Below are 72,089 nucleotides of genomic sequence, written 5' to 3'. Positions count from 1 at the left end.
GCGACCAGGACGAAAACCACACTGTTCTTCCTGAATTCGAGGCTCGACTATCCGATGGACCCTCCTCTCCAGAACCCCCGAATAGACTTTTCCAGGGAGGCTGAGAAGTGTGTATTTAATTATTATGTTGTTATTTATTAAGTTTCCTTGTATCTTTATGTCTGTTTGCTAAAATGTTTATCTCTGATCCCAATTTCTTTAATTATTTAATGTCTAGTATTATGTTTCTGCCTATAAATGGATGTTCTCTTGTTTCTCTTGTACTTCATGGGTGATATTCCAAGAGCCGGGCCACCCTGACATAACGACTCCTGAGCCTCCATCTGTGTATTATGGTCAGACTTGAGAGAGCTCTGATTTGGCGCATTGTTGTTTCTTTGGATTCTGATGTTATGATTAGCTGTTTTTATTACATTTTGTTTATGATTTTACCGTGGATATTAAAATAGTGTCATTCTTGAGATTTTGATATCAACATAATTGATTCCTGACATTAGTATTGTGATAGGCGCTTTGGTTTAAATGTGAAAATGTATTTCTTTTTTTTTCCAGCAGCATTTTTGGTTTGACTATACCGGCACCATTTTAGGGGATTCACATCTGCCATTTCCCATGTTGCACAAGGACCTTGCAGTAGGCGACATCATCAGTGTGACAATTTAATAGTCACCTAAACAGACCTAATGCATCTGAGATTCGATCAGCTTAACTTCTTCCTATTCTTACTATTTTTGGATTATTGGTTCTTGAATTTAGCTCTGCTCCTTGACTTGGACTTCTAATGTTTGATTTGGTTTTGATGACCTTCTTTTTGATTTCCAGTTTTTGAGCTTTATTTGGTTTTGAATTTCTTTTCTTTCTTCTGATCCTCATCCATCTGGTTTTGTGGTCTTTCTGCTTTATACCTGTAAGTACTGTGTTTCTTTGCTGGATTTTCTGATTTTAATTTTTTTTTCTGCTTGGCTTATTGGTGTTCTCTTTCTGCATTATGTATTGGGACTTGTCCACACAGGGTTGACTTTTGGCAACTTTTAATTGGTTCTTTTTGAGCGTTTATGGCATTTTTGCTGTTTTAAGAAAGTATTTCTTTATTATTTATTTTTTTCCACCAGAATTATTTCAACATATCAATTAATCATATGCTCAAAGACAGCAGTGAAATGTTAGGGAAAGTGCATTTAAAATTTAAGCCAGAAAGTACTTCTTTGCTCAAACTGGGAATCTGGAACAAATTACCAAGTCAACTAGTTGAAGCAGAAACCTTAACAACCTTTAAGAAATATGTGGACAAGATATTGGGACAGCTTAGCTATTAGCTATGTTCCTATAAAAAATCCTTTCTGATCATTGCTTTAACCAAATGCTTTTACTGTTTCCTTCCTTTGATATGCACTTTTTTGATGTTTTGGGACTTTTAAGTTTATTTTTGTGGCAATGCAGTAGAGCTGGGATTAAGCCCATTTGGGTGAGGCCTTTTCCAGGCAAAGGCCTGCCCTAGCTAGTGAAGCCTTTTGAAGGTCTCACACTCCCCATTATAGAACAAGATCTTCTTTCTGCCATGCTGGGACCAGAACAATAGTTCTCCCTAGCAAAACCAAGGAAATGGTCATTGGCTTTAGGAAGAAGGCAGGCCACATTCCGATCTATGCTGGAGGGGATGTTATTTCTTGGAGTAAGCACTTAAGTGGTAACAACATACCTTGGTTTTCACCAAGATGACTCATCATGTGGTGAAGTTAGCTCAGAATATTACTAGTAAAGAGCTCCCTTATGATCAGGACGTATCAAACAATCACAAAGAGTATTTTTAAAGAACTTGGCCATCTTGCAAAGTCACTTTTTTAACTCTATTCTGGCATACAGTACATGACCATCATGCCTAGATTGTATCATCAGGTCTTTGTTAGAAACAAGCAAGTCTGCCATGATTATAATAAAGAATGCAATCAATAGATTGAATAGATTGAAAGGTCCATATTAAGGGAGAAACAGTCTCACAGTTGAGGACAGGTAGATGTCAAAACCAATAAAGATAACAAAACCAGAAAAATAAAGGACAAAATCTAAGTAGAAGTCAGCAGTCACACCAACCTAAATGAAATCTGTAACCAAAGAAAACACAACCAAACATGACAAAGATTTGTTTTCAAAATGCCAAAATTAGAATAACCAGAGGCTACACCACCATCTTTGTATATGCTTCCAGTGATGGTGTCAAACATCACAACGAATGGGGTCTCATGATAAAAATGGTTGATCAAGCCACAAAAAAGATGGTTACTAAAATGATGGTGACATGACATCTCCGTCACAACAGTTAAAACAAACAAACACAGCCAAACCCAAACATGAACTCAAAATGATGCTGATATGCCATTTTCCAAAACCCCAAAGTGGCTCGGTTGGACACAATCCGTCTGCCTTTTCCTCTCCAGAGAGTCCCTTTTAATAGAGGAACTGTAAAGATGTAATTAGCAACAAACCAGGGACCTCATATATAAAACCTCACTTAGATTCCATGCTAAAGTTATGCTAAAAAGGCAAAAAATGACGTACACAAAAAAAATCGAATTTAAAAAAAGGTGGACATCTTGAGTACTATTCTTCCATCTTTAGTAAACACTGACAGTGTAATGACATAATGCACAATGCTACTCTCAGGTGCCCAGCAATGACCATGGTAACAATATATAAAATGATTGTGGAATAACTCAATGGTGCTGCAATGGCTTCAAAAATATAATGTGATTTTTATATAATAACAAAAATAAACATTAAAAATAATCCAAGATAACTCAGAATTAATCTGTAAGAATAAAAATTAGATGAACTTCCTGTACAATTCTTTTGTGCCCATTTATAATCCATAAATTCATTTGACTTTTCCATTGCTACTCTTTATTATCCTAAAACGCACTCCACTCCTGCAACTCTTGGTAAAACATCTCCACTTGAAGGTTCCATTATTGTTTCTTTTACATTGTACTGCACATCCTGTTTAAACTTGCATTGTATTACTGGTAGAACCTCCTTGAGTAGCAATAACCTCTTGTGTGGCTGCTGATCAGACATTTACAAAAGTTATGGAATTTCTCCTTACAAAATGATTTCATTTTATTGATAGTTTTGAGATTCTTTGTACGAAAAGATCCTTCAGTTCCACAACATTTGATTTGAATTAGGGTCTGGATTTTGACTTGGCTTTTCCAGAATATCTATTATTTCTGTTTTAGCCATTGTGTTATTGATTTATTCACCTTTTGGCTCATTGTCTTATTACATCATCCAACATCCATTAGGTTTCAGATGAAGAACCTCTAACCTGATGTTCACCTGTAAAAAATCTTGATACAGTTTTGAATTCATTTTTCTGTAATAGCATAATGTCTAGGCACACTTTATAGATGGAGTGAGCTTTAGGTTGTGTACATCTTTCAATGGTGCTGCGTTTTACACACACAACTACACACACAAATATACTGTATGTGTACAGTGTTTATATAATGTGACTCTCCAGATTCCCCAAGTTATATCTTTTTTATGTAACGCTTCACTGACCATGTTCAAACAGTTTCTCAGTCAAAACAACCACAAGATCAAACTGTATCTGATGAATTATGCAGGACAACTCTTGGTCCTGCTTTGGTCTTGTCATGTCTGGGCTACTGCAGCTCTCTGCTGGCAGGAGCACCAGCATGTGTCACCAAGCCTGCACAGATGATTCAAAATTCAGCAGCACGTCTAGTGTACAACCAACAGAGGTGGTCAAATGTCATTCCTCCTTTTAGAGCATTGCATTGACACGTATTAAGTGTGATGCTTCCCTACACTTGTGAGGTCCTATGCTACTTTTAATCCACTCAGGTCTATTGATAAATGATTTCATCAATTCTCAAACCAGACACTTCATGCGTAGCTCTTAGCTGGTGGAACAAGCTACCCACCTCCATTTTAAATTCAGACTCCCTAAATGTGTTTAAGAAGCACTTGAAAACTCTCTTTTTTTGGTTAATTTGGTTAACTGATATTAGCAGTTAGGCTTTTTAAACCAAGGTATTGTAACAAACTTGTATTTTGTTTTGATCTGTTTACTTATGTTGATCAATTTTGAACGTTTTTCCTTTAAACAATTGTTCTCAAACAGTTCCACTGGCTGATATTTACTCAAATGTGTAGACCAATTTTGTAAGTCACTTTGGATACAGGCATCTGCTATGTAAGCAAATATAAAATGTAAATGTTATTCTGCATCTTTACGCTCATTAGTTTATTCATGAAAATTGAGCTAGGTAGCTACCGATGCAATGAAATGTATAGTCGAGATGCTCAGGTGGCAAGAAATGAGTAAATAAACCTTTAGTCTTCATATAAAATTATTCTCTGCATTTCTACATATTGGTGGGGTATTGCAATGAATGTCAGATAATGTTCAGAACATTTGTGTAATAATAATTCCTGTATGTTTAAAGTTAAAAAAATAAGTCAAATTATTAACATAATGTTAAAGTGTTCATCCATCTGTGAAACTTGACCAAAAAACACGTTTCATCAATTATAACTGTTGCAAGGTCAGGCAAATGTCACACCAGACTTGTTGCCCTAGAACCTTCAGACAAGTTGACAGTGTCCCCATTCAAAATGGAAAACTCCAAAGAAGAATGTCTCAAAATGTTTTGCACTGCTATATCCTCATTCCAGGTCGGGACATCAGGAACTGGTCCCTGGAACCTGAAAAGTGGGCCATCAATGAGATCATATGCATAGGCATATTATAAAAAATAAATAAATAAAAAATAAATGTTCAAAAAAGTAGGAGACCATTCTTTTCTCTTGCCACAAATGAGAGCACATGGCTCCAGGAAACAAAAAAGGCGGGATATGCAATGTCTTTGTGTCTCTGAGCAAGGAGCACACACATGCCTAGGGGTGAACACTAGGCAGTCACGCAGCATTGGGTGAGTGAAGAAACAACATGCAGACGACTCTGTATATTGTGCCACAAGTAAGCTTTGGTCCTGCTGCTATTTGCCTGCAATTTGCACAGGTTACTCCTTTAGCTGTTGCTACAAAACATTGCTAGGCCCCTTTCACACTATTTTATCTTCTAGGAGGCATTTTTGAGTGGTAAACACTCTTCAGTCTGTAGTGTCCTGAAAAAAAAAACATTCTTACCTGTGTTTCAACAGCTTTGTCACTGATGAAACACTAAAGATAATGAATCCAACCCATCAGAAGAGAAGAAGGACCACACTGTGTTATATTCTGTGGTAGCACATGCTTGTACTTGGTTCTTCAAATCTGAAGGCTACATAGAGTCTATGCTCCAGCTGACTGATCTTCTGCTGAGCCCTTTTTAAGTTTGTTGTCCTACTAACATGGGAATTGGCACTTAAAAGGGCAAATACTCATCTTAGCATAAATGTGTGAGAGTCCAGGTTGATGGAAAACAACCTAAAAGGTTCCAACTCAATAGAACATGGCTCAGCGATGGCACCTGCTCCTGCATCATATACATTACTTAACAAACCTGCGATATTAAAAAAATGTGTTTTCTCCTAACAATATGAACTATTAATTTAATCCTTCTACACGTGGGGCTTTCAGTAAACACTATTACATACCTCGGGTCTTTAGTGACCCGGCATATATATATATATATATTAGGGCTCCTGCCCTCTTGTTCTTAGGGCTGGGAAACAATTAAAAAAATAACTAATGTGATTAACTGCATCTAAAATTAAAATGTAATCATAAAATAAATACATAAATTTTGAAGTGAATACACAGTGAATCACAAACTTAATGCAGAATCAACAGAAAGGAATTTTAAAAAATGCAATGGCATAGTTTAAATATCAACAATGACCTGAAACCAGAACTTTTAACAAAATATTACTTCAGCAAGTATATCCTGAATTTGAATACCTACCTGAAAGACAAGTTAAAAAGAAGGCAATAGAAAACAAGGCCAATGTATTAATTCCTAAATTGACATAGCATATGAGACCCAGACGTGTCAAAGTAAAATTTAACAGTCAAAATTATTGTATACATTACTTAACAAAACTGCAACAGACTTTAAATGCACTGCTAAAGACTGTTTTAATTGAAAGTGGTAGTAGGATGTTATAATATTAGTGACAGCTCCCCTTCTAATCCTGGAGTCGTATTACATACGTCTGATGAGCCCAGAAGGTGATCCTTCAATGCACATTTGTGACATTATATATAACCATAACTATACAAACTTTGCTTCTGAGTCACTCTCTGACTCTTCATTTGCCATCAATAACAGGTCTCTTTCAAGGGCTTGCTGTGCTGATAAGTGTTGCAGGATTCATTTCTAATTTCTTACCTCTCTAAGCTTAAAGGCTTAATATTTAGGTATTTACAAGACAGAAACACAACAGTAATGAATATATATAGATAAAAGAAATCATGAATCAAAGGGTGTTTTGTTCGAACACAGTTCATAAACACAACAAAAGTTTTAGGTAGTGAATTGTTGCAAATGAAAAGTACAAGGCATACTGTATCCATACTATCATATGACCCCATGAGAGCTTTAAACATGATGCCATGGGTCACTAGGGACCAGAGGTATAAATACAAGGTCTTACACACACACGCATGGGAGGCAGCAGGGGGGGTTTGGCTAATGCTGAAACACTGGTATAGGGGGCTAATCAGGTGTACTAATGCCACTTCTCACATCCTTACAGGAGCAGTAAGATCTAGTCCTCGTCCTCTTCCAGCCCCAGTCCACGCCCTCCGATGACCTTACTTCTGTGTTTCCCTCCTGATGTCCCGCCTTTTCCTTCCTCTCAGCTATAAACACCCACTACCTTTGCTCTGCGCTCAGTCTTCTTTGGAGGCTCACTCCCATTTGTTGACTTAGTGGAGTATCACGCAGCTGTTTTCCCTCATCAAGGTCTTACAATATACAGGGTGTACCCCCAAACCTTTATCTTTGTGTTCTCTTTTCATTACAAAGTGTTAAAACCACATCTAAATCTGGATGTTTTTTTTGCATTTCTTGACAGGAATTTAATACCTCAATGTTAGAATGACTACATTTAAATGCAGCCTTAATTTATTTAACCGGAATAGCATAGCCGAAATTGTTGGCACCTTGGTAATTGTAAATGAATTCCTCCTGGAAAAATGTATAGCCTCTGTTAAGTTTTGAAGCCTTTGGTATGGAGTGCTTTTCAGCATTACTTATTACATTACTATAATCAGTTTTTTGATGAGAAGGGAGGAAGGGGAGAATAAATGCTGGCTAATAGGAAGCAGGTTTATCCATCGATACATCACTTCTGAATTTTGAGCTAATTTCACTACAGTCAGGTGATAGGAACAACAAGAGAAACAAAAGATGGAGTCTATCTAGACTTCCCTGCAGTGTATTTTGGTCACTGAAAATTTCTATAGTTCAATGTGCCTAAATTAATATTTTCTTCATGTATTGACTGTTTTGACCTTTCATCTGCCTCTTTGTTTCCTTGCATTTTTTCAATGCTCCTGCTTGTGCTTGAAAATACTTTCTGTGTTTAGGACTACTGCTTGTATTGACCTTTTGTTTTTGTATCAATAACTTAATAATAGACAGAATTACTGTGGGCACTGCAATGGGCAGCAGCTGTATTCCTGCCAGCCTTTATCCAAGTTTCTAAATTCTTTTCATTTATTCTGTGTATTCACAGGATCAAGATCTGTATGTGGATAATAGAAGGTATTTATCATGTATGTGTTAAGGATTGATACTTTTATTTGTTTTAATTATTTTATGGATACCTTTTTGTAGCTATAACCTGGATGTGACTTATAGTCAACATGATAAAATTCAATTTCTACTTCAGGAACAAAAAAGTGCAAGGCAGGAACAAAACTTGGACAGGGTGCCAGTCCATCACACACACACTTACACACTCACACTGCGGCCACTTAAGTAACCCCAGTCCATCCAACCTACATGTCTTTGGGCTGTCGGGGGAAACTGAAGCACCCAGAGGAAACCCAAGCTGACACAGAAAGAACATATAAACTCCACGCAGGGAGCACCCAAGATGTGAACTTCACCATTCATCCTGCTACTGTAATGAGGAGGAATGTATAGTCTTAAGTGACATTGACTTTTTAGATGTAATACAAGATAACGCTGTACTAAATGGGATTACAGAGAAGTCAGCATATTTGCACTAACCGAGACTCCCTTTTTGAGTGATCGGTAATGCAGGGTTTATGATTGATGTCTCAGGTTACATTGATATGTTATTTTCACAGATAAAGGGAATGCTAGAGGAGTCTTTCCACACCTTAATGAAAAATGATGTAAATGAGTAACAACCTGAAACAGTGTGTGCTCTGCGGGAACTGAGCTGCTGTCTGTTTTCTTTTAGACCACTGAGTTTGCCTAATTTAGTTAGTTGTTTATATTCATCTAAGGACAAACCTCACTGTTACAAAAGGTACAATTATTAATGTAGTCAAAAGCTGTGATTACTTTATGAAGAAGAAGAACACATTGCATTCATATACCGCTTTCAAGACACTCAAAGCACTTTATATAGAGAGGGGAGCCACTTCAACCACCAGCCATGTGTAGCATCCATCTGGATGATGCGAATGGAGCCATTTTGCGCCAGTATGCTCACTACACATTAGTTATTAGTTGGTGAAGGGGTAAGAGAAACAGTTAGCCAATGATTATTGGGCCTGAATGACTAGGCCATGTTGGGAAATATAGCCAGGACACTGGGAAACATTCTACTCTTAGCAAAAGATGCCCAAGGATCTTTATTGACCACAGAGAGTCGGGACCTTGGTGTTATGTCTCCTCTTTTCAACACAGTGTCCCCATCACTACACTAGGGCACTGGAATCCACAGAAAAAAACAGGTTAAGTGGCCCCTGTTGACCTTATAAACACAGCAACAACCCAAATTTTCCCTAGTAGTTCTTCCATCCAAGCACTGGCCGGGCCCAAACATGCTTAGCTTCAGGTGGGATGTACAACACTGCAACTCAAAGAAATCCTTGTCAAACTTTTATTGACATGTATCTTCCTCAACAAGAGACTATAAAACTTGGACCCATTCTGCTGGTCAGTTAAGGGAGCATACAAAACCAAGGATATGGCTTTAGATTTTAGATATTACCCTGTTCTTCTTGTTTCACCAGTAATAAATGAGCAATATGCATATCTAGGAATGATCAACAGTAACAGGCTAATCAGTTATTTCAATGCAGAACAAATCTATAAGAATGGATAGAAAGGACTATTCTTCCTAAGGAAACATGATTGTTATAATACAGAAAAAACTACAATAACTCTTTTTAGAAGACTCTTATTGAATCTATGGTCACACTTGCTATTATACTCTATATAGGTTTGAAAACCTTAGCAACAAAACTGTCTGAAGAATATTGTCAATCTGCAGTAAAATTATACCCTCTCACTGACAGTTGCCACCATCTGTTCCCAAAATTGAATTTATTTGCATTGGAGGTAAAAACATCATTAGTTTTAGAACATGTAGGGATCCTACTGAATTCTAAATTATTATTGTGTGCTGTGAATTTAATGGTCTTATTTGTAGAAATCTTATAAGTGCATGTACCAGTTATAACAATCCTTATTCTTTGTTGTTGATTGGTTTATTTCTTTTATTTGTGTAACAAAGTCTTACATTTATACTTTCCTGCTACAAACAACTTTTCTTTTGAGATAAAAAAGGTCTACCTAAACCTTTCTAAGCCTGGAGGCATGGTTATGAAGAAGGAGCACATTTTTAAGTTTTGTGAGCCAGGCGATTGTCACAGCTTGGTACTAAGACCAAAATCAGAGGGAAAATTCCATCCCACTGTTAAATTCCACGCAAGAGATGGTCAAGGTGGCAGCCACAAAGAAATTTCAAGCTCAGTGCCAAGTGGTAAAATGTATATGCAACTAAACCATTTCGTGTGCGGTGACTGCTCACAAAAGACTGCAGTTATCTCTATGGACTGCTGATGTCACCTGTTTTGTGCTTAGCCGCCTTGCCACTTGCCATTGACATATTCTGTGCAATATATGAGTATAGCTGTACATCACCTGGCCGTGAATTTTCTTGAGCTGTGTTGTGATTATACAATGTTCATTTTGGCAACTATGATAACAAACTTGGTAATGAAACTCGAAGCTCCACAGTACATGGGACGGGTATCCTCACCCTCCTCTACAGGAATCAAGAAATACTATAGGAACTTGTAATTAGCAGGTAATTGCAAGGGTTGGGAATGAAAGTAGCTTTATGTTTAGTGAGTTTCTCAATGGAGAAACGTAATAATATGTGTGATGATGTGTCTTTGTGTTGAAGATATGTAGTATATCACATTGAAAAAAACTGTGATGTGAAAGCGAGGCATAAATTGAATTGATTTTACTGGTGCGCAACAGATGACCAGTATTACTCTGTCCTTGAAAAAAACAAACACTGCTAAACTGGTGAAAGAGGTTGTAGGGAACAGTATTTATTGTTTCCCCAAAAATCCTTTAAGACCACCAAAAAATCTTTTCTAGTGAGTTTCACTTTTAACAATTACGACATCACCTACAACATACATATGAAACTGAATATATATTTAGTTTCACAAACTTGTCTCCTGAACGAAACTGCATATTTCTCTTGTCACCATTTGTATCTTTTATAAAATACATACATCATTTTTGAGGTATGCAATCATATAAGTATCATTCAAATAAAAAACACACTATGATGTATAACTCATTTATTTATAGAACTTAATTAAATAATTCAGAATCACAGGAATCTTGAACTTATCCAGGCATCAGTGGGTGTAAGGCATGAACCATTCCCTATCAAAAAAAAACCAAAATAAACAACGCTTTCCACACACTAACATGAGAAGTAATGATAATGCTAATTTGAAGTAACTGTTGTAATCTCTGGTTGGCCAGATTGAGCCGATGTCCTTCCACATTTTCTTCACCTTGCTCCTGGAAACTTTTCTCTAAGCTTGTTGGACCAGTAAATGGAAGAAACATACAGCTAGGAACTCTTCAACAATACTAATGACACTGCCCTCGGTAGGGACAATTACAAACTCAAATTTCTAACGTGCATAATCCCCTGTGTGTTTTCCTTTTTAGCACATTAACTGCTGGACCATTAATTACCAGGATGCTGCAGTATAGGTCTATGCAAATATGAAAAATAATGAACTCTACCAATATGTATAAAAAATGTAATTTATTAGAAACCAACAGCTTTATTATCAATAGTAATGCTGTCAAAATGTAAAGAAACTGTTAATTACTTCATTTTGACCAACAACATGACTAAAAAGAGTCCTTGAAGAACGGCACCACACAGAGTGCAGATTTAGAAGTACACGTGCCCTAAATATAAAACGTTCCTTTGCGCTGTCCACACTGGTTGCACACAACACATCTAGTAGTTGCCAACATTTTGCACTTGGTTGAGAGCAGAATGTCCATGTAGTGCAGTTTGGACAGTCGTGTAAAGTCGGATGCCTTACGATGAAGAAATGCCTTTGGGGCAGCTATCTGCATCAGTGCCAGATCCTACAGGTTCCACACCATTCAGTTTTTTGTCACTTTCTCGATCGCTGGCATCATCAACAAAATATTCAACTTTCGTGCAACAAAACTAGAAGTTTCAAAACATCAGCAGTTTTATGTCTCTTTCGCGATGACATAACTATGGACTGTCTACTTATACAACTATCTTCCACAAGCTGATGTGTGTAAAAAAATTCTATAGCAATCCACTAGATGGCAGCACTGTAGTATGTAACTGAGACTCAACAGCAGAGCTCACCAGCAAGCTGGCTGTGCCTATAGTGGTTGTATACTGACATACAGGTTCTATTGTATGTTGTGCATTGACAGGCTCAGTGAGATAAAGCTCAACTCGTACCTCACGTTTAAAGTGTTAAATACTGTGATATCTCTGTTGCAAGTGAACATTCACTGGCACAGCTGGATAATGTAACAAAAAATGAATGACTATCTAATTATTTCATATTTTTCCCCATATCTATTAACTCTTTCAGGGCGGATGTCGACTTTTGTCAACCCCTGACTTTTACGTTTTAGTTTGACTCACTTTGCTAGAATGAAAGTTAGCTTTGTTGGTTCTACCCGAGATTCCCTGTGCTCGAGTGAGTAGTGAAAAGCAAACAACATCAAAAATGGCATCAACATCTGGTGAGAGATTGAAGCAAATGCACAAAGCAAAATACTCCATTGACAACGTTTTGCTTTGTTTTTGGACTCTGACTTGTCAAACTCCGATTTTGATGCATGTGATCTGGAGATCGAGATCTAAAATGAAAGTAAGGTAACCGGCATCAGCTGATCGGGATGTGCCTATGACAATGTTCGCCTGGGGGACTGCCACTTACAATCACAAGAGGTGCAAAGCAGATTGCGTTGCACCGCGTTATGCCAGGACAGCCTGGAAGCCAGTCTGACGCGCATTCTTACCAGCTGTTGTGCCACCTGTGAGTGGATCGAGCCACAAGAGACGGTGGTGCTTTTCAGAAAACTGCATTCTTTGGAAAAAATATTCAGCCATCAAAGAGTTAATCTTATTGAACACATAACACCAATAGAAAATGTTTTTTTTTTCCTTAGAGCAAGTCCAATTCATAGAAAACATTTAATTCATTTGATTATTGGCTAGTAGTGATTTTAGCATTGTGATTAATATTATTAACACCACATTAATATAGGCTGACTGGACAAAAAAAAGCCTAAGATGGTTTATGCAGGCCTTTTCAGTTAGCGCCATGACTGTACAACATAAAGGTGTTTTAAAAGTCATGAACAGTATTCCAAATATTTAGACCAATACCTTTAATCTTCATTATTTAAAGCATTAAAAAGAAAGCAATAAAAAGAAACCATACATAAAAATACTAATGAGTCAGTTATCATACTCTTTCTTCTAGATTTTATGCACATTTGAATGCTCAGTCAAGGCTACAAATAACTTTTTTGTAACTCTGAAGAAAATAAAAACACTCTTGACTTTGATTTGCATATTCTGTAATTAACAGGGATATCAAAAGCTAATGCTTATAAAGCCAGTCTCTTTGATATATTATGATAGCCTAATTGGCAATTATAAGCAACCTTTGTTGCTTTTACCACTGATGTGCTTGTCTAATTTGCATAGTTATTTTATTAATTCAGATTTGGGTTAGAAAAGGGACACACTTCTAAAAATATTTATCAGTTATACTGTACATTCTTTAAGTAGCAACAGATTACTGGTCTTTTGTTTTTTGCTGAAAAAGACAATGCTGAAAATAATTCACTCTGAAATAGATGATTTGCTTTAGATGGCTCTCAAAAGATCAGTGATTTCTTGTGTTTGTTTTAAAAAAAATGTTTCCAGCCTTGAGCAGCTGAAATACCAATGTTGTTTTTTCTGAGTCATTTGTAATTAATTAATCAAGTAGGCTTTTTGATCCAAACTACTTCAAAAGTATATATGTCTTCATATTTATACACAAAGAGAAAATAGCCTGTGCTTAAATTAAAACACTGTCATGGGTTATATGAGTTATTATAATGTTGCCAATTTTGCGTACTAATCTGAACGAAATATTTTATGCAATCTGTAGGTAATTGACAATTAAATCTTTTACAAATGAAAAACATATTGGTTTACAGGGTTACTAGCTGTGCTACCCATGTAATACAGGTTGCAATATAAGTAATCAATGAAGACCTCGGTGTTAACATTTGCAGTGCTCCCTGCAATGTGTATGTCTCTGTTAAATGCCAATTGGTATGGGACTTGTAAAAGCAGTGTTAATGTTTGTGATGTGCCATCTGCTGGATTGACAAATGTAATGCATTTTATTACTAAAAATGTTTCTGAGGAATCATTAGAGCTTCAATTATCACCTCTAATCTTCCGATTTGTATTGTAGTATTTTAGCTTTATTAAAGAAAATCCATTATGTCTAAAAAATCATATTTATTAAAATCTTGATGTATTTCAAAAAAAATGGCAAACTTTGTAGTGTCATTCAATACATTAGCAAATCGTCCAGCAATTGATTTTATTATCTATGGCTCTGGTCAGAGATGTTTCTTTAGCGATGGATGTAATAATAAACATTTTTTTTGCAGAATGCATTAATCTCCACTTCACATTTAAGATGTGGTGTTTCATTGTGTTGAAGACATATTCCTATCCAAAGCCCGTTTGTCTTTAAATAATAGTGCCACCTACACCCCCCCCCCCCCCCCTTAAAAACTGGGGGTCTCAATGCATGTGAATAAAGACATCCCACAAAAATTCATGACAACTTTCTGAAGGAGTACTTGAGGACATTTTATCTTTTGAATTAGTATGCATGTGTTTGTGCCTTCATACCATGGGTGTCATTGTCAAGATGGCAATTGTATAAAAGAATGTCAATGCCATGTATCTTTTGTTTGGAGCTGTGTCATTTCTGTATATTACTGTACAGTTTTCTTACATTTGAAGCTTCTAATGTTATTTGGCTTACACCATTGCGACTATATAATTTGATTTAGTTTGATTTGCCGTGAGCATTGCCTTTTGTGAAATTTTCTCCATGCTCATTGCACTCATGTTTGTGGCTGCTGTCATGATTTTATACTTGTTTCTGCTTTATTTTGTTATTCTCGATGCCAATCTAATGAAGACATTTTCTTTTTCACAGCCATCTTGTTCGTTCCTTGATTGGCCATTTTGTCTCATGTGACTCCAGTCTTGGTACTTGTGGTTTTATTGTGCAGGAATATAAAAGATGGTGACACATTTTTGGGATAAATACAAAGAATGTGACTTTCAAACTTTCAAACTTCCTTTGCTACTTAAGAATTTTTGTGTTTTTGACTTTGATCGTTGCTGCTAGTTTTTGTTTGTTGATTTGGATAATTTATCTACAAAGGCTTTGACTGTTTTGTGCTTTGGCCTCTTTTTAGTTAGCCCTTCAGCATCTGATCCAATCTTTTATTTGTCTTTTTAAGACCAGGCCGTTTGTGGTTGTCCTTATGTGATCCTCGTCAGAGTAACATGTACTGATATACTGAGTTTCCTTCTATTATTATAACAGCTTTAAAACTGATATTTTAAATAGCATCTTCAGTGTAAGGAAAGCTACCTCAACCAACACACATCATAATTCCTTGATCACCATCTGCCCTCACTTCAATGAGCATCAGTGATTGCAGAAATTGTCTTTGAGGAAACATCTCTGAAAAAGACGGTGTAGACGAGCTTGGGCTTCATGTGCGATATTTCAGGTAGTGGTATGTACGTGGGGCTGCAATTCAAATGCTCAGTTTTGCCTGAGCACATTCACTTTACATTTATGATGCTTTCCTGTAGTGGTTTATTTAAGTGTTTGGAGCATTGTAACCATACGGCTGAATGACTTTACATGTGAATTATGCAACACAAGTAACATGAGATTTTTTCATGGCCATGTTTGATATTGTTTGTTGTTGTCCAGTGTTGGTCTCCATAGAGTCATATTCTGTCAGAAACAATATCTCTGTACTTCTTTAAAACATGAAATAAAAATTGTTTTGGCCATCACTACAAACTACATAGGGTAAGTATAAAAGTAAGTAAAAAAATACAATTTTTGAGTGAAGTATTCCTTTCAAAATATTTAAAAACTGAAGCATCTGATAACTGATGCATTTGCAGATAGATCATAAGTACAGTGCTTAAAGTTGGCTAAGAAAGCATCACAATATAATGATTATGTTAAGTCCCCAACATATGAACAAATTCAGTTCCGAGAGCGTGTTCATCATTCCACTTTGTTCGTAAGTCCAGCAAAGTTAGCCTAGATACCCAACGGACAAAATGCAACCCCCAATCCTCAACTCCTTGTGACATGTGAGTCCCTGTCTTGCACCCCAAAACACAAGGCTGAATCTCAGTACTTTAGAAAAACCGGCTTTAATTCCACTTGAAACAGGAACAGCACGGTTATTTATTGTAGCGGGGTCTACCACTCTCCTATACACAGACAGCAATCAGGCAGGGTTGTGGCCAAGTAATCCTGTTCCCTGCATTTATAATTTCCCTTGCATCACTCATCGATGGCAAGCACTTGTAGCGTGACCACGATCGACTCGAATCAGCTTTAGCTGTAAGCCGCTGTAGCACTGGGAAGTACACGGTTGAGCCGGCAACTGATAAACTATCTTCCGATCGCACTTCGGGACGCTCTTCAGCGTGTCGTCCCATTGAGGGGGTTCCCAAAAGAGTTTAGAAACTTTACATCCTATAGAATACATGTATATGTACAGCAGTTTGTACATAAGAAAATGTTTTTAAATGTTAATATTTGTATTTTGCTCCAGATGTCTTGTGTATTTTAACAGTAAACAACAGAAGGCTCATTTTTGTTTCCATTGTTTTCCATCAGCTGATATCACCGTTTATGTTGTCAGGTAGCCTACGTATGCAGACCTAAACAGCCTCTCCTCAACTTTTATCGAAAACATATTTGCTCTGTGCAGTACACAAGAAAGTGCTTTTAAAATTAATGTTTGTGTTCTTTGTTACAGAATACTAGTGCATTTTAACAACAAACAACTGAAAGTTAGTTTTTACCCCCCGCCCCCCCATGTTTTCACTAGCAAATGAGTGTATGTGATTGTCTTCAAATCCACTTCAGGCCACCACACACAAAGTGAGCAATCAGTTGGCATCACTTAACACTGATGCCTGGTAAGTGTTTGAAATAAAGATTCAGAATCAAAAACTTAATTAATTCCAAGTGAAATTGTTTAATTTGTTTAATTGTTCATGGAAGGTTTTGAAGTGAGGACAAAAAAACAAAAATACTTCTAGCACAAACTCTAGTTTGAGTGTATAAAAATAAAGGCCCTCCAGATGGGATGCTAATATCTGAAGGTTATATATTAGTCAATTATGACAATTCGACGAGAGCAAACTGGTCATGAGATCTGCCTGGAGGTTCCTATTGTGCCTGTGCTCCACCATATTACTTAGTTTGGTATGGCATGTTAATGTGGTTCTCTGAGTTATGAGGAACTTGCCTTTAACTAGTTTCCAACTGTGTTCTTCTGGAACACTCTTAATTCTGGACTTCTTGGGCTTGAAGTAAAGCGTGTTAACTCAACTTAAACAGAGATACAGCCGAAAGCACAGCCACTTTGTGTGTGACTGAGAATGTAAACAATAATAGCGTGGGTTTTGTGTTCTGCCTAGCGCCAAACATGCAAGCTAAGTTACACGCTGCCAGGACATTTTGAAATGATGCAATTTTTAATGTATTTAAATCATTTTTAATTTATTGGACATGCACGTTCACATCTTTGAAACTTTGTAACTTGAAGGTTCGTATGTAGGGGTAGTGGGTTTACTGTACTTGATATTTGACACTACAGCTACAGTCAAGTTAATTATTTACACTGCCATTAATAAGGTCCCAGGACATTTGTACTGGATCTCAGTGTGGGATCTGTACAAACCCCTACTGTGCTAACAGTTTTATTGATGACACCCTTTGAAGCCAATGGGGTATTTTCCTTTACAGTGTTTGGACCTTAAGTTAATTTACAGGTTGTTTAGATTGCTTTTTTCAGGTTTTTAAAAAATTTTTTATTTCAGTTTCCACCCTGATGTTCATGACGTCATAATTCACGATTAACAATACCACTTGATAACAAAGGCACTGTTTTGTAGAAATAATTATGTTTAAAACAATCATATGTGTACTTTATAAGTTTGTCAAGTCTCTAAAATAGTTTTTTCTTCCATTTAATATCTTCATCAATCAAAAACTTAATATGATAGAGGAATTATTTTTCTTTATTTGGATTCAGAAACCTAAAGTTTATATAGAACATGTAAAATTGTGAACTTAATTAAATGAAAATAAAGGAGATAAAAAATATGCATAGTGCCAGCATTTAACAAATACAGGACATATTGCTGTGAATTCTAGTTACATTTTACCTTACAAGATTGTGGTGTTTGTGTAACAGAATGCACTCCGCTTCCGCTCATAACCAAGGCATTGTTTTCTACATACTTCAAGAATGATCCATCTGCTCAGCTCCAGTTCCAAAAGAATGAATTTATAGGCCACAAAACTGTGTGGCCAGCTAGTTGGAGGAAATGCTTATTGGAAACAGTAAAAAGTTTAAATATGTTTGGACATCTACCAAAGTAGTTTAACATTAAAATTCCAACAGCACAAAAACAAAATAAAAACTTTTAATTATTGTAACTTGAACATGTTGTCCTCCAATTTTCATTCTCCTGCTCACACTAGCAATAACTGAAACCTAATTTCCTATTTTGATTTTAAGTGCCACCTACTCTGCCGCCCCCATATAAATTTATAATGCACTTTTTTTTTAAGTAAATGATGAAATTATACTAATGTTAATTAATTAGCTTCTTGAAATTATATGGTGGCCTTGTTTAATTATGCAAATAAAAAGTACTGTACACTAAAAACAAAAAGAGTACAAATTCAGCTAAGAAATAAATATCTTTAGTGGCCAAAATGTATAAATATCCCTTGATTTATTGAGTGTTGCTTAATTCTTCTCCGGTGGGTTGGCACCCTGCCCGGGATTGGTTCCTGCCTTGCGCCCTATGTTGTCTGGGATTGGCTCCAGCAGACCCTCGTGACCCTGTGTTCGGATTCAGTGGGTTGGAAAATGGATGGATGGATGGATGGATGTTTAATTCTTTGGTGACATAACATACTGTATGTGGCATATTTTCTAAAAATGATCTCAATTGATCTAAGTTAGATTCAGTACATTGAAATTTTACCATAAAAGATTAAATAATTACCGTAGAAAAATTGAACAATGTACAGATTTTTTTTCTCCCTGGTTAATTATGTTATCATGATATGGTAATTGCAATGAAAGTGACAGCCTTGCCTTTGTTACTTGAGGCAATCTATCTGACAGTTACAAAATGTAATTTTATCATCTGTCAGGCTTATAAAAGATAAATGAATCCTAATAAAAGAACAGCCCAAATGCAAACATCTAAGCACAGTGATACGGTGTGCCTGAATGAAGTGGGCTCACTTTACATTCTCCTGTATGCTGACACACCTTGGCCTTTCGTATCAATAGACAGAAGCACAAAAACAAGAACATTACATAGATGTATGGTAAAGAATAATCATTTTGTCGCAATGATTGGGCTACTTGCATGGCTGTTTTTAAAGGAAAGCATTGAAAGAGACAGCAACAATGAGCTTCTATATTAATTTGCAAAAGCAATAGCAGGATTGCATTTCTAGAAAAAAAAAAAAAAAAAACGCTTCTTTCTTTCAAAATGTCTCTGTCTTGACCCTAGAGCTGCAAGTTGGGAAATAATTAGCACTTCTACTTGGAGATTCCAACACTGCTTTCCAAAGTTTTTCTATGGTGAACATGGACTTCAAAATTCTGCACCTCAATGTAATATGCCTGTGTATTTAAATACTGTATAAAGATAGATTTCAGAAAATAACTAAAGAAAAAAAGCTTATCTGTACAAATCACATCTTAAATGAATGTTTTTCTACAGTTAGCATCTCACACGTGACTGGTGAGTTTTACGGATTGAGAAAAAGTGTGAAAAAATGAACTTGCATTTCATCAAGCATTTTGACCTTATAGATTTTAATGCTTTATGTTCATTTTCACTGAAAAATTAGTTCAGTTCCACACAAATAAAAGGTTGGAAACTGTAGCAAAAAACAAGAGCTTAGTCTTGTGAGGAAACGCTAAAATCCAGAAGCTTCCCAGGTCTGTTTCTTGGTAGTGGAGATTCAAGCTCTGAATGTTTCTTAGTGGCTTCCCAAGTATTGGCTGAGCCTGAGCATCTTTACCTCCAAAGAAGAGTGACTAGGCCGATTCCAGAGCTACAGGGTAGAATGATGAGGGGAGATAAAAAAGCCTTTTCAGATTAAGCAAAAGAGATCAACAGGCGACATAATTGAAATGTTTATTTCCCAGTGAATCGAAACTGTTATTTTAAAATGAGTTCAATGAGAACAGCTGGAAACTTGTTAAGGGTAAATTCTGCACAAACATTACGAAGTTTTCGTTTAAACAGAGAACCATAGAAACATGGAATAATATATCAAGTAGTGTGGTAGACAGTAAGACTTTAGGGACCTTCAAAACTAGACTTGATGTTATTTTAGAAATATTAAGTGGATAGTAATGGCAAGCTTTTTTAGGCTGATTGGCCTGGTCTCATCTAGATTGTTCTAGGTTTATTAAAGCTGGTGTGTCTGCTTGGTACAGATCTTTGAGAGATCTATAGAGTGCCGGACATTCGGCCTTGCTATGGATATCTCTGTTCTGTTTTGAAAGTTGAAATTGAAAATGTAAACAACTTAAAATATGAGCTTTACCTTTGCAGGACCCCTCAAGCTTTATCAACACCCAGTTTGGAAAGGTTTGGGTGACTTAAATAAAAATGAGCAGGCAAAAAATTAATTGAACAGGTACAGGATTCTGATTTTCTGCCAACAAAATAAATGAGATGCTAATGTTTATTTTCTTATATTCTTATAATCTTGACAACGTCTAAGATGTATCTGGATGAGATACTGGCCCAGCTTATTTATTAGCTATACATACAAGATTGACAGACTGAACAGTCTCCTCTCATTTGGTAAATTTCTCATGTCCTTATTTTGTCATTATCAAGTTGCTTTGTGAATATTTGACTAATTTTATCTTTCATCACTGAACACTAATGATGAGTTTGCTTCATGATTAATTTGACAAGATGGCAGAAATAAGCTCCATGAAATATATTAAAGTCAGTGGGGAAGGAGGAATTGACCTAGCTTTCAATGGATTATAATGGTCCAATGGTATTTGAAGTGTCCCTGTGAGATAGCGAAGCATCTGCCTTCTATGCTGGACCAATGATTGTAGCCAAAAATGTGATATGACCATTGTGCCAGAGTGCCTTAAAAAACAAAAGATGCAGACGGAACAGTATACACAAACAAAATACAACAAATGGTCACAGACTGGCAATAAGTAAAAATATATATATATATATATATATATATATATCATTGCACTCAAAGAGTTCCAATCTTGAGGCACATATTGGCCGTGCCCTGGAAGTGGCTCATTTTATTGTTTTGAAATGGCGGCTCCAGGTGCAGCTCAAACATCTTTTTTTTTTTTTATCTATCTTTACAGATGCTCTAGAGTCTAGACTTTTTTCTTCCATCAAGAATATAAAAATGCCTTGTAAACAGTAATTCATCCTAATATTATTACGCTTGTGTCCGTCCATGCTCGATATAAACAACGGTTGCCACAACTACTATATCCCTCTACAACAATAGTGAGGAATCTGTGTTCCTGGAAGAGTTTTGGTCTTAGGCTTATCTTTAAGTCTTCAATGTGACCAATTATTGACTGTAGTATTTGCTGCATACTTTATTACTGACCAAAACTGCATTATGACACTACCATTTTACACCTCCTTTTTTCCCTCACTTCAACGTAAGCCTCCAGATAAAATGAAAAGGCACATACAGCCTAGCTGCAACCAACAGAAATGGTCTCGATGGCTTACATACTCGCACCAAGGACAGAAGCAGAAACATCTATATCACGCCAGACCAACCAGCACAGGCAAGATGCCTTAGAACAACAAAAACAATGTATGACAAACCACAGAGCAACATTATGCAAAGATCAGCAGCAGCAAGTCTTGCACCTGAATAGTGAACGAAAAACAAATTACACACACAACCGTTCTGTAGAGCAGCAGCAAATTGCCAGACAATAAGAAATATTACAACAGAAAAACTACAGAGATTCCATAACACTGACAAGAAGATATTCCCTTTATATTATGGTGTAGGCAATTCCCCATTCGTTTAGCATATAGTATGACTATCACCAAGTCACAACAACAGACATTTAATAACATTGGAGTTTATTTGCCAGGCCCTGTTTTTACCCATGGCCAGTTGTACACTACATTTTTCAGAGTTACATTGAAACACAGGTTAAACGTACAGGTACTTGCGGGTTACACACAGGAGAATATTTTCACTGACAAAGTTTATGCAACAAATTGTATTTTCCAACAATTATTATAGACGTTGGTATACTACATTACCTGACGGCAACACTTCACACATACTGACTGACATGTGCCCTGCATTTCCCTTCTTATTCAATATGTTCTGTTAACCTGTTCATGTTACACTTTGTATTGTAAATATTCATGCTGTTGTAAGTGACTATAATAACATCCCATACTAATCATGTGACTAAATATTGAGTCTTCTCACAAGTCACTACTTATTAAAATAACACGTTACAGTAAGAAAGGAGATTATGTTCTTCTCTCCCTCATCATCATTTCTTTAACGCTTTTATTCTTGTGAAATTTTCACAAGCACGATCTGGTAGTTGTTCATTATTACTATTATTTCACTGGTTCTTATTTGTTTTCTAACATATGGGGTCAGAGGAGAGGTCTCATTTAAGTGTTGTTTTGAGTCGTAGCTATGGTGTGTGGCTAATTATGCATGCATTCGATAAACATATGAAATTAGCCATGCGGTGCAGGTGTGAGTTATTGAGTGAGCGTGCAGGGATCAGTGTTGTGTATGCTGTGTCAGCATTCATATTATTCTTGTGATGGTCAGCTTATGTATATCTCAAATGAAAATACTGCAAGTATGTTTTTTTTTTCTGGCTGGAGTACTGATTGGTTCATAACATTATAGATCTTCAAAGAAGATTGGGCAGCAGCATTGCAGTATGCATCATGAGAGGTCTGTGTATGGATGCTAGAGCTCTGTGATGTCACTCTGGCTTCGCCAATGATCATTGGGCACTGGGAAACAAGTGTCTTAACCAGCTGCACAGAGAATTTCCAAGAAAATATTTGGCAAATAAGGTCACCACTGAACACGACATATTCACTGTGAAAAACTCTTTGGTGAATTTCACCTATCAAAGGTACTGAACACCATGGAAAATTGTTAAAGACAAATGTTACATTTATACTTGAGGCAGCCAGACCCTAATAAGATGAGTGGGGCAGTCACTTCTGCATTTTGTTATTAATCTCTGAATGTAATTTACTTTTAATTTTGTGTCCTTATATGGTGAACAATGGAAGATTCTCCCCTTTTTATGGTGATAATAATTACTCTTCCCTTAGATTCAGTTCCAATTAATCACATTGTTACTAAAAAACAATGTGCAGGTAAATAAAAACTTTTATTTTACACTGAGTGCTCTATAACCTATGTTGGACCTGTTAGTGACTTCAGTACACCCTGGGAAGTAAACTGTGATGAGTTCAGTAAGAGTTCAAGGCTTTCACAGAAGACAAAGCGTATATATTTAGACTATCTATCCATCCAGCCATTTTCCAACCCGCTGAATCTAAATACAGGGTCAGGGGGGTCTGCTGGAGCCAATCCCAGCCAATCACAGGGCGCAAGGCAGGAAACAAACCCTGGGTAGGGCACCAACCCACCGCAGATATTTAGACTACTTTTGTGTAATTATATTGAATATTTTTCTTCTGAAAAACAAATTAACAGGTGCTCTGTCAGGCAGTGGAGAAGTTCAAACTTATCATGTTAGTCAGGAAGACGAAAAATGGGATTAAGCTCGTATAGAGGAGACACATCATTATAAAAAAGCGATCAAAAGTGAATTCCTGGAAGAAGATCAGAAGGAAAAATTATAGTAATAGATGACATTCAATAGTAAATGTGAGGACATCAAAACAGTAGCCAAATATTTAGCCAAGTGTAGGGGGAAACGCGGCACGGTGGTGCAGTGGGTAGCGCTGCTGCCTCGCAGTTGGGAGACCTGGGGACCTGGGTTCGCTTCCCGGGTCCTCCCTGCGTGGAGTTTGCATGTTCTCCTCGTGTCTGCGTGGGTTTCCTCCGGGCACTCCGGTTTCCTCCCACAGTCCAAAGACATGCAGTTTAGGTGGATTGGCGATTCTAAATTGGCCCTAGTGTGTGCTTGGTGTGTGGGTGTGTTTGTGTGTGTCCTGCGGTGGGTTGGCACCCTGCCTGGGATTGGTTCCTGCCTTGTGCCCTGTGTTGGCTGGGATTGGCTCCAGCAGACCCCCGTGACCCTGTGTTCGGATTCAGCGGGTTGGATAATGGATGGATGGATGTAGGGGGAAAACTGTGTCTCAGACTTGCCTAAGGAAAGACCACCTGATGATGATAATCATGGATAAAACTAAACATTTATTTACAATAAACTACTCAGGCCAAATCACTACACTGCAGTGGTCCTGCTGACTTTGGTATATGTCAAATTCACCAAGTTTAGCATCATCTCCAAATATATTTAATTTATGTTATGTAATAAACAAGTATAATTTCTATGATTGGTCCAAGCCCTGTAACTGGGACATTTGGGACAGGCTGTGGAACTGGTGGCCTTAATCTGGATTAATTGGGTTCAATAATAAATAGATAATTTATTAACATGGTACGCAGTATATACAGTGAATTTTAATTATAATTTTTCTTTATTTTTAACTTCCCCATTGATAACATACTGTATACTCAAAAAAAGTAAGCATTACTTGATCTAACCTTGTGCTTTCAAAATGTCCTTATTCTTGTTTAGGAAGAATGTGCAAATTCCACATAGATGGTATTATAACTGGATCACACTTTTAATGTAGTCTTTAACTGTGAGGCGTCAAGGCCAAACACTGAGGCATTGTGTCAAAGTGTTCTTGTTCTAGTATAGCTATACTTCACTTTCTCTCTGCTTATCTTTGAAAGGATCACAGTGACACTGTGCAAGGTGAGCAAATGAGGCAATGTGATTGCTAGATGTTTTCCATTCATCCTTGGGAAATTCTGGTTGTGCTCATTACAGTCAATCTCTCCAGCATTTTCCAGGGTCTAGCCCTGATTCTTCAGGAAGACATATTTGATATACTCTAAGTAGGATGCACCCAAGGGGCATCCTTACTTTGTTCTCAAATCACCTCAGTTGGCTCTTTTTGATCTGCAGGAAGAGTCTTCCTTTATTACTGAGTTTCTGTCCTCATCACAACAGCACAGCAACACTGCACAGGAATGTCATTTTAGCTACTTTGTACTCCCCATATTATTATTTTGGTCACTACCAAGAGTACTTGATTATTGGTGATCACAATAAAACATGTAGACATGTTTAATGGTCAAATACGTTATCAGTTGTTTGTTTTCAATAACCCCATAAAAATCCATCTGTCTAGTGTGTGTACCCAATTACTCCCATACTATATTTGCCCACAACATAAAGTGAGTTTGTTCTTTTTATTCATACCAAATATGGCGATTCCATGTTATACTTTTTTTTGCCATTACTATATATTTCTTCAGAATAACAATTTACAAAAATGTTGAATTTCTTCTTTTTTTTTCATCACTTGAGCTATTGGCATTTTGCCTTGAGTTGTTTACACTTTCTGTTCTATTCCTTCTGTGTCAACAGTTATTTCTTATTATGGATGGTTGTCTGTATTTTATTGTTTAGCAGTGATCTGAAACTGGCAGGTAGACTGCATGCCAATGAATGTCCTTTGTGACAGATGTTTTATGTTCTTTTTTTATGCAAGTGCCAGTTTTGTACATAAATGCTGCCTGAGAGTTAACAGGTCATGTAACTACAGTACTCCCATTTACTTGGTTACTCATTGCAGCTGGGAATGTTTTCCAGACATCATTGCTTAGAAGGTTTTAAAATTCATCATCTGGTGAAAATCATTGCTTGTACATTTAATGCTGAAGGGGTTTAAATTTCATATACTGCTGTACTCATTTTGGATGATTTTGCAAATTATTTAATTAAAAAAATTAAAACAGCATTTCAAAAATGATAGAGCATTGAAATTAGGTTTTATTGTAGAGAAAATCCAATGATATGTAAAGTAAGCCAAATCTTGAATTGTAGGGTGTAAGAGAACATGAGGGTAACTATTAAAGAGTATATTAGGGAAGCTAAAAGGCAGTTAGAGAGAAATACAGCTGATAAGAAGAAAGATAACTCCAAAGACATTCTTTTTGGTATTTTAGTTGTAAAAGAACAGTCAAGGAGAAGGTGAACTGCGTCAGGAACAGAAAAGGCGAATTAAAAAACTACAATGAAATAGAAGATGCTCTAAATTTGCATTTTTTTGAGGTCTTCATATCTTAGGAAGTGAATAACGTACCAGCCGTAACAGGGACTGATAAGGAGGTAGTGTATGATTTGGAAATTGTAGAGAGAGAAGTGCTGCTTAGATTAAATAGGCTGAAATCAAACAAATCACCAGGACCAGATAATTGTTTACCTCTAGCTGCTTAAGGAGGTTAGAAAATACATATTTAAACCCTTGACACACATTGTTAGGAGGTCACTTTGCACTGGAAATTCTGAAGGACTGGAAATGGCAAATATTATTCTGTTGAATCATTACAGAAGGACCTGGACAGCATACTGTATAGGCTTATGCAGATTTTGTGGCAGATTAAATTAGGAAGTAAAAATGTTAGGTTTGAATAAAAAATGGGAAATCTGAAAATTGAAGGTTACATCTTATGAGAAGGATTTAGGAGTCATAGTGGACTCAACACTATCAACTGCCAGACAGTGTTCAGAAGCCATTAAGAAGTCTAACAGAATGTTACAGGTTTTATATCACAATATATAGAGGACAAGTCCAAGGAGGTTATCCTCAAGCTTTATAACACACTGGTTAGACCCCATTCAGAGTACTATGTACAGTTTTGGTAACCAGGCTACAAAAAAGATAACAGATAACAGTCCAGAAAAGAGTAACTAGGCTGATCCCAGTGCTGCAGGGAATGATTTATGAAGAACAAGGAAAAGAGATCAGCCTTTTTGGTTTAAGCAAATAGAGATTACTGTATTTTTCGCACCATAAGACACACTTTTTTTTCCCCAAAAGAAGGTTGGAAATGTCTGTGCGTCTTATGGAGCGAATATTGCGTCACAGGCCATGATGTGTATTACCTGACAAAAGTCGACATCCAGGGGTAGAGGGCGACAAAACTCACTGTTATGTTACAGGCATTCCCTCTGTGCTTGGAGGAATGTTAGACTCATTGACTCGGCATCTAATCCTTGCGTGTGCGTGAGTTGTGAAATATAAACAAATGTAAATAAAGGCAAGATGGCATCGATATCTCACAAAGGAGCGAAGCGAGTACAGAAAACAAAATACTCAGCAGACGGTGTTTTGCGCATTATCACTGAGTCTGACTTTTCAGAATTTTTCTGATTTTTCAGAATCTGATTTTGTTGAGAGTGATCAGGAGATCGAACAAGAGAGTGAGGAACTGGCATCAGCTGATCGGGACACCAGCCGATGCCACCCCAGCTGAGCGCATTCGTGCAGCCGATGCACCTATGGCAAGGTTCGTGTGGGAGGAATACCTAGACAAACTGGCTACCGGACTTCACAAGACAGTATGGCTTGCTGTTGGACTCGACAGATTACCAGCCGCTGGACTACTTCAGGCTGTTCTTTCCTGAAGCTGCCTTTCAGCTACTGTCAGACGAGACAAACAGGTATGCAGAGCAATTTTTTGAATCGAGGGCTGTGCTTGCACTGCATTCTCGTTTCTCAAACTGGAAACCCACAACAAAACACGAGATGAAGGGCTTTGTGGCATTACAAATATAGATGGGACTAGACTGGCGATATAACTTCAGGGAGCATTGGTCCAAGTGTGCTTTGTCGCCTGGTGGCTTTGGACAGGTTATGCCATGTGATGATAGGTACGTGCTCCTGCAAAGTGATTGTGAGCAACTGAGCTTCATAAATTCTGCCACTAGCGATGAGGAGTTCTTGGGGTTTCCATAAAACTAGACTAGAACCTTAAAGTCTCTCCTTATTTGTTAATGACAGTGATGATGTTTCTTAATACCGCTGTTGAATTTACATGGTTGAAATATTATTCTGCTATATTTTATTAAACATATTAGTACACCATTTGGTTCAGAATATTTTTTTCTTGTTTTCCTCCTCTAAACCTAGGTGCATCTAATGGTCAGGTGCGTCTTATGGTGCAAAAAATACAGTAAGTGGTGATGTGATTTAAGTGTTTATGAAGGGGTTAGTACAATAGATTGAGACTGTAATGTTCATCAAGAACACATGAACTCTGCAGAAAAATTGTAAGTTTTAGGGTATGTCAAAGTTGCTGACCATAGTTGCTGATCTCATCACCAGATCTTGTAAATTTACATAATTGAAAATTGCTGGGCATGTCACATTTAGTGTTTGTTCACCAACCAGCATAGTGACCAACATAGTCTTGCTCGCTCCTTTTTGTGACAGCTGAAAACATGTTGTCTGACAGAGGCAGTGCTATACGAAGTGTAGTTTTTTCTTTTTTCCATTTTGTTCTGGCATGTATAACATGAAAAATAAGACAGAAAAGCTTCTCTTCTGCTTGTGAGGTCCAGAGCAGCCACATTTCTCATTCCTTGTTGTTGCATTAAACGCATTATACTTCTAGATAAGCATTCATTGGTTGTCAGCTTTCATGCACACAGAGCCTGCCTCTACAACAAAAGACCAAATCAAACCTGTTTGATTTTACAAGCGAGTAATGGACTAGTTTAAATGAGTCACTGGGTATGTCACACTAGGCGAAGGTCTTCATGGGAGCGCACTGCCCACTGCTAAGAGTATGTAAATAAAGGTTATGACTAAATTTCACAGAAAAAATTGTCAAATATGTCATGATCTTTAGGTGAATTGGCATTGCTAAACTGATTTTAGTATGTGCATCTACTAATGGGCTGGAGCCCAACCCATGTTTTGTTCCTGCCTTGTGCCCAGGATAGGCTTCAGTTACCCCACAGCCCTGCTTTAGATGAACAGGTTAGGAAGAAGAATGGATAGTAGTAGGAACATTTATATGTCTTTCCATGCTTTTTTGTTTGACCACCACAGCTTTTCCATAGAGTCATGAATAGTACTGCAAAAAAAAAAAAAAACAGACGCTATTGATATAAAAGTGATTCACAAGTGGATGCAACATTCTTCTACTAATCTAGGTTGCAACAGATTTTGATTGTGAAGCAAATAGTATGGACAGAGACAACAATTGAAATGTTCTTGAAGATGATTTTAACTGCATGCTCCATGGAAACATTATTTTACAGTGTGCTGTTGAATCTTTTGAAAGTGAGGAGCAAGTGTCAAGGAGAGATGGTTGGGAGACTAAAGTTGAAGCACAGTTTGTTGGCTGTGGAAATAGGTTATTCTCCCCAAATAATATTTCATTAAATTCTAGTCCTAGAATAATCCTGCCTGCAGATTGATGGTCACTCTCATTACAGGTGAAACATCACATTCAGAATTATATGGTAATAGAAGCTAGCCATTGTGCTGAGCCAATTTTTGTTTCAGTTTGTTGATATACACTGTATATATGTTTAAGGTTATAGTAATGTATTTTTCTGTGTTGTCAAATCACTATCAATTCATACCTTCTGAATGTTATTTTTCATGTAGGCTTAGCTTAGTTCAGGGGAGAAATTAGGCCTAGCAGTTGTAACCACAAGGGGGTGCCAGAGAGACCCAAACCACAGGCACAGCAAAGCACCACACATTTGTAGGATAAAATAAAGGCTTTTAATTCTCCTCACAAGCAATTTTTCAAATCACCTCTTCGACCAGTTGCACAAACACAATTAAAACATACAATTATAGAACAAATAAACACATTGGATAATAATCTTGCAACAAGTTGTTACTCTCCATCACCACGATTAGTGAATATAACAACCTTAACTCAAAACCTCTGACTTTCTTGCCTAAAAATGTAAGAACACGTTTGTCATTACCAATGCAAGTTAAACCTGATTTACACAGTGTGATGGATGGCATGCATGGGCAGGTGACTCAGACGGGATGGGGCAAAATTCCTAAACTGGACAGGAGGCCAGCCCTTGAGCAGCACAAGAAGAAAGACAGGGTGTTCTTTGTCTCAAGCGGGAAGTTGGCAAAAGATGCCTGTGTGGAAGTGGATGTGCTGGCGTCCCAGCAGGGTTGCACTGAGGAGGAACAATATATGGCCGGGAGGTCAGTGTGATGGAAGGACATCGGGAGACAACCAGTCAGGGCTACATGCTTCACTGACGTGTTAGATGGCAGCATCCCTGTGCAGCACTACCTGTATGGACATGCTGGGAAATGCAGGCCCATGGGGCAGCCGTTCTGGGGGTGCCGCCAGAGGCTGCTATGGGTATTTGTGACCTCTATTTTCAGAAACTTCCACTTCACCTGGAAGTGCTTCTATCAGGTTATGCCCTAGCACTGGAAGTACTCCCGGGTCTAAGATAAAAGAAGCCACTGGACCTCATCCATGTGAGTTGGAGTTGGGTAGAAGAAGGACAAAGCTCACCTGGAGGAGCAGAGGAGTGGAAGAAGAAAGAAAAAGGGAGAAGAGAGTTGTGCTTGTGGTTATTATAACAAAGTAGCCTATCCATCCATCCATCCATTTTCCAACCCGCTGAATCCAAACACAGGGTCACGGGGGACTGCTGGAGCCAATCCCAGCCAACACAGGGCACAAGGCAGGAAACAATCCTGGGCAGGGTGCCAACCCACCGCAGGACACACACAAACACACCCACACACCAAGCACACACTAGGGCCAATTTAGAATCGCCAATCCACCTAACCTGCATGTCTTTGGACTGTGGGAGGAAACCGGAGCGCCCGGAGGAAACCCACGCAGACATGGGGAGAACATGCAAACTCCACGCAGGGAGGACCCGGGAAGCGAACCCGGGTCCCCAGATCACCCAACTGCGAGGCAGCAGCGCTACCCACTGCGCCACCGTGCCGCCCTACAAAGTAGCCTATTGTAGGGTATTTTCATTATAGTAAACCTTATATTTGCTCCCGGGACTTGCATCTGTGAGGTCCTGTCTGGGGTATGGGGCCCTGCAACGCCCTCTAGTGGTTCACAATAGTCAAAAGTACTGATCATCAAAAAACAAATTCACAGAAACAAAACTCGGAGTTGAAAGAGAGCAAACAAACAAGTTCTTCTGCTAGTTAGTATAGTTTTTCCCCTAACTAAAATACAAAACAGATTTGTTTTATTACAGCAGTGTTTGTTAACCACCCACTTTTGGGTCAGAGGATGCTGCCTGCGGGTCACGGGTTGCTATCGTTTATAATGGTATTGGGTTGTGCACGATCGCCACTTTGATAATCGAGATCGGTCCCAACTCCGTCCTCTGACAAGCATGCTTGACACTTACGTGCAAAGACACTTACATGGGAAAATGTGGGTCACAAAACAAAAAAGGTTGAGAAACACTGTCTTAGAAAATGTAATGCATACATAAATTCCTGGTCCACTGCCATCTTAAATAAGGAATGTGCAATAAAGTTTTTATTGGACAAAGTTTGGTTAACAATATTTGAAAAAAGTGATAGAAAGGACAGCTAATGCACCCTGTTGTTGTCATTGACTTCTGTTCTCTTGTAATGGACAAACCTGCCCAGCCTCTGGACATTTTATTTCACACTAAGCCATCTGAAGCCAGCTAGGAAAATCAGGAAATACTGTCTAAATCTTTTATTTGTGATGTTATTGATGTGCTGCTTTCCTTTGTCTCGATACATGTTTATTTCAAGATGTTAAAAAAAGCATTAAATATTAAGCTTAAAGCTATTTTTTTCTTTGCGCATTTTATTGTTCACTGCTATTATGAGGTGTGCGTTTTTGTTGACCAATAGCTGTGGGTATCAGAGAGTGTGTGCTCCAGGCAAAATACAGTTAATACAAGGATTATAGACTGAAAACAACAGCAACTAACACATCGCAAATTTACATTGTTACCCAAAAGGAACATTTTTTATTGCAGTGCTCAGTTTAAGTATAGTAATAATTAACTCTGCATTCCTATGGAGTCTTTTCAATTGTTCACATCACAAATTCATAAAACTACCATTCCGTATCAGTTGGCCAAATCAGCATGGTGAAATTGTTTTGTTCTGTTTTATAAAAACAGTAATCTTTTTAAAATATTTCAATAAAAGTAATATTGATTTTTATATTTTGCATACATTTATGGCATCCACTCAAATGACGTTGACAACACAATTAGAGAGTAATGATGAGTCCAGCATTCTTAATATTGTTGTGAATTTGCACAGACTGCTTGATATGCCACGTTTGTGTGATTGGAAAGGTAGAAAATGGAAGAAAAAGGAAATACTACACTGCAAAAAATGTATATACAAAAACTAGACAAAAAACTTTAAATGGGAGTTGTTTTGCTTTTATTTAGCAAAAACATCTGCCAATGGGGTAAGCAAAATTTACTTGACAATATTTCTTAAAGTAGAATAATCGTATTGAAACTTTTTTGATAAGTTGATAATTCTTACAATAAGGAAAATAAGATTAAATGTCATCATATACTTTTCACTTGCTTAGAATTCCGTTTTTGCAGTGTGGTCACAGTTGAAAGAGAAATGGATCTTACAGGGGCTTCATGTTTGGAAGAAATTGTTTGGGAGGGCACATGGTATATTTCTGTTCCAGTAATGTATTGACAACAAAGGGTTGTGAGGAAAGCTAAAAGTAAATACTCCAGGGGCAAAGCACCACCAGGGTGGCAATTCTGGGCATTTAATATGGACATCCTCTGTTCCAATTGGGAATTACTTTTATATGTTGCCCCCTGTTATGTATCTTAGTTAAAAGACTATCTGAAAATTGTCTGGCACTTTAAATGGAATCAGGGGCATCTGGGGCAACTGAGTGGATTTCTACGAAGAGAGACCCAGAATTCTAAAAGGGATTCCTGACTTTAAAGCTTTTTCTGGGATATCATTTGAATTACTGTCTCATCATGGTTTAAAACCTTGTCTCGTCCTACCCATCACTGAAGTAGAAGTTGGGAGAAAGAGAACCCAGAAAGTTGAAGAAAGTTACAGAAGATGACAAGAAAAAGACACGTTTCTTTGATATGGTGGCAATAGGTGAGCAAGCCACCTTACGTGAAAGACATGGACTTAAACTGTGCGAGTGGATCCATGGTAGCCAAAGGAATTTGGAGCTCCTTTGGTATCCTTGTCATTACTCTGGGGAGCTCTCATTTCACAATTACTTAGGTATAATACTCACAGATGATTATGCAGTACTTTTTCTTTCAATTGTTTACACTATTTTTTTCACAGCGCGTTTCAAATTATTAATTTTTGACAGGGATTTCTGACTATCCTGACCAAAACTGCTACAGTATATCAGCTTTTTTTGGTCAACTTCAAGTATTTTATATGTAAAAGAAAATTCCCAGTGGTTTATGCAGTTTCTACATCTGGGTATTTTTCTGTTATTTCTTCTGATTCAAAAGCATAGAATCTTGGAACACATACTTGTTATACTGTACATATAATACAAGAAAGCTTGGGATCTGAGACAGCATTGAGCCACTTGGAGCATCCATCCATCCATCCATTTTCCTACCCACTGAATCCAAACACAGGGTCACGGGGGTCTGCTGCAGCCAATCCCAGTCAACACAGGGCACAAGGCAGGAACCAATCCTCTTGGAGCACTGATCCAGTAAAGACAAGTACAGTGATATTAGATTAGATTAGATAAACTTTATTAGTCCCAAGGAGAAATGCAAATGAATGCAGCAGCAGAAAGATAAAAACAAGACTAGAGACCCTCAGAACAGATAATACAGGCAATCAATGAATCACTCAATAAGTAAATACAGTGATCCCTCGCTATATCGCGCTTCGCCTTTCGCGGCTTCACTCCATCGCGGATTTTATATGTAAGCATATTTAAATATATATCGCGGATTTTTCGCTGCTTCGCGGGTTTCTGCGGACAATAGGTCTTTTAATTTCTGGTACATGCTTCCTCAGTTGGTTTGCCCAGTTGATTTCATTGGCAGATGGCTGAGAAGCTATCCAGCTTACTTTCTCTCTTCCTCTCTCTCTCTCTCTCTCTCGCTGACGTAGGGGGGTGTGAGCAGGGGGGCTGTGTGCAGCTGCTTCCTGAAGGACAGGCTGCACGGAGCTTCGCATACTTAAAAGCTCAAAGGGCACGTATTGATTTTCTGTGGCTCTCTCTCTCTCTCTCTTCCTGCTCCTGACAGAGGGGGTGTGAGCTGCCGCCTTCGACAGCTTTGTACCGGCGGTGCTTCGCATACTTAAAAGCCAAAAAGCCCTATTGATTTTTTTTTTGACTGCTTGCTTTGCACTCCTTTGAAAAGGAAGATATGTTTGCATTCTTTTAATTGTGAGACAGAACTGTCATCTCTGTCTTGTCAAGGAGCACAGTTTAAACTTTTGAAAAAGAGACAAATGTTTGTTTGCAGTGTTTGAATAACGTTCCTGTCTCTCTACAACCTCCTGTGTTTCTGCGCAAATCTGTGACCCAAGCATGACAATATAAAAATAACCATATAAACATATGGTTTCTACTTCGCGGATTTTCCTATTTCGCGGGTGGCTCTGGAACGCAACCCCCGCGATGGAGGAGGGATTACTGTATGTAGAAATAAAATTCATGAGTAAATCGTGTGGAAGCATTTAATGGCTTGATAGCAGTGGACAGAGAAGACCCCAAGACGCACTTCTTAGCACAACATGGTGGAATGAGCCTGTGGCTAAAAGTGGTCCAAGAGAGTGGCTCCTGGAGGGGATGGAGGGATTTTTTCATGATGACATCCAATTTTGCCATCATCCTCTTTTCCAGAACATCTTCCAGTGTGTTCAGTGCTCACCCTGTGATGGAGCAGGCTTTCATGATAAGTTTGTTCAGGCATTGTGCTTCTTTTGTGCTCAGGTTGCTTCCCCAGGAGACCACATAATAGAACACCACAATGGCTACTAGATAGATAGATAGATAGATAGATAGATAGATACTTTATTAATCCCGATGGGAAATTCGCATTCTTCAGCAGCAGCATACCGATACAATAAATAATATTAAATTAAAGAATGATAATAATACAGGTGAAAAACAGACAATAACTATGTATAATGTTAAATATTAACGTTTACCCCCCCTGGTGGAATTAAAGAGTCGCATAGTTTGGGGGAGGAACGATCTCCTCAATCTGTCTGTGGAGCAGGACAGTGACAGCAGTCTGTCGCTGAAGCTGCTCTTCTGTCTGGAGATGACATTATTTAGTGGATGCAGTGGATTCTCCATAATTGATAGGAACCTGCTGAGCGCCCTTCGCTCTGCCACAGATGTTAAACTGTCCAGCTCCATGCCAACAATAGAGCCTGCCTTCCTCACCAGTTTGTCCAGGCGTGAGGCGTCTTTCCTCTTAATGCTGCCTCCCCAGCACACCACTGCGTAGAAGAGGGCGCTCGCCACAACTGTTTGATAGAACATCTGCAGCATCTTATTGCAGATGTTGAAGGAAGCCAGCCTTCTAAGGAAGTATAACCGTCTTTGTCCTTTCTTGCACAGCGCATCAGTATTGGCAGTCCAGTCTAATTTATCATCCAGCTGCACTCCCAGATATTTATAGGTCTGCACCATCTGCACACAGTCACCTTTGATGATCACTGGGTCTATGAGGGGTCTGGGCCTCCTAAAATCCACCACCAGCTCCTTGGTTTTGCTGGTTTTTACTATGGACTGGTAGAACATTTCCAGCAACATGTTGCATACATCAAAAGACCGACTCTCCTCAGGAAGTACAGTCTGCTCTGACCCTTCTTGTACAGAGCCACTGTGTTGTCAGACCCATACAGTTTGCAGTTCATGTGAACCCCTCTGCACCACTTCCACATTCTCCCCCTGGTTGGTGGCTGGTCTCAGAGGATTCTTAGCATGCTAGAAGCTCTTTTGAGTTTCTGATGTTGAGTTGCAGGTTGTTGTTTCTGCACCACAAGACGATATCCTCCTCAACTTTCCAGTACTCTGACTTATATCCATTATTAATGCATCCTATGATAGACATGTCATCTGAAATTTTCTGTACATGGTAAGCAATGGTAATGTGTTGGAGGTCTGTTGTCTAGAGGGTAAAGAGAAAGGGAGATGAGACAGTTCCCTGAGGTGCTCCAGTATTATACATTACCTCAGAAACTACTGCCTGTGGGTCAGGTAGTTCATGATCCAGGAGATTGTGAGGGTGTCAAGATTCAAAGCCTTGAACTTTTTTCCCAGTCGATGATGCAGAATGGTGTTAAAGGCACTAGTAAAGCTGAGGAACATGATCCTGACTGTGGTACTGGCTTTGTCCAAGTGGAAGTAGGCTCTGTGGAGCATGTAGATGAGAGCATCCTCCACACCTATAAGTGTCTGATAGGCAAACTGCAGAGGATCCAAATGTTCTGAGACCAGGGGTCATAGTGTGACGATGCGGGTTCAGCTCCATACTCCCATCTGCCGTTCGGGAGCCCTTGAACCCAACACCGTCGGTAATGTCACCGATGAGCTAGACAGTGAGGCAACAACATTAGAGCAAGGGGATGATGTAAAAAGTGCAAAGTGCTTTTATTAAAATAAATCAAAACAAAGTGTTCAAATAAATAGTGCAGTGCTTTTCAAAGTTCCAATAAATAAATAATCCATTAAAAGCAAATGAAAAGTGGAGGTTAAAAAACAATAGAAAAATCTTCTTAAAACCACGAGGTAAAATATCACAGGAAGCATTCTTTTAAAAAACCAATGACAATGCCCGGTGCTTCTTTTAAACTAGTGTCTCACCTGCTTCTCCCATGTGGGCCCTGCAACAGGCAAGACGCTCCCTCTGCAGCTGACCTTCTCTGTGCCTGACTCTACTATTGTCAGTTGCCTAACCGATCCTTGGCTCCGGTCGACTCCCCCTGACAGTGACTTGGGATTCCCCAACGACCAAGGCTCCCACGCTGGGGACACCATGTCCCAAGTCCCGACTCCCGCTGCCTCCCACGGCCTTAAGCGGAGAGTCACCTGTCTCCTGGTCACTCCCGTCCTTCATAAAAGCAAACACTGCGGGAGCGACCACAACTACTACGCCCTAGATGTCGGCCTAACACCCAGGTTGCCTGCACAGCTGCATGTGAGCCTTCGCTCGCTCGTTCTCTTGCACCAGCTCGCTCACTCGTTCACTTCATGCTTCCTCCTGCAACCTCCCTTTACTTTTCTTTTTCTTTTTCATCGTTTCTTTCTAGCTGGCTCACACTTCTATTTAGGCCGAGAGAACATAGCAGCTGCAGCACATTAGCCCCAGGAACAATCACGGATGTGGGCAGTCTGTCACCTGTGTACTTAGGTGAGAAACGCCCACACCACAGATTGCCCTGAGACCCACTACAGCCACCACGCCCCTCGCTAAGCCACGAGCGCGGTGATTATTTATTTAAATAAAGCAAATGGCCTTTGCTGGGAGAGCTGTGGACTCATAACACCACATATAGCTGTTTTGAAACTAGCCTCTCAAGGATCTTCATGATGTAATAAATAAGAGCAATCAGTCTGAAGTCCTTTCTTTGGCATTGGGACCACAATGGATTTTTTCCACAACAGGGGAACCTTCTGCAAATTCAGGGAAAGGGAGAACAGGCACTGAAGGACCTCGCAGAGCTGGCTGGCACATGTTTTTATCACCCTGGGGCTGATTCCATTCAGCCCTGTAACCTTGTTTATGCAGACTTTTCCCAGCTCTCTTCTCACTTGATCAAGAGACACACACAGTCCAGAGAGTGGAGGGGAGGTGGAGACCACAGGAGTGATGTCATTATAGGTGAAGGTTGTGCAGGGTGCAGTTGGGATTCCGGAACCTACTTGGCTTGCACACAGAGGCAAGTAGTGTTGGGGGAAAGGTGGATCAGACATAATAGGCGCAAACACAAGCATTTGGTGATACCATACCCTGTCAGTAAGCTTGGTGGGTGTTGACAGTATGATACATAGTTTAGAAATGGATGTTTATTAATCCCTTTCAGTGATTGAATGCCACTGCATGCTCTTATTTACAGCACTAGCAACCAGCCTCTAATCACCCTATTCTTACAACAAAGTGGCATCCTTGCTACAAAGGCATGGAAGTTGTTGTTTAAAATCCTTAGTAGGTGCCAAGTCACATTGGAAGTATGTGAACTCACTGTTTCTTTAATTTCATATATTTTTGTAGATTGGAACTGCTTTGATTCTTTTATTTTCTGTTTTTTCTTTTTTGCTTTTTTTTACATTTACACTCTTAATTTGTATTTGGATGACTTTTGATGGAAGATATTTATGATTGTTTATTTATTGCTCATGGGATTTTTAATGTTTGTGTGAGTGTGTTCTGGTGTCTATGAAACCTTTGAGAGGTAAAATGTTCCTCCTGCGAGAGGAAATGACCTGTGGCTCTTGTACTCTAGCTATGACTTTTTACTTACTTAAATATAAAAAATATCACTGCACAACAATTTTTTTTTAAAAGTATTGCTTTCTGAAAAGTTTTGATGATTGTGACAGGTACCTACTGGGTATGCACAAATATAGTTTTGGTTTTACTGCATCACGTAGGAACTCTGAGAAATAGACATTCATATGTTTACTGACAATAATGTATTTAGTCATGTTTATGTTTTGCTTAAGCTATTAAATTCAACAGAATTAAAAGTGTTTTGCTCCTGATTTTCTTTTGTTTTCAATGTCTGGTGCATCACGTTGCAGTGTCCAACAGTAGTCAGCAAGCATTGATGGATTCCAGTTGCCCTGGTATCGTTTCTCCATCGTAGCAATGTCCTGGTGAAACCTTTCACCGTGTTTATCACTGACAGCACCGAGATTTGCGGGGAAGAAGTCCAAGTGTGAGTGGAGGAAATGAATCTTGAGTGACATGTTGCACTTCATTGTCTTGTATGCTTTGAGAAGTTTGTCTACCAGCTGAATGTAGTTTGGGGCTCTGTAATTGCCCAGAAACTTGTCAACAACGTCTTTGAAGGCTTTCCAGGCAATTTTTTCTGGCACAATGAACAGATCTTCAGACTGCTTGTCACTCATAACATGTCTGGTCTGGGGGCCAACAAAAATGCCCTCTTTGATCTTGGCATCAGTTATTCTTGGGAACATCTGTCTTAATTAATAAAAACCTTCGCCTTCCTTGTTCAGTGCTTTCACAAAATTCTTCATGAGCCCCAGTTTTATATGAAGAGGTGGCAAAAATATCTTTGCCAGGTCGACAAGCGATTCATGTGCCACATTATTCTGTCCTGGAACTAACTTTTTACGGAGTGGCCAGTTCTGTCAAGAATAGTGAGACTCTTTGGCACGGTTGTCCCATTCACAGATGAAACAACAATGCTTTGTATAGCCAAGCTGCAGTACTAGTAACAGAGCAATGACTTTAAGATCTCCACAGATATTACAGTTGTACCTGCTATATTGGACGTGCTTCAGCAACAGTTCCATATTCTCATACGTTTCTTTCATATGTGCTCATAGCCAACAGGTACTGAAGGATAAACATTGTCATTGTGTTGCAGAACAGCTTTCAGGCTTAACATTGATGAATCAATGAAGAGACACCACTCTTCCGGGTTGTAATCACAACCCAAGGCCGAGAACAATCCTTCAATGTCACAGCAGAGACTGTCGACTTGTGCAAAAAATTTGGTTGTATCATGATGTCGGCCTCGAAACACAAATATTTGTACCTGGTGACAGCAAACACCATTCCTGCAGTCTCGAACCCAGCAGCTCAGCTTTTGCTTTTGACAGACCCAAATCTCTGACCAAATCATTCAATTCGGACTGTGTTATCAGATGTGGATCACCTGATGAGCACGGTTCAAAATCTGGGTCAATGTCACTGTCAGTACCCTGCATTGCAGTTTCTTCATCTGGTTCGTCTAAGGTCCAATCCTCTGGTGGTTTCAGAATTGGAAGACTGTCGTCATGTGGCATGGGTCTCATTGCTGAAGGCAGATTAGGATATTCAATTGACTTCTTGTTTTTGGCAGAGAAACCAGACACATTAGTCAAACAGAAGTAACAGTCCGTCACATGGTCTTTCTGTTCTCGCCATATCATCGGAACAGCAAATGGCATCGTCTTTCGAGTGCCTCTGAGCCAGGCTCTCAGATTGAGAGCACATGTCGCACAGCAAATGTGAGGCACCCATTGTCTTGATCACCAGTTTTGCAGCCAAAATACAGATGATAAGCTTTCTTCACAAGAACAGTCATCCAACGTCTCTGAGGAGCAAATGTATATTCACCACAGATATAGCAGAATGTATCGTGGCTGTTACGACATTGACAAGACATATCGCCCGACACCAAAACATCTATAGCATCAAGCTTACTTACTGTTATATTGCTACAGATACTATACATTGCTATACTGATACTAATCATACACACTGACTATCTATATTAACCAAATGAGCCAGATTGGTGTATGCAAGCCACCTTTATAGCATGCTGAGACTGCGTCAAGCTTGTTCAGACCTGCCCAGGATAGATAGATAGATAGATAGATAGATAGATAGATAGATAGATAGATAGATAGATAGATAGATAGATACTTTATTAATCCCAATTGGAAATTCACATTCTTCAGCAGCAGCATACTGATACAATAAATAATATTAAATTAAAGAATGATAATAATGCAGGTGAAAAACAGACAATAACTATGTATAATGTTAAATGTTAATGTTTACCCAACTTCCACAGAACAGCTTCCAACCTGGCCTGATTCCATGCCTGGACATGCCCAGGATGCACAAACCGTTGTTGATAAGTCACTTACGGGAGCGAAAATGTTTGGATACAAATATAAGAAAAAATCATGACAAAACTGAAATGGTACGTGATGGGTAAATTTTGATGCAATATTCGTGATCAGCACCCAAAAATCTATAAAAAACACCCAACAGTGTTCAAGAAGCAAAAACTTTATTGTGCAGTGTATTGTATTGCTTTTTCATTAGACATTTTCATTGTTTCCTACCTTTAGGAGAAGTGGGCAACACTTTTCATTTGACATTTCTATTCTATTACATGCACATGCTTTCCATTGTAACAAACCTCCAAAAGCTATTCTTGTATTTTGTTTTAATGGTGCAGCAGAAACAAAAGTTCAAGGATGAGGTCAAATGCATTATCAACAACATGGAGAAAACAAATGCTTGTAAAGAATATCACACAGAATGTATATTTTTCTACCCATGAAGGCAAGTAAGATTCCTGTGTCTACTAGAAGTGTTGTAAAGCAAAATTTTCAGGAATAAAATTTTTAATCAGAACCTGATAAAAATAAAGATGCCAGATATCCAGGGTGGTGCCAAAACTCTATCGTGGTGTGTCTGTTCTCTTACACTGTATTTTAGGCCTGCTTTCTCAGTGTAGTAACCCTTTCACATATCCTGCTGTGCACATTGGTATAGATAGAGCGCCTTGCCTGCTAGTTATATTGGTGAACTGTATTAAATCACCAATCATTTGGGTTCAATTGAAAATAGAAATTACTGTGATGTTCTGTGATTATGACTCATTCTTATGAATGTCATGCATGTCGTATACAACCTGGAAAAGGTTTCTTCTAATCGAGAAGACAAGCAGTCTAGTGCCTCCAGACCCTGAAGCGGTCAATATCTTGCCAAGTGGTTTTGATAGAACATTTTATAGTTTGTGGGTAGTGATTTGCATCTGCTCAGGTGGTCTCCTTTCTTGTTGTGTTGTCATTGTTTCTTTGATGTACATAGTGCTGTCCACATTTCACTAATAAAGTGGCATATATATGGATGAGTAGGAACATCTTGTAGTTTTTTTTTAATTGTTAAATATGAGGGAAAAAAATTTAATAAAATATAAAATATTACGAGCAAGGACCACACATTTTCTAACCTAAATCAACCAGCCAAGAAATAAACCCAGTATGACATTTGATCGGCTGAAGGTAACCTCACACTACCCAACTCTTCCCACAATTTTCAGTCATGGCTTTCATTTACATAATCTTAAGAAAATAAGAGCGAGTTGTGGACCAAGATTCATGTAGTTTGACCACCCAGTCCTAGCATTCTCCTAATTGACATGACAAAGTTTGATTTTATTGTAGCAAGTTGTCGGTTGTAAGGGTGAGCTTTTGTGTGTGTGACAAGTCTGACAGCCAATGGGCACTCAACTGAAAGTGCAAAGCGTGTAATGTCCACAGCAATGGAGAAAAAGTGCAGCTGCAAGAAAAGAAGAAAAGCAAGTGTTTTTGGACTGTGCAAATGGAGGACTGACTCATTACACTTTGGAGTTAGCACACATATCTGTATGAAAAAATAAAAAAGATGGGTTAAGATTGTGACTGAACTCAGCATTCTTGGTAAATGCTTGCTCTGTCCTTAGTCTAACTGCAGAAGTTCATTATTATGATCTTTGGAAGTTATAATTTTTTTTCTGACAGCTCCTAATGGCACTACAAGTTAATTATGCATGGAGTTTGGGGGATTGATGCACAGAAAACTCTGATTTAAAGTCTGTTTTTTTTTGTACATATCTTCTTTGGTTAAAAGGTTCATAATTTATTTGCATTTTACCATGACAGATGGCACCATTTTAAGCTATTGTTATGGCCATCTCTATGGAAATCCTTCCCAGAAATCCCCGGAGTGTGTTTATTATAACGTCCTCTGTTGTCCCTTGCAGTTCACAGGTATACAAGCTTGACAGATGTATCTGAGGTTATGGCTGAAAAAAACCCTTTATTTTCAGGACTGTCTGCCTAACCGAATATTTAGCTCTTTTTTTTTTTTTTGTGCCCAAATTTTTGATTGTGTTATTGGCTTTGACAAAAGATCTATTTGAGTCCTGGATTTTGACTTTGGCCCATTACTTGACTCTGCTTCTCCTGGTCATTTCTCATTTTTTTCTAATACTGTCTGAACTGAGTCAGTATGCTCATGTTGATAAGCCTACAAAATGAGATGATCTCACAACCCTTTTGCTACCATAAAATGAGATTTAGAACAGTGATAACCAGTCAACGTCTGTAATTCCTAATCATATACAGTAGATTAATAATCTTTGAGCCAATCTGAGTCACTATCTGCAGTCATGAAATCTGACACGCTGTCTGACTAGAAATCATACCGAGTTGTGGATTGCAACAACAGGTGTTGTCAAACATCTGACAATATACAGGCTATATATAAATAATATGGTGAAACATGAATATGACTAATAAAAATCATTATATTTAGTTTTAAAAACAAACATAAAATTAAACAGCAGAGAAATGGAATTTCAGTTTTAAATTAAATTAATTAAAATTGCATGCACTGTTGCATTATTGTGCAATAATACATTTTTGTTCTGGATTTTTAGTAAATGTGAACTAAATGCCTTGTAACCCCATCTTTGTCATTTAGTTCATAAAGAAAAAAGTACTGAATTTTCTATTATTTTAGAATATTACAATGGCATTTCTGCAGGATTTGTTAATCTATAATTTAATGATTATTTTTTTTCCAATGCACATATTGAAATAACTATGTAAGACCCAACATAAAGATGTATATAATAATAATATTAACAATTAATAATAATATTATAATACCAGGGGTAAAATCCCTTAATCTTTTTGCCATGCTGCTGCTAAGGATCACTCAGTGTGGTATTTTAATGAACCTTTAAAATATGTGAGTGTCATATATTAAACATTTAAACACCTTTTTAAAGGCATGGGTCAGGCTGCTGCTTTGTGAGGCTAATGAGGCTTTTAGTGCAAGTGAGGTGCTGCTACAAGGCCTAAAGTCACTCAGTGTTTTTATCACTGACTAGCACCCAGCAGACTTTAGACTTTTAGCCAATTAAATTAGTGTTTTAGATCCTACTGTATTTATTACTGTGTCAAAGCCCTGTAGTGATTATTTCTCTTTTGTGTTTTTCTAAAATGGGGCAGAAAGCGTCTAATGCATCATGATGCATAGAGCATTGCTCAGAGGCCTGTATAAGTTGAATATAAAAATCTAGAAGGACTATTAAACTTTGTTAGTTTTATGTATGATGGTTGTTTTGTACCACTCACCAAAATCATATTCAGCTATAAAAGGGTGTGATATCTACCAGTGTTGTTTTTGACATGAAAATTCTGGAGGGGCCATACAGAATCTGGAAAAGAGGTGCTACAAAAATGTCTGCAGAGTGGCAGAAGGAGCAGAATCATCTGACAAGCCATTAAATGAGCTGTGCAAAGGGTGTGTGTGCATGTACTGTATGTGAGAGACAGAGATAATGATGATAATGTACTTAAAGAGCAGCATTTACGAGACCATCTCCTCTCCTTAAACCCATTAGCCTGGATATGTGACAGCTGGCAACTTTAGGAGAAGGATCAAGTTTGTCATGGAGTACAGGCAAGATCAACAAAAAAACATGTTGAAATGACAACTCAGGTTCAAATGACAAAGCATTTTCAAATAATGATGTTTCCATGTATGAATTTGTGTGTGCATGCGTGCGCAAGAGAGGCAGAGACAGGTTTGATCTCATTCAAGTGGTTACTGGAATATAAAATAAACACTTTCGTAAAGGTATAATGAAACAAGTGTGCATTTATTCAAGAATAAAACTGAATAACAAAAAATTAAAGTTACAACAAGCTACCCAGGAGACATGATTCTCCAGCGTTTGTGTTTCTGCTTATACAGGTAGTCCCCAGGTTACGGACATCCGACCTACGAACAGGGCTGCAGCTGCGACGCATGCACCTCAGTAACTGCCGCTCCATCATCTTCGGCCCGGGGACACTGCAGGCGGTGGCTGGATGGAGGCTGGAGGGGGTCAATTTCGCTGCGTGTCTGTCGGGCGGCTCCGGGCGGCAAGCGGTTTCACTGCCTGCCCACCACACATGGCTTCCCTGTTCGTTCTAGTTGGGTAGCTGGTAATGCTGCAAGTGGTGACCTTGTTGTGGCTGAACGGAGGCCATTGAGGGTGAACGGGGTAGCGGGGGGTAGCATTGTAGTGTGCCTTGGATGGCTGTGTGTTGAATGGGGGCGGTGGTGTGGCGGACACTACAGGCAGCATACTGTAGTGGAGGTGACTGTGATGTGGGCTGGTGATGAACCGCCCCTCGCTGCCCCCATTCATTCTCAATAGCAAGCCTGCTTGTACTGTTACGCACATAGCAGGAAGTTGTCTCTTGTCAGTACAGTGTGGTCCAGATCTAATTCTGCAGATCCAGATCATCTGGATGACTTTGATTTATGCGGGGACGATTCCAGTTCGGCGTGAAGACGATTCTTCGTGTCGTCAGTTCGCACGCTTCTCGATGGTCCAGGATTTCTCGGGTAATTTTCTATGTAATAAACTGAATAAGTTATAGTGTAATGAAAATTGCATAATTAGATCTGGACCACTCTGTACATCCGACATGTTGACAACTGGTGCCTAATCTGCTATGATAGCTGTACAGTGCTGTACAGAAGAACTCATCTTAACCTTTTGTCTTCACCCTTCAAGAATGTCTTTGAAACACAAATCTGATGCAAGTGCTGGTGCTACAGTAAAGAAGCGAAAAACCATCACCATTGAAAATAAAGTAGAAATAATAAAAAGGTCAGAGAGAGGTGAAACTCCATCATTCATTGGCAGAGCACTTGGTTATAGTCGGTCAACAATAGCATTTATTAAAATAATGTACCTGTTCCGACTTACATACAAATTCAACTTAAGTACAAACCTTCAGTCCCTATCTTGTATGTAACCTGGGGACTGCCAGTATTCCTTCAACAATGTCTTTTACAGACTGAAATCAAAGGCTTCTTCTTTTTTGGGCACATACACCATCAACATGACACTGCCAGATCTAAACACTAGCGGGGCGAATTGCTCACGTACTAACGTGACTCTAGCTGGAGGTGGAAGTCCCATTTCACTTTATGGTGCCAAGCAGAGTTGCATTGCGGTGCAGCAGTCTATTAGCCAGTGAGACCACTGTGAAGAAGCTGTCTGTTGTTACGGTCCTGCCTTTGTCCAGTCTGATAGCGGTCACGGGACATTGTATCTTTGATTGCCAGTACAACAAATAGTTCTGAGCAGATATCAGCCACAGCACCCACTGTGGTCATCGCTGCTCTTCTGAAAAGAATGGAGATCAACTCAGAGAGTTGTATCACGTGAACGTCTCTGAGAGAATAAAAATCAATGAAAAATCAAGCACTAACTTTTACAAGTAGCCAAAATTTACACCGGGTGTTACAGACTCAACTCAAATGTATGTTATTATTATATTATAGTAATAATAATAATAATTAGCAGCACTCAAAATGCAGAGTGCCCAGTCTCGAACCCGGGACCTTTGGGTTATAAGATAGCAGTTTTTACCTTTGCACCGTTCAAGAACATGTATCAACTCCCTGTCGATTGACATTTGAGCTTGGCTTTTTAACTTATTGACAGTAACATGTAAATCAAATGCTTATTTTTTTCTTTGGTTATATTCTTGAATAAAAGCACACATGTTTATTTGAGGGTGGCAAGGCGGCACAGTGGTAGCACTGCTGCCTCACAGTAAGGAGACCCGGGTTCGCTTCCCAGGTCCTTCCTGCGTGGAGTTTGCATGTTCTCCCCGTGTCTGTGTGGGTTTCCTTCGGGTGCTCCGGTTTCCTCCCACAAGACATGCAGGTTAGGTGTATTGGCGATTCTAAATTGGCCCTAGTGTGTGATTGGTGTGTGGGTGTATGTCCTGCGGTGGGTTGGCGCCCTGCCTGGGATTGGTTCCTGCCTTGCGCCCTGTGTTGGCTGGGATTGGCTCCCCGCGTAACCCTGTGTTTGGATTCAGCGGGTTGGGCAATGGATGGATGGATGGATGTTTATTTGATATTTGGACTAAAGTCTTCACACATTATACATTTCCCGTCATTATTAGTATAACATTAAAAAAGTGTCTGCTTTAGGGATGTGTTCAGCATTTCTTGCCTAGCATTTCCTTTCAACCTACACTTACCCAGATCTTTTTAGACACTGAACACACATGAAATGCATGTATTCCAAATCACAATATACTGTATTATTTACCCTATACAACTCCAGGCACATCACACACAGATAAGGAGCCTTGGCTTGAGCTGGGAGAGTTGAGCTCCGTCAAGGCAGGGGATGGGACAGCAGGTTGCTTGCTGCTTGTGCTGATCGATACATTTACAAAACAAAAGGTGGACCGGGATTACATGTTTTTTTGTAGGCTTCAGGGATTCTAGTGTTTAAAAAGTGCACTGGGATTCATGTTTTTAAAGACCGTTTCCTGCCATGTTTTAACCTCATTTTAATGGCTTTATTTATTCCGTTTTACAGATTATTTATTTATTTATAGAACTTTGCACTGCACAATTTTTGGGATACTTTTTGGTTTGGCTGTTTTCTTTTAATAAAAGCACTGAGCACAGTTTCACCTTCCCCTTGCTTTATGTGGTGTCCTGATTCATTTGGCTCATTCGCCAGTATTGGTTGGTGACAGGTCCTAGAGGTTCCCAGTGGGACCTGTTAGTGTGGGGCCAACCCGCACCATCAAACTGCTGCATTGCATTATTTTAATTGAGCTAAAAATAATTGTCTGCCGATTTTTTTATTTGTATTCAAATGGCGATTCTAAATTGGCCCTAGTGTGTGCTTGGTGTGTGGGTGTGTTTGTGTGTGTCCTGCGGTGGGTTGGCACCCTGCCCAGGATTGGTTCCTGCCTTGTGCCCTGTGTTGGCTGGGATTGGCTCCAGCAGACCCCCGTGACCCTGTGTTCAGATTCAGCGGGTTGGAAAATGGATGGATGGATGGATGATTCTGTACCGTCCAGCAACAGGCAGTCCGATTTGTTTGATTTCACTTGGCCTGATACCGCTCTTCTTTTATTGCAATGTCCTGGCAAAACCTTTCACCATGTCAGTTTTGCACCAGGATTAGCATGGAAGAAGCCCAAGTGTGAACACAGAAAATGAATCTTTTGTAAAATGTTGTACTTAATGGTTTTATATCTTTAAAGCTTGTGAACCAGCTTGATGTAGTTTGTTGCTCTGTATTAGCCAAAAAAAATCTCAACAACATCTTCAAATGCCTTCCATGTGATTTTTCCTCCAGCCCCAGTAGCAGAACTTCAGATTGCCTGTTATTGATGATGTGTCTGATTTGTGGACCATCAAAAATGCCGTTCTTATTTTCAGCATCAGATATTTGTGGAAACATCTGTCTCAAATACCAAAATACTTACTTTCATTGTTTATCACTTTCATGGAATTGTTCATCAGTCCAAGTTTTATATGAAGAGGGGTAAAAATATCTTTGTTGGGTCAACAAGTGTTTTATGTGCCACACTTTTCTGCCCTGTAACCAAAAGCCTGTTGACTGGCCAATTCTTTTTAATGAAATGAGATTCTTTAGCACAGCTGACCCATTTGCGATTGAAACAACAGCACCTGGTAACATCCAAGCTGCATTCTTAGTATCAGTGCCACCACGTTTAGATCACCACAGACATTCCTGTTGTTCTTGTACTGTTTATGTATACCTATACTATGAAAGGAAACAACTAAAACCGGCAAAGGCAGAAAAAATAGTACTTGATTGGAACATTTAAAGGTGATTTTTGTGATCAGCAGGCAAAAATCCATAAGATACACAAAAAGTGTTTACAAAGATAACTTTTTTTCGTCCAGTGTTCCATAACTTTCAATTATCTCCAACTTTAAGATGCTTCTTTCATTTACTCAGACATTTTGTATGGCAGCAGGAACATTGGGTTGATGGCGGGTGTGCTAACAATTGCACTGCTAAGCCAGGCTACCTTAGGAGTTTGGATATTATCTTTCGAAATGTTAGATCACTCTGAGACCAGAGTTTTAACACATCATAACTGATGTGACTGTCCTAGGTAAACCAGACAGAAAGGTTATCCACCCTCAAATATTAAACTAGGACATCAGCTGTACTAACAAAAAACAATAGATGTTGGGTGACATTAGGTTCATTATTTGCAAAAAGGTGAAAGAAAATATAGTTGAATTTAACAGTCTTTTAAAGTCAGATGATATCTATCTAAAAATCAAGCTGTCTTAATATCACATACTCAAATTATTAAAGGTGCAGAATATGCGCCAATAAAAATTACTGCAGTGAAAAAATCAAGGACATTTACTTTGGAAAATTATATTTAATTTCTCAATTATTAAGCAGTGCTTGGGTGTTGTACCATGTTAGCCATTATGGATATGGTGAGAAGTTAAGCAAAATGACACATTTTATTGGCTAACTAGAAAGATTACAATATGTAAGCTTTCTGAAGAAGGGGCCTGAGTTGCCTTGAATGCTTGCATATTGTAATCTTTCTAGTTAGCCAATAAAATGTGACATTTTGCTTAACTTCTCACCACATCAATTAGTAAGCCAAAGAAGTATTAGTTTTAATGGATGGCATAAATACAAGGATATGAGAGAAGTATAAGAACATAAGAAATTTACAAAGATCAGTACTCTTCCCCTTAATTATCACTGACGTCCTCAAGTACAAAGAATTTTGCTGGATCTTTTTTATTAATTCCTTTGAGAATTTTGAAGAACTGAATTAGCTTCCCCCACAGTCACCTCTGCACGAGACTAAACAGGTTTAATCTTCTGAGCAGTCAGAGGCAGAACATGTCTTTCTAGTACCATGGTGAAAAGAACTGCACTCAATACTCCAGATGTGGAATCTCTAATGCATTAGTGTATATAGTGTAAACATAATGTCCCTTGATTTATATTCAACAGTTTTTACGATATAACCAAATCCTGTAAATTCAAGGAGTAGTGCCACATCTACCACACGACAAACCACCTCAGGATTCCAAATTAGGCTCTGAGTGTAGTTGTGCAATGGGTGACACCTCAGCACCACACTAGTTCAAATGGAATGGAACAGTATGAGTTTTTTTTTTACAGTAGTTGGAGTGCCAATCCTGCCACCAACCCCCAAGTTTTCCCTGCATGTTGGAGGACCTGCTTACAGGGCTGGATGCAGGTTAACAGCATACCCAGGACTGAGCAACTATAGGTCAAAAGCATGCTCCCAACCACCTACTCCTCCTCTAACCTGCTATTGGTCTTTTTAATAGCTTCTGTGCATTTCCTAGATGATGTCAGCATAAACCTTTACATCCTTTTCAGAGGTCGCTTCCTATAGAACAGTGTTTCTCATATTGTAGTTATAATGTTAGTTATAATGATGTTCGTTTTGCCCACGTGTAGCACTTTGTACTTTTCTACATTAGCAACCATATAAAAGCAATCATTGAAAATCAAGGGTTTAACACGAGAGATGAACATGAATCAAATGCAGAAAAAGGACAGTTCTAATTTAAAAATGAATGTTTCAACAAAATGGTGATGCAAAAATGGAAAAGGAAAAGCCCAAAACAAGTGAAATTAACTGCAGTTTATCAAACAACAGATCAATTTTCACAAAATGTTTGAAATTGTTTCAACACAGGCAGTGGCCACCAACTGATAAAATCAACACTAAAGATCAATGCCCATCAAGATAGAAGAAAAGTTATGAGTTGTCACAACAAAAATTGATTATGAGATTCTCAAGAAATAGAAAGAAATATCTTTGATGAAGTTATGGTAACTTCACTGTACAAACTAAATCAAATGATGGTAGCTAGATGTCAATGGGCTTATAACTCAATTCCTTTTGAAAACAGCTAAGGAAATCAGCTGCATCAGGAACCAAAATGAACAAAGCAAAACATCAACAGAAATTATACAGTTGCTGCAAAAACAAGAATTGAAATGTAATTGTTCACAAACCATGTTGAATACACAAAACTAAATCTAACCATACAAATGTGACTGAAGGAAGAAGAATCTGATACAGCCAGCTATTAAGAAGAGCAAAGGCCTAATAAAGGTGAAGGAAAAGCTTTCTATTGAATGGAAATGATTCTTCAAAATCATAAAAAGATCATTCAACAACAAATCAATATGAGATCATACAATGTGTCAGAAAGTCCTATTCTTCTATTTCTAAATTACTCCTACCAATTTTTGTACTATTTGTACTTTTTACAGGTTATAGGATAAATCTTAATGAAGAATTCCATGAACAGTCCAATTTGGAATGTTTAGTATTGTCAACTAGTGATGTGCCAAACGCTAAAGTCTGCCTTTTAGCCTGTCTCACCCTTTTGATATTTTCTAGCATTCTTACAGTTCTCAGTGGCCTAACCAGCATGTCCTTCACACTGTCAGTTGATTAAAATTTCTTAAATCACTTTTCAATAATGTTTAGAGAAGGAATTAATCCCTGGTGAGGCACATTAAACATAATACAAAACGTTGTTGGCATCTCCGTTACAGATTTACTATAGATTCAGCGTGTGCCATAACGACTAACACATGTAGAGAGTTACTGACCAGTCGCACATGGAGCCATTTCACTATGCATGTCCCAACCATCCTGACTCACTCCTTACATCACCCATTCTTGTGCCTCATTACTTCTTTTTGCTTCCGCATTTCAAACTAACGACTTCCTAAAATCAACATTTTTTGAGAAAATAAATGAAAATAGATTACTTTCAATGGCTGGTTCCTTATGTGTCTTTGTGTATCTGAACTTAGCATTACTTACAAGTTAGAGAGTACATTAAGATCTCAAGATGCTGGCCTGCTTATGATTCCAAGAAATAACAGTGGAGGTGGAGCTTTTAGCTACAGGGCCCTGAAGCTGTGGAATGGTCTTCCTGCTACTATAAGAGGTGCCCCTTCAGTCTCGGCTTTTAAATCCAAGCTGAAGACTCACTACTTCAGTTTAGCATACCCTGACTAGAGCTGCTGATTAACTGTGTACACTTTATCTGTTTTGTTAGGCATTAGTACTACAATATAAGTAATATGATATTCATAAACTGCTACTATCCCCCCTGTTCTGTTTCTCTTCTTGTCATCCTCATGTGCACCTTGGTGCTACTGAACTACTGCCAAGTTGTTTGCCTGCCATGGAAAAGCCATCTTAGATAAAGGAACATTAATATCATCAGGTAGAAGGGTCCTTTCATCAGATTGGCTGAACCAGCACTGACTCAGCTGTAGAATGAAGTAGCAGGGAGGCGGCTTGTAAGCTGTTTTCTCCAGGACTCTGACTGTGTCTGGCTTGTCTGACTCCTTTTCTACAATCTGGCCGTGGTTGTACAATTAACTGATGGAGAGATATTGTTGTTTTTTTAATTTATGTTAATTAGTTTCTACTTTGTTTATGATGTATTTAAACAAATCTGTATCTTTATATGTGAAAGTTCTTTATTTAGTGAGTGGTATTATTTATTTTTGAATTGTGCTTTGAGGAATGTTGCTGTGCACTACACCTGCCCTTGTTGAGCACAATGTAGTTTTTACTGTTGTATTGCGTTGCTGAGGTGGCCATGATAGATTGGACATATAGTTCTGGGATGAGGGATACTTTTGTTCTGTTTTGTGTATTGTATTTACCCCATTTTTGACACCCATTGATTGTATAGCCAACCTACCTGAAAGGGGGCCTTTCTCTGATTTCTTCTTTTTTTTCCTTTTTTTGGATATTTTCTCTTTTCTTCCTAGGGAGTCAAGCTCTTGTCAATAAACAGGGCCAGTTAAAGCTCATTGATGCATTCCTTGTGTGAGTTTAAGCTATACAAGAAATAAATCGTTGTTGTTGTTGTTTATGTGTACATACACTTTAGTACTTTTTTGATAGCACCTTTTGTTTTTGATTGCAAAAGTATGTCTCTCTGGATTTTAACAGAGAACAGCTTCAGTCTTGTCATACTAAAGGAAGATCAGCAGAACCAGGATTGTGATGTGCCCTTCATACTCTGTTTTTCAGCTTTAATTGATCACAGTTATGTTTGCCTATCCTGCTAAACTTTCAGTCTGAAAACATAAATGAGGAATTCTGACTTGAAGTAACAAAGGATAGCAACATACTCTGTCTTCACTCTATCTTCACCTATTAGTAAAAAAAAACTAATATTGATGCACTCTCCCGGAATATCTTTAAAAGTGAACAAGGATGTTTGTCAGATGTAAGTTTCAGCACCAGACCATACTTAAATGAGTACCAAAATATTGGAAAACAGACCATAAAATTGCAAATCTTTGTGGCACGTGTTCACAAATCTAGAATCTTAGTTCCTGTTATTAATAAAAAATGTTACAGTTCTAAATCACAGTCGTTTCAAAATATGAAGTCTAAAATAGCAAGTATTACATCTAGTACTAAGCACATCTAGCTTCTTAAACAGCAAATCAAAAATCACAAGGAAACTGATATGACACTATTTATCAAGAGCTGTTGGCATTGTGCAAAGTCAGCAGGGCAGAAACATGCACTCCATTGTGTTGTCTCAGTCCTGCTAAGGTGCATTCATCAACGGGTAGCATTTTAATGAGTCAACACTTATTTCAAGCTGTATGCATGCAGTATGCAAAAATTATGCTGAAGTGGTGTGCACTTAAAGAATCACGGCTACAAGATTAAGCTTGAATTTGGGAATGCTGGTAAGCCACAACCACATGGCACGATGAAGTTATGTGAAAAGAGAAAATGGAGAGGTGATTCTCTTTATTGTTTGAATGCAAACAAAGCTTACAAAGGTAAAATGAAAACATTTGCAGAGAATACAATCAGAGCATTGTTGATCGATATAGAAGTGATGTAAAAATAAGTGGCATTAATATATTAAAAAAGCTTGATCAACATATTGTCATTTGAGAGATACTTGCAATACCAAAAATCTTTTCATCCATTCATTTCTTGTACCAATTTGTTTTATTTGAACATACAGCACATTACATTTGCATACTGTGGCAAGTTACCAGCTTGACAGGTGGTACACAATGACAGATTGCACTGAAAGAGCACAAGACGGGAGCCAAAACTAGGAAAATTCATTTAAAGAAAATGCTAACTTTGCTAGCATATGACGATCAGGCAAAGGGACTACTGGTATCCTGCCAGAGTAAGTTAAAAAGTATAAAATGTCTAGGGTAGGCCGTGTGGTGTAGTGGCTAAAGCTTTGGATTTCAAACCCTGAGGTTATGGGTTCACTGTATGAATTGGAAAAACAAAGGAAAAGTAATGAACTGTAACTCAAATGCTGTAAGTCTCCTGGGATAAAGGTATCACCCAAATAAGAAATAGGCTTACTAATAAATTATAAATTGTGAGGTCCTGAAAGGAGCTACATGTACTTAGCTCCCTATATCCAAGGGTATGCTGTTCCAGGATGTATAACCTGAATTTCTTGCCTTTTATATGAATATAGCGGCTCAAAAATACAGGGACACATTAGTAAACTAGAGAGTGCCTTCCTCAAGAATTTCTAAGAGTATCTGTAACCCCTAAGTGTTACAGGGATTGCACCATTTGTACTGGAACTGAAGATGAGGATGTTGTGGGCATGAAACTGAGCCCATAGATTATTGTGAAAGGCCAGCAGATGAAAACCAAAAGGACTAAACAAAAGAATGATATGAAGATAACTGAGTCAAAACCACAAGGTTACAGAACTTGAAAGCAAAGCAGAGGACACTACCAAAACAATAAGTCTTATAAATTGATTATGCTAAGATTCTTTTTCCAAACCACAGTTTCATCACCTGAGGTTTATTGAACTGGAAGGTTGCTGCCATATTCATACTGGATGTGGTACAGATGTTACAGTCGTGGTCATGTTACATAGTTGGAAACACAAGGAAAATTACAACTAAAGAAAAAGGTGTGAAAAAATATGAAACAGGATAGTAAAAAATTATAAATTATTCTATTTCAGCCAGGATTTTTCCTTGGCTTGTATTTATTTTTTGTTTTGAATCATTATTTTTCATATTTTTTATGTATATTCTGTCATGTTTGTCTATAATTCAGAAATTATGTTCTGTCATTTTGTAGCATGCATTCTTTCCCTGTGTTCTGTGTGTGGTACCCCAAGAGGTGGGGCCATCCTGACATTACTGCTGCTAAAATATCCCTCTGGCTATGTACTGAGTTAGGGAATAAGCAGTGGGGCATTGAGGTTGCAGTTTAGTCTTTTTATAAGTATCGTTTTCTTGGCTTTACCACTTTCATGATTTATTTGCTATGTTTTTAGATTCTGCTCTTTAATTATAAAGAATTTGGGTAAGACCTGTCTTTACAAGCCACAGTTTGATGGTTCTCTTCCTTGTAAGGCACTTTTATAATGTTTAGCAATTTCTTTGTATTTTAAACTTTTAAGGCAAGTTCCCCCTGTTAGGTCTGTGTAGGCTGCAGCCAGCAAGTAGCAGTTTGGGGACTTGCAGTCTTCAAGTGAGCCTCTTCTGGGTAGGCTAGTAAAGGCCCTGGCCTTTAGGCCTTACACCCTTTCTGCCATGTTTCTGCTTCTACCCCACAACAACAAAAAAAAAAAACTAACACTCTAAACAAATAGTAAAATTGCATTCTATGAATGAAAAACCCAAGAACAAAAGAGAAACATTAACAAACTGACTTCTAAATTCAGAAGAAAATAAAGAAAACACCAAAGCACAACACAGAACACTTCCTTCCACATTCTTATTGACTGTAAAGAGTCAGGAGGTGGAGTGGTGCAAAAAAAAAAAGTATTCAGTTTGATAACAAAAACTGGGATTTGAGTAGGAATAGGGTTTGATACTGTATTTTGTGAAACGGACAAAGGAATAACAAATTAAGAAAACAGTACACGACATTAAAAGTTCTATCGCTAATGAAAAACTAAAGCTAAATTAAGAATATCATATAGCTGAGCTGAAAAATGGCAAAGCATGTACCATTGGACCAACTCCATTGTGTCTTCTTCTTCTTCTTCTTCATCTTTTTCCACTTCTATGTGGGGATGATGGCTGATCAACCTTCTCCATGCAGCTCAGTCCTGCACCTCCTCCTCAGCCAAATCCATTTTTTTTCAGATCTTCCTTTACTTTATTCACCCACCTCCATTCTGGCCTCCATTGTTTTCCCTTCATTATCTCTCCTCACCACATGCCCATACCACTTCATCCTACTTTTCGGTACTATCTTAGATATCTCTCCCACTTTTGTTGTACCTCTGATTGTCTCATTTCTTGTTTGGTCCTTTTTTTTGTAACTCCACACATTCTCATGTCTGTCACAGTTAAATTCTTCTCCTGCACTCCCTTTACTGCCCATGTCTCGGCATCATACACTGTCTTAAAAACCGTACTTTTAACCTTCACCTTAATTCTTCAATCACACGATACTCCTAATATCTTCTTCCAATTGTTCCATCCACACTGCACTCTGTGGGTTATCTCTGCAACTAATTTTCTGTCTTGGGCTACCACTGATCCTAGATATTTAAATTTATCCACTCCCCACAGGCTAACTTCTGAATCCTGATCATCATACTCTAACTGGGATCTTGTGCATTACCCCAACACTGCTTTTAACCAGAGTCCTCTTTCCCTCAAACATATCCTGAAAAATCATCACATACTTCTCTGGTACTCCTTTCTCTTTCATGCACCTCCTGATCTCTTGATGTAGCACTCTATCATAAGCCTTCACCAAATCAATTAACACCATTTTTCTCAATACTTTTCTCAGTGCAAAGACTGCATCAGGTGTTTCTCTCCCTGGCATAAAGCCAAACTGCTCCTCCCCTATGGTGTTCTCTTCCCTAAGTTTTCTTTCTGTACCCTTTCCCAAATTTTCATTGGGTGAGACATCAGCTTTATCCCTCTATAGATTCCACAATTCTGAATATCGCTCTTCTCCTGTTCCTCCACTCCTCTAGTATTTCTCCTGTTCATAGATCTTCTGCATTAGATGCAACAACTCATCTACTCCCTCTTCTCCTAAACTCTTCCACACTTCTGCACTAAGTCCACTGTGTAATATTGCTACATCACAGCCATCTTGGATGCTGGGATCAAAAGAGCCTTTCAGTGCCTTTCAGTTTTAGCAATATGGACAAACAAATCAAATAAAAAAATGTAATAAACAAATGGACACACGTGTCAGCTCAATCCCAGATAATATGTGATTTCTTGAATGCAGATGATTTCTTGAATAGCTTTTCTATTTTATTTTTGAAAATACCTGCTTATTGGTTTCATAGTGCATATAAAAAGTAGTATGAGGGAGAAATTGGTGGTTGCACAGCAAATGCCATAGCAACACAGCAACACAACCTTTTATTGAACCATAGTAATGAAGATAAAATAAAAGCATCTCTTTGCCCCCGCAATGCAGTATATATAAACACAGTAATACAAAAGCTACACTCTCTATTGTCTCTATTTAAGGAAATGTTATTCATGTTTCTATTAGAAAAAACGTTAGGAATCTTCTCCAAGATCACATCTGAGTGACGCTTAAAGTGTTAGTCCTTTTAAGAATTTTCACAGCTTGGCAATTTAATGAGATCAATAATTGCTGACTAACTGTAACTACACACCATTTGATGTCTGTTGCTCAATTTTAAGGTTTTGATTTATCCATAAATTAAGGAACATCCAGATCAGCATAGGCTATGTAGAGTAAAAGAAAATTCTATAAAACAGAGGGATTTTGTAGAAAAAAAATCAATGGTTTTCAGCACATTATTCCTAAATGCAGTATCAGTAAAGGAAATCAATAAAACACATGAAATATGCATGTGCTGAAGGTCAAATGTCAACAGATCTTACAAAGACACAGTTTGATTAGAACCAAAACAATCTTTGGTTCATGTAATAATTTATATAACTTGTATTGTTATTTGGTTGCATAAAAGTACTTTCCTTTAGATAAGAAGGCCACTTCTTTGAAGGCTCTGTGCTGTAGAGGATCACAAACATCTGCACTTGGGTTGGCTTTTCCGCAGTCATTATCTATTATCGTTTTTTTGCATAGTCTCCTGATTTGACAGCCTAATTTTTTATTTCTGAGGTAAACTACTGATACCCAGTTATACAATGAAGGCCATGAAGAAGGACTGTATTAATGGTAACAAGCTTACCATGTTTCATTAATTTGTCATAATAGCCAGAATAAAAATGACCTCCAGATGGTATTTCAGAATGCTGTTACTGTCATAATACTCTAGGTAGTACTTCTGTCTTCTTCTACAACATGTGTTGTTAACATCAAAAGTTACTTTAGCCAAAGTACAAGTTTTACAGATGCTGCACTGGGCCTGTGTTTGAAAAGCACTTTCCAGGTCTACATCTGACAAGATTGATCATGGTCAAATGACCCTACCTGGCTCAGAGATGTCTTAGTGTTGTACCATTTACCACCATGGTCAGAGGAAAAATGATCACAACACACCCGCTGTCAGTCTTGATGCCAGCAGTAATACCATCTTCATTTCAGAACAGTTATGCACCTGAAGTGAAGCATGTTTGGGCCTGGCCAATACTTTTGGGAGTACATGGATGGAAGACCTACTAGGGAAAGCTTTGGTTACTGCTGGAAAAGGTGTAGATGAGACCAGCAAGAGGCACTCTCCCTGTAGTCTGTGCGTGCCTTCCAAATTCCCCAGGGCAGTGATGGGGCCACTGTACTGGAAAAACTGTGCCATCCTTTGAATGAGATGTAAAACCGAGGTCCTGACTCTCTGTGGTAATAAAAAGATCCCTGTGCATCTTTCCAAAAGAGTAGAATGTTTACCAATGTTCTGGCTGATTTGCTTACCACATCTTCGTCTATTTTGGACCCCTAGTTGTCCTCTGTTTGTAACTGACAAGCTGTCTCACCCCTTCACCATTTAATCGGTAATGAGTGGTAAGTGTACTGGCGCAAAAATGGCAACTGTATCAGCATCCAGACTGCACATTGTTGGTGACTGAAATGGATTCCCATTCTCTATGTGAAGTGCCTTGAGTGGTTAGATAATTATTTATTGTTAAAAAAGAAAAGGCTGAAAGGGCAAAGCGCAAACAAAGTCTCAAAAGGAAGTCCAAGGCAAAGTCAAAAAATGGACCACAGGTTCAAAAATACATGCAATCACAAAGCACAGAAAATCAGAGTAATACTCAAGAGAGCCCACCACACCACAAGCACATTCAGTTGAACCACAAGGAACTGTGGGTTGCGCCTCACTTTATACAGCTGAGGTCAGTCCCTTAGTGTGATGGGCTGGTGGCCGCCCCTCTTGAAGGATCACCCACAAAACACACGGTCCATAGCACAGGCATAGAGAGCAAAGTAGGTAGTTAACAAAAGTAACAGTACCATAAATAAATGACACAAAAATGAACAAAAAGGACATCAAACAAAGAACTGAACCCCAACCAGGGGAGGAACCCCAGCTAAAATATAACATTTTCAACTAAAAGGTTTGGTGTATGTGCATCCAAGAAAACCATGATGAAATGTCCATTCCTTCCTTTCATATTCTAATGCACTCACTAATTCAGAGTTGTATTACCACTTTCTGCTTGGCAGTTACTTCATCAGGACCCCATAACAAAGGCTGAAGTCACCTGTTTACTCTTGGGGGTAATCTAGTGACAGACAGAACAGGATGGAGTTACTGTGTTACTTCCTTGCCAAAGAACAGCAAGGTTCACAATCAAGAGTGAGGGAGAGAGACATTACTTAAAAACAAAGTGCTTATCTTGCTGAAGAAAGGAGATAGCACCACTTCGAAAAATGCATACTATATTTTTATGCTGGACCACTAAAGTGGACCACTGCATGTAACGTTTTAAAGACTGATAAAGTTAAGGTGCGACCAAAGCCAAGAGTGAGAAATTAATTTGAACAAGCCAAAGTGTTCTCATCATACTTTCATATGTGGCAAAGAAGACGTCTCTGCAGACTCGGAAGAAATAAGGCCAAAGCGGAATCACGATCCTTGAGCCAACAGGAATCAAAGAATAACCCACATAAAGCAAGTAAATTTATTAACGTATCTATTTCTGGTTATTGGTTTTTTCACAACTGACAGTAATAATGTGTGTTCAGTCTTGCAGAATAGCTGTTTGTTGTTGAAAGGAATATTAATATTACCTTATGAATATTCATGTAAATAGTTGTAAGGAAGTGGAAATAGAATTACAGGAAGTCAGTAATTATACAGCATGTTTCACGATTAGTCAGTGTTAGTCCCATCGAAGCAAAGCCTGTAAGTATTATTTTAAGTTAATTGGATAAGTATATAGCGAAGTTAATATTGTTTATTTAAATCGGTAATTATTCGTAATTTGCTTCTTTTCAGTTTCACTCTAAATTCATAACATTGAAAAAAAATTGGAGCAAGGCACTATCTCCTGACTCTATGAATCTTTGTGAAGTAGAGTTTGGCTGCTGTTTAGTTTCTGTTTCAAATACCAAAGACGAGAACAGTACAATGTGTGTCAAGTATAAGTCTTTAGGTGTTGTAGGTTTCCTCTTCTTCATTTAATGGAAAACTAAGTTAACCATCCATGTGTTCAAAGGAGCTGTGCTTGTGAAGCATCAAGTCTAGTCAAGCTGTGAAGAAAATTAGCACTGCTATGAAGGCAAAGGCTAACAAACTTATAACTTGTGAGGGACTAATCCATGTAACCAGCTGAAAGACCAGAACTGTTACTAAAACATTTTAAAGCTGGACCTGGATAAATGTTTCTTTGTGTATGTCTTTAGACAAGAATTAAGGAACAGACTATTACTACATAAGTTGTGCTTTACTACACAAGATAGGGTGTTATACCACTTACCAGAAGACAAAGCCACCTGATAGTTCCACTGCACGGATGCCCTCCATCTGCCTATTGGGTAAAAACATTAACCAGAGTAGTCTTCAGACAAATACTGTATAAGTTTAACTGCTATGATTTTTAAAGCAGGGTAATTTGTTAGTGAGTCTTTGTGATGTGAGCAAAGGAGGAGGTCCGTAGCAACCCTTTATTCACTCATAGTGGATTCTAAAATGGCGAGGAGGCACAATTAAAATTTTACATTTTTCTCAAACCAAGAAATAAAATTCAAACTCATATAAACCATCAAAGCTACAAATTAAGCTTCAGAAATATGCACATTTCATGAAGCAAAACAAAAATGATCCAAAGCTCAATGTTTTTGTCTAAAATGAAAAAACAGATTTACCAGTTCTTAACAGAGTAAGAAAATCAAGCTAACTTAGATACATATTTTTTGTGTTTTTCATTTTTTGTCTTGTATCTATACATGCCCACATGTACGCATCATATTTTATCCTGATTTTATAAATAGACTGTATTATTTTGTTTGTTAGAACAAGCGTGTTTGGGTTATTTGTTGACAAAGAGCCTATCGCTGTGTTCAACAAAGTAAAGATTGATTTGTATATACCTTCGCCTATTTTAGAACCATATTCATAAATTGAAACATATCTCTTCATTGTTCTGGCTTTCTGGCTAGAATGTGAAGTAGAGTTATTCCTACAACAATCCTTCATCTTTTAATCCACTTATCCAAAACAAAAAGAAACCCGTTAACCTTCTTGCACAAAATCTCTATATAATTTTTTACTAAAATCTCTTTAAAAAGTTTGTGATTTAGAATAAACAAGCACAGAACTATCTGACAATTAATAAATATCCTTTGTGGGATAAAAAATGCCATTGTATACCTGTGCCATTAATATAAAGTAAGTCTATCTTTTACAAACATTTAAATAGAAAATATCTAAAAACTAAATTGCTGACTGATCATTTTTTCTGTGACATACACTGCATTTTAAATTTACTTATAGTTATAAGAAAAAGATAGTGAAAACTTTGGGTGTTCTTTCCTGTATAAATGGCTACTAAAATGTGATCAAATCTTCTTCCAAGCTTTAATTAGAACATTACAACATTAGAACACTCTAGACGAGAACTGGCAATTCAGCCCAACAAAGCTCACTAGTCCTGTCCACTTAATTCTTATAAAAAAACATCAAGTCGAGTTTTGAAAGATCCTAAAACTTTACTGTCTACCACACTACTTGGTAGTTTATTCCAAATGTTTATTGTTCTTTGTGTAAAGAAAAACTTTCTAATGTTTGTGCGAAATTTACCCTTAACAAGTTTCCAACTGTGTCCCCGTGTTCTTGATGAACTCATGTTAAAATAAGAGACTTGATCCACTGGACTAATTTCCTTCATGATTTTAAACACTTCAATCATGTCACCTCTTAATTTTCCATCCATCCATCCATTTTCCAACCCGCTGAATCCGAACACAGGGTCACGGGAGTCTGCTGGAGCCAATCCCAGCCAACACAGGGCACAAGGCAGGAACTAATCCCGGGCAGGGTGCCAACCCACCGCAGGACACACACAAACACACCCACACACCAAGCACACACTAGGGCCAATTTAGAATCGCCAATCCACCTAACCTGCATGTCTTTGGACTGTGGGAGGAAACCGGAGTGCCCGGAGGAAACCCACGCAGACACGGGGAGAACATGCAAACTCCACACAGGGAGGACCCGGGAAGCGAACCCAGGTCCGCAGGTCTCCCAACTGCGAGGCAGCAGTGCTACCCACTGCGCCACCGTGCCACCCCCTCTTAATTTTCTTATGCTTAAACTGAAAAGGCTCAGCTCTTTTAATCTTTCTTCATAATTCATGAATAAAGACAGTCTGATTGAACAAATGGCACACAACGAGAATGAATATATTGTTTAATTATTCTTGGTCAAACAATTTAAAGCACCTCTTACCTCTAAGCATAGTGGGTAGTTGGGGTCAGTTGTTCTGTTTCATGACAAAGGCCATTTACTAGTTTGTATTATGATAACCTTTTTCATTTAAGTTCTCTTGCTCTTTTCTTAGTTTTTTCCTTAGGTTTTTCTGGCCTCATAGGGGGATTTTCATCATGGAGGTTTGGATTATAGTTTTATGTTTTGACATCCCTTTGATATTATTAAGTTATACCATTTTATTGACCATATTTGTTTTCTTACGGCTGCCGCCATTTGTTGATATGTTTCCTAGGAAGCGACCCGGAATCATGTGGTACGTGACATCATCACAGCACCCGGATTAAAGGTTATAACTAATGTCCTGTCTTTATGCAAGACTGCGGGTAACTCCTAATACTTTAGTGTTTGAAAAGACTTTGATTTCTTGGTTCTCTGGTTAATTAATTTTGGCACATCTTGTTAACTTTGATTTTTAGTCCATGTTTATGATTTTAAAGATAGATAGTTTTGAACTCCCAGTTTTGATTTTGTTGGTTTAAATGACTCTGCCTCTTCTCCTTTTCAGTTTTTTCATCCTTAGCAGTACAGCTTGAGATTTCCCTGTCTGACGTTTTACCACAGAGATCTGTTGAAGTGCCACCTGACTGAATCAAAAGTAATTTTACAGGGTATTGGAAGAAGAACTATTTAAGCTCATAAAGCTGGCAAAGGCTACAACAGGATTTCTAAGTCATATGTCATTGAAAGAGAATGTACAATGTTCAAGGAAGAGACTTTTTTCATAACAGCAAGCAGTACAGAAATTAGTTAAGGAAATTAGATGAAAGAATGAAAGGCCAGGATGTGAGTAAAAGGCAGCTTGCGATGACACCCCAAATTGAGAAAGTGGATTTTCTTTGAAAGGTATCTGTGAAATCTTTTGAAAAGATACACAATTAATTATTTGTGTGGTTTAAACCAAAACAAACTGTTCCACATTAGGCTTGATGAGATCTTATGCTTTCTGAAATTCTCTCATATACTGTATACTAGATTGTAGAACAGTTTCCTCACAGAATATATCCAGTTCTTGGACAGTCAGTGTGATATTAAAGCTTACAGCTGGAGCAGATAAGGTCAGGCATGCTGTATTTGCCAGTGATGCAGTAGCCCCTCTTGCAACAGATAGTGCCAGCTGGTAAAAGTTATTCTAGATAATAGATAGGCAGTTATTCAGGGAGTTGTGCGTAGCTCTTGTCACACACATGCGTCTTGTGGACAGCTTAAAGGCTCTAGTGGTGGGTATTCCACACCAATCCACAGGGTGGCACTGTATTCTAATGCTTCTTCTCTTCCTTCCTCTGCAGACCAGATGATTGATAACCTCACCACCTCTGATGTCATTTCCGGTGTTTGTCCACCTGGACCAGCCTCTTCTTGCCTGGCCTGCATTTAACCGGAAGCATCACCATCTTGGATAGTCTAATATGAGACTCGCATCCAAAAGCTTCAATATATTTTGCCTTACAATATACAGGGCTATGGTGTTGTCCAAAATCTTTATCTTTGTCTCATTCCCTTTTACTCTCAATCTATTATCTTGGAGAAAAGGCTGCAGTAGAAAGATCTTTCTGAAAAGTATGTCTGACAAGCTGTATTACAGAAACAGTGTTTTGGTGTATTGAGAGGATGAAAAGAATGAGGTTTTTGATATCTAGTATTTATGGCCTGAGAACACATTTTGGGCTGAATGGCCACTACTCCTCAACATTCTATTAATCATTCTTTTGATTTATATTTAGGTAAATATTCCCGGTTTGCTTCTGACTTGCTGGTTTCATCTCAAAAAAGGTGGCCGAGTCTAATGAATTGTGAAAACAAAGGTGCGTTTAATGTGCTTCAAGTGGAAAGAGGTGTAGAAAAGCTTCGTGACTTAGTGGGCTTGAAGTGAATGGAGGTTTTTAGTCCTTGAAAGGCAGCAGGGGGACACGGGTTGAGAAATGGTTTTGTGAAGATACATTGACTGTAAACTTGAGAGATGGATGAAAACTGTTGAACTGGTTAATAGATTTCTGAAGTTAATTTCAGGAGCAGTGGGCAGCACCACTATATTCATCAATATATCCTTTGTAGAGGTCAGGTGCAAAGCCATACTGGAGAAAAAAAGGAAAAACAAACACTTCTCCCTGTAGCCGACAAATAGCGTAGCATAGCTAGGACCCACCTGAGTATCTGTGGTGACTTGACTAGCCTGGTGCCAGTCCTGCCAGTCTGATGAGAGTGTGGAACACTTAGTATTACTTGATTGCCTGGCATTATTGAAGGAGATTTTTTTTTTGCAGTTTTTAGATGATAAATTGTCGACCATTTCAAATTTCTTTTTTTTACTATAGCTGGTACTTCATCACTGGAAGGTACTGAAGGATGAACTCAACGTGTAAACATTTTACTACTAATAGACGTCAGCCCTGCTCAAGTAACAACTGACAAAAAATAGTTCTTAAAAACCTGATGCTCTCAAATTACTTATCTTCTGTATTTGCGCATTTCCCAAAATTGACTGACTTTATATTGCCCCCTGAAATTTTGATCAAACCACATATTTTGGGCTTTGGAGCATTGCATCACTGTTTTGAAATATGAGGGATGAAGGCAAAATGAACACTATTTTTGGCAAAGAAAACAATACTATTGTATGCTTGACTGTGTAATACAGGTGTCTTTTGGATTATTAAATTTTTTTTTATGTGTTATTTCCATTATCACCCATGGTTACTATTCTGTTGGTAGGTTTTCTGGTCATTCAGGTATGGACACTTTTTTCCAACAAGTGACCAACAATATCTCACTGCCATTTTAAAAAGCTTTACTTTTTATTTGTATTCAGTTCTCATCTGTGTATGTTTGATCTTGCTCATCTAATGTACTGCTTTTCTAAAGTAACAATCTTGATGTTTATTTTGGGTTGTAGTAATGTAATTTGTAAAGAATGTCATTCTCTAATATATGGTTTTCAAAATAAAAAGTATATGTTTCCATCCATCCATCAATTTTGAAAGCAGCTTAATTAAGGCCATGTTTACAGCAAGTATTGCAGTTAATGCATTTTAAGTGAAACTCAAGGTGGGAAAATTAGTAATAGAAGCCAAATTTAGCAAATTAAGAGAAATTAAACATTTTGCCAGGAGAAGAAAGTAAAAAATTGCAGATGATAATTTCCCTAGAAAAACAAGCTTCAGAGGTATAAATGGGCCTTTGAAATAACCAAAGTAAAATATGGCTGACAAGGCTGCATATTCCACAGGTATACTACAGTAAAGTACGGTACATAACTGTAGTCTAATTATCTGTCTGCTCCACAAGGCTTATTCCCACCTGGACAAAGGTGGCAGCACTGTGAGCATTATATTTTTTGATTTCTCCAGTGTCTTCAATATCAACCAGCCATCCCCGTTACAGGATAAACTCAGAGATATGCAGGTGGATGAGTCTATGGTGTCCTAGATAATGGATTATCTGTCAGGCCAACCGCATTTTGTAAGGTTTAAGGACTCAGATTCTGATACGGATGTGATCAATACCGGAGCACCACAAAGAACAGTCCTGACTCTTTTTCTGTTCACTCTGTACACCTCGGACTATAAATATAACACCAGGTCATGTCAGTTGATTCTGTACTTATGGGGTGTATTGATAAGGGGGGGATTAAACAGAGTATAGGAGTCAGGTGGAGAAGTTTGTTTCTTGATGTAATTAGAATTGTCAGCAACTTATCATCAGCAAAACTAAGAAACTGCTTATTGACTTTCATTGCACCAAAGACCCTCTATGCCCGGTCACTGTTCAAGCAGTTGATGTTGAAGTGGTCCACTGCTACAAGTACTTGGTGGTTCACATCAATGACAGGTTGGACTGGTTTCATAACACAGAGGACCTATATAAGGAAGAGCAGAGCAGGCACTTTTTTCTTACAAGGCGGCTTTCCTTTAATGTGGGTAATGACATCCTTCACATCTTTTATAACTATGTGATGGCCAGTGCAATTTTCTAGGCTGGGGTGTGCTGGGATAATAACATCAGTTCAAGAAATGCCGGCCGAATCAACAAGCCAATTAAAAAAGTAAGCTCAGTTGTGGGGCACACTGTGGACCTCCTTGGAGGTAGTAGAGAAAGAAAGAATTAAAACAAAACTGAGTGCCATTATGAACAATGCTGCATATCCTCTCTCTGACACACCAACACTAAACACTTTGAGCTAATGAAATTCAGCAGAAGTGTGTCAAGAAACACTGTGGGGGCTCCTTTGACATTTGACACTGTGACTGCCAAGTCAGAAGTTTTCTCTCTTTACATTTTTCTTTCTTTTTAGTCTTTCTGATGGGTATTTATAGTATGTATATGCAGTATATATATATATTTATTTATCTCTCTGTTTATGTGTTTATTTTAAGAGCTTCTGTAAAAAGCCAAATGTCCTCCTTGGGGACAAACAAATATCTATCTATCTATCTATCTATCTATCTATCTATCTATCTATCTATCTATCTATCTATCTATCTATCTATCTATCTATCTATCTTCTGCCTCCACCCCATCCCGTGCTTATCTCTGTGCCACCTGGTGGCATTAGTGAACCAAAGTTTCACCAGTTCACTTCTCCTGCTCCTATCAAATGGTAGTCTGATGCTGTGACTGTCAGTGTTGATTCCGACATCTCTCAGATACCTCTGACATCTCGCTTCAGGGCCAGGAGGAGTAACTTGTTTAAATTAGCAGTTGCACACATCTCCAGTTACCAAGATAAAGCAGTGATTGGATGAAGATAAACAGCATGCAGATATAATGATTTTTTGTATTATCATTTTATCACAAATAAATAAATGGCAAACATTTTCTGAAAATTAACAGCCAGATCAGCAGGTCTAAGAAGTGTGTATTCTGTTCTATTTATACTACAACTGTGACTCACTTATTACTACACAATAGAACACCATCACAATGGAGATGCAATCATATCTGGAGAGGGAACAGTTAATCTGACTTCTTACCAACCAGTATAATCTGTAGTTGCCAGGTAACCATATCAAATGATGGATTTACTGAAAACAGTAGTCTCTGGATCTAAAATAAGAAATCATTTAAGATGAGTTTAGAAGTCAACAGATAGCAAATTTGGTAAACAAATCTGTTAGATTTACTTTTATTTGAATTATATGACTTTTCATAATTTAAAAAATACATCTAGTACAAATAACACAAATATAATATTATACTGTATAGTATATATGTATGTACACAGTATATTTCAGACAGACTCATTAACATTGCTTTTAAATAGCGTGGAAAATCATTTTCTATAGAATGCTATTATTCTATTTCCCAATATCAAAATTCTCTCATGCCTGATTCAGCCAGATATAACATATCATGTCTGAATAGCTTATTTCCTTAACCTGATTGCTGTCCTGACTATTAATGTCAACAAAAAAAAATACAGGTCTTAGAGATTCCATCATTTAACGCACTGACCTCCAAATTCTTTTTTCCAATTTCATTACTAGTGTTGATCAGCAAATTTTGCCAAATCATTATTTGAAGCGAATTTACTATATTTGTGTTTGCCTTTCTTCGTCAAATTATTTATTGATAATTCAGTTACTATCGGGGAGAATTTTTTTCTCCAGCGCCCCATAATGCTTTGCGAGGCTAGTGCGACATATGCCGGAGCTGTAACAGCCAACATTGGATGGGACCCCCCACCCCCCCAGGGTATACAATATAATGCTGATCATTTGCATTACAGACTCTATGGGACTTAGTTAGTGGTAGAACACATAAGTAAATAATACAGGTTCTCAAAATTTTATTTTTATGAAACATATACAGCATAAATAATGAGTTATCTCTGCTTGTTGGCAAATGTGCAGGTTGATCTTCGAATTCCATGTCAGTATAACAGAATGATCTGAGTACCTTATGCATGCATAATTAGCCACATGGAGATAAAAAACAAACCTTGACAAAAACACAGGAGACTCTTTGAAATAACAAAAATAACAAAAGATTTATTAATATTTACTAGGGGGCTCCACCTCTTGCTCGCTTCGCTCGCCAACCGCCGGGGCAGGCACTGGGTGCCCACTGTCTCACGGCTGACCCGCTCAAAGGATGGTGGGGCACCCTTCTGTTAGAGAAAGCCATTGTATTTAAAGAGGTGGTAAATAAAAGAGTATGCAGGATGAGGGCAGAAGACAGTTTGGTCCTTAGTTATTATAGATAGAAAATTAGCTACTTGAGTATTTCACTACAAATATCTATTTTAAATAATCAAAGAAAAAAATAAAACGTAGTAAAAAGTAAAAGTGGAAAAGTAGAAGTAAAAAAGTAAAATGCAATAAAAATGAAACAAAAAATGAAATTACATTAATTTCTGATCAAAAACAATATTTTAAATGACTTTATCCTCTAACTTACACTCTAAAAACACTGATTTTTTGCATTTCTGTTTATATATTGTTCGGGATATTTTTCTCTTTCTCATTTACTGAATGATTCCCTTTTTTTCATTTTATTATAGACAGCTGTTTTTTGTTCATTTTCTCTTTTCAACGTTCATTATCAGCTCTTGCAGCTGTTTATCTATCATGATCTAAAGTTCTTGAATAGATAATTTGCTTTTCTGCCTTGCCTTTATAACCGAATTTGTTGAAGGGCAAGTTAGCAGCACTGAGTGTCACGGGGTGGTACGGATGGAGGATGTATGCAGTAGGAGTAACGATTGGGTGAGTGGTGTGGAGGGGAGTGGTCAAGGCTGAATATTGCAGACACGACGGAAAACTTTTTTACTGTAATGGAGAGACGAGAAGTTTCTGTCTTTTTGATAGAAGAAAAGTCAGCACAGACAGTCTGGAGAGCCTTCAGTATGACTTCAAAAAATAGAACAAGCCAGAGTGCAGCTTCAATCATGACACACCACTTTAAATTTTACGCCTTTAAAAGACCTATGTATTATTTCTGAGGTTTGACAATGATTTCGGCATTTCTGTTTTGTTTGATGAAATATATGATTACACGTTTCTGACAATGTTTGTTCCTCTCATGGAGGCACAGTGGTGCCCCACAGCTCAGGTCACCTTTCTAACCAATCACTGTAAACAGAACTGAAAAAAAAAACAAGCCTTCTCTACCTTATGCGTCGCTCTCTCTCTCTCGCACCTGTGTGTGTGTGTGTGCGTGCGTCTCTCTTTTGCGTGCCTGGAGCGCCTGTGTGCGTGTCTCTCTAGCATGCTGCTGTGTGTGCACACGCCTCTCTCAACCGCTCCTGTGTGTGTGTGCGTCTGTCTCTCTCTGTCTCACGCTGCCTGTACGTGTGTGCCTCTGTCTCTCGCGCTGCCTCTCTCTCACGCTGCCTGTGTGTGTGTGTCACGCTCTCCTCGCTCCCTCTCTTGCTCGCTGCACAGGAAATGCACAGGGAGAGACTGAACATGTACAAACCGAAAGGGAAACTGGCTTGTTTGTATACCAAGTGTGTGGTCGTGAACCGAGGCAAAAGTTTGGCGAACTTTTTGGTCGTAAACCGATTTGTACGTGTACCGAGACGTTCGTGAACCGAGGTTCCACTGTACATGAAAAGTTGCTGCTAACAAACTGCTTTTACATACAACCTGTCTTATCCTATTTAGGGTGATTTTTTTTTCATTAGAAATATTTATTTAAATATGACATTGCAGGTTAAAACATACAGGCTTAATGCATGAAAATGCTTTCAGACTGGGTGTAAAAACCTTCTTGTGTAAATGGCACAGATTTTGCTATGAACCAAACACAAATTTTTTGTAACACAAAAGACTGAGTTTCACTGTGGTTCATTTTGCTTAACACTATCTATACTAATTAATAAAAGGCAAAGCCCTCACTGACTCACTGACTGACTGACTGACTGACTCATCACTAATTCTGCAACTTCCCGTGTAGGTGGAAGGCTGAAATTTGGCAGGCTGATTCCTTACAGCTTACTTACAAAAGTTAGGCAGGTTTCATTTCGAAATTCAACGCGTAATGGTCATAACTGGAACCTCTTTTTTCACAATATACTGTAATGGACGGCAGCTCGATGGCTGTGGGAGGAGGAGTTGAGTGTCACGTTTATATAGATAAATGTTGAAAATAAAGTGTGTGGTTTGGATAAGATTACAAGTTTCTTAACAAGCGACTTATATGTTATGTGGTAAAATATCTTATTGGTAGGAAAAGATGAACTATCCATGGCCAAGGCAATTTGTATATATGACAAGTGTAATTTGTATATATTTGTAATGTACTTTTATTACTATTCCTTTTCTTGTTTTTTAACTCTTATGCCTTACACTGAGTTGACAGCACCTTCAATTTCATTGTTTCTTTTGTAAAAGTGACAATGACAATAAAGATTTATCTATCTATCTGACAATCACCCCATATGTTCTGTTAGGGGTTGAGAGTTAGCAGTTTAGAAGGGTGTTGGTCCAGGAGATTAAACATATTCAAAAATGAGTAACTGGGAAGATAAAGATACTGTCTTTGTAAATGAAACATGAATAAAAAATTGTAATCAAAATTTCAAAGCCAAATGATCAATAACAAGTAAAATATTTAAATACAGAGACTAATAAAAGGTAGTTGCTATCCACAAAACTCGGATAGGAAATAGATTCCACAGCTAACCTTTTAACCTGTTGCACAAATGACATCTTTTAATATTACCATAATTCTCATTATCATGTTACAAACTATAACTCCAATTAACAAATCTATAGATTCTAACTGTTTCAGTAAGCAGAATGCAATGAACTAGGTCAAATGATTGCTACATGCATATGATTTAACCTTAGTAAATGAATGCTGGATGTAATGAAAACACAGACATAAAAATGGATGCTTTATCATTGATTATATCAGCCTTGAAATTCCTGAATTAAACATTTACTTTATGTAGATATGAATTATTGTTAGCATAATTTGATTATATGCCATTCAGTATGCAGAGCATAGGCTAAAATAGAAACATCAATTAGCAATTATAAGTCTTATTTTATAATTAAAATATAATTATTTTTGACAGTGACTCTCCCATGATTACCCGTGGTTTGTTAAATGTAATTAAAGAAAGATCAATTAGGTACAACACGACAAAGGGCTGAAGAGTTTTCTGTCTACATAGACACATTAATTTTGCAGAAGGCATCAACCTTTGGGCTTTTATTTAATCAAATTATGATAGAAGAAATACATATGGCTAGCAATTATGTTTCTACTTTTTAAATATATTGAATATTTCTTTTTATGTGAAAGAGGTGGAAGTTTACATGTGGATAATTTTATTATCCCATGTGATCGTGATAAGGTGTTTGTGACATGATACGTTAATTACATTTAAAATATTTTGTAAAAAGTACAAGATATTCATTTTTAACACTAGAATTACCAGAGC

The sequence above is a fragment of the Erpetoichthys calabaricus genome, chromosome 2 (assembly GCF_900747795.2).
Source record: "Erpetoichthys calabaricus chromosome 2, fErpCal1.3, whole genome shotgun sequence".
NCBI classification, from domain to species: domain Eukaryota; kingdom Metazoa; phylum Chordata; class Cladistia; order Polypteriformes; family Polypteridae; genus Erpetoichthys; species Erpetoichthys calabaricus.
This window is presented reverse-complemented; position numbering follows the sequence as displayed.